General features: G+C 39.9%; 1 long non-coding RNA gene across 1 annotated transcript; it reads right to left on the bottom strand.

Moving 5' to 3' along the window:
- Positions 1-16,708: 16,708 nt before the first annotated feature.
- On the bottom strand, positions 16,709-39,377 carry LOC141278093 (uncharacterized). Its single transcript, XR_012330372.1, has 4 exons — positions 38,702-39,377; positions 34,375-34,471; positions 33,239-33,319; positions 16,709-17,216 (listed from the first exon to the last, which is right to left on the bottom strand). It is a non-coding gene; the product is annotated as an uncharacterized lncRNA (long non-coding RNA).
- Between the last annotated feature and the right edge of the window lie 32,712 nt (positions 39,378-72,089).

Below are 72,089 nucleotides of genomic sequence, written 5' to 3'. Positions count from 1 at the left end.
AGAGAAATAAAAGGTAGGGTGTAAAATAAATCAAGAGTCTCGTGGCTATGTACGTGGTTCAGCATTATTTACTAGAAGATTGAGAAAGTGAATTATCCACATGCTCCTATCTTGCTTTGATTGTTTACATTCACTCATTTAAAGTGAATTCACTCATTAAAGTGAATAAACTTCCTTATAGCCTTTCTTTTTTTTTTTTTTTTTTTCGGTACGCGGGCCTCTCACTGTTGTGGCCTCTCCCGTTGCGGAGCACAGGCTCCGGACGCGCAGGCTCAGCGGCCATGGCTCACGGGCCTAGTTGCTCCGCGGCATGTGGGATCTTCCCGGATCGGGGCACGAACCCGCGACCCCTGCATCGGCAGGTGGACTCTTAATCACTGCGCCACCAGGGAAGCCCTAGCCTTTCTTTTTAGAGGCAATTTTTACAGCCAGCTTTTCTTTTCCTTATAAATGTGGTTTGCCATTAAAACCCTCCATTTGTGAAAAAGAATATATGTATGTATAATTGAATCACTTTGCTGTACACTTGAAACTAATACAACATTGTAAATTAACTATATTTCAATTTTTAAAAATCCTCCATTTGCCTCATTTTCCACTGGAAATGGGCCTATGTGCTGAGTACCCAGCAAAGTACCCTCACAAACTAGTAGCACGTCACAGAGCAGGGACCATGTGGGAAATATTCCACCGCAATCCTAAAGGCAATTAGGTTGATAGAAGAAGTGTTGTCTGATACCTGTGTTCCAAAGGTGGGCGACTGGTAGACATGTTCATTAGCATAATTCCATCCTTTATCTTTCTCTGCTCTCCAAGGAAACCAATGATAGGAATGCTGGGATAGATATTCTATAGAGTAAAGGATTAAAATAAAAGAGGCAATATAATTTGAAAATATATTAATATTATATATAATTAAGATATAATGTAGTCCATTCATTTATGTAATTTCTGAAATGCAAAATGATCTTTCTATTCCACCAAATTTTAAAAATTTTTTCCTTTAGGTCTGCTCTTGGGTCAGAGTAAGAGAAGTTGCCTTCAGAGCAAATTATGGGACTAGGCTCCTTCTATTTGGTCAAGTGTCATCATCTATACTCTTGGGTCCTCACATCAGATATAGGTGGCTTGGAGGAAGTCATGATTCCAACAGGAGCCACACTGAACATAAATGCGACACGTCTCTACTCTTCACAAGGCTATTAAAAGGTTTAAGGGAAGGACTGGGAGTGTATAATTTATTATTAGTGTTATTGTCATTTTGACCTTTTAATCCAGAAGGAAAGAACTCAAGGAAAGTGTTCCCTGGAAGGCTGTATGTATTAAAAAAAATCTCTTCCGGACTTCCCTAGTGGCGCAGTGGTTAAGAACCGCCTGCCACATGCCGCGGAGCAACTAAGCCCGTGCACCACAACTACTGAAGTCCACGCACATACAGCCCATGCTCCACAACAAGAGAAACCACCACAATGAGAAGCCCGCGCACCGCAACGAAGAGTAGCCCCCACTTGTCGCAACTAGAGAAAGCCTGTGCACAGCAATGAAGACCCAACACAGCCACAAATAAATAAATCAATAAATTTGTAAAAAAAAAAAAAAAACCTCTTCCATCTCTAACTTCTTGGAGTCACTTTCTCAGTTAACCCCAAAGAGAATTTTTAAACTACTATTTATTTACTCAGTAAACTTAAATTGTTTTTATGGATCTTTGCCAAAACTCCTAATTGTTGTTTCCTTTGTTTTGTTTTTAATAGGACCCAGAACCTACATGGAGATTTACATAATAAAACCTCATTTCATCTTCGAAATCTTTTGAGATGATTTTAAGCTCTGGTAGAGCCCGTATTTCAGAAATACAACTTCTGCTTAGTGTTTTCCATTTTCCAAGTAATCAGAAGATAGAAACTGGTGCTGGGATTCAACTGACACATGGTTCAACTGCACCTGGACAGCACAGTCCTATCCAGAATCTGAGCCTTGGTCTCACTCTACCAAAAGCCCAGTCCTTAGGCTTCTGCTAATTGTCTAGCTTTTGCAGGCTAAAGAGATCTTCACAGGACTAACTGGTGCTAGGACAGAAGTCAGGGAGCCTGCTTTGTTAAAAATATATTTAGCATGGGACAGAATCCAATTTCTTACAGCATGTAAATTGTCTGCATTGAGGTGCCTACAGATATAAACATATACGGGCTTCCTTCACCTTTTGGTTAATTCAGAACTTAGTGAGGGTTAAGAGCTTAAATATTATTTAGTTTAATGCCTTAATTTTACAGATTAAAAAGAAAGAGAGGCCAAAAGAAATAAGTAGTCTATGGTAGAGACACTTGGGCACTGCCTTCATAATTCCTTATATGATTATGTCCAGAGAGCCCAGAAATTATAGGGAAGCCATATACATGTTTTACTTCAACAAGGCGGCTTAGCCCCCGTGGTAACAGGCGAATGGGGATGGCATAATAAAAACTGACATCGAGTTTTGGGGGAAGTTTGTTTCATTAAAATGGATTTTTCCCAATTAGCCTTCCATTTCTAGATTTCTGGGATGTCAAGTGATAATCTAAACTGTACTGAAAAGCACTAGCTGTCTGGTGGGAGCAAGATGGGAAGCAATTTGGGCAAAATTACCAGCCAAAGGTCAGATCAGTTCCAGCGACAAGTCTCACAGCTGAGTTTAAACTCCAGCACCGACGGCCACAAGCCTCCAGATGCCGTGAGAGGCTACTCTCTCCCAGACTATGCGGAAGTGTCCCACTGGGCCACCACGTCTAACTTGATTTCAGAGAAAATAATGAGAAGCTTTAGAAAGCCCCCAATTGTTTTTCCTCTTTCTTACCTTCTTTCTGAACAAGGAAATCATTGCTTTGGAAAGCCAAATTTGGTTTGGTTTGTGGGTTCCCCCCGCAACCCAAGGACTGTTGGAAATCACATTTTTCACCCAAGACTCAGTTTTGTAGCTTGTAGATTTCGTAGCTTATTCAAATGAGGTGCATGTGCAAGAGAGGAAAACATGTGAGGATAGAGTTATCTCATTCTGTAATAATGAGAGGGAGGCAGTGGCGAAGGGTAAGTGGAATTGGAGGTATTTCTCAGCTGATGAAAAAGAGCTTCTGACAACGATCTGTCTTGCAGGGGCAACTGCGGACTCCCAGAGCTGGCTGCCACACAGCTGAGCTTCTGTCCCCCAAGGAATACACAATCAGGCTGGGCAGGCTATAGACTGGTGTAAAGCCACTGAAAATGATATAACCAACGTTCAACTCCACGAGGGCAGGGAATGGTGTTTGTCTGTTAATCACTGTGTCCCCAGAGCCTAGAACAGGGCCCGGGCCAGAGTTGGTGTTTACTATATATTTGTAGACAGAAGGGTTACCATATTTGGGAGAAGCCCCAAGCTAAGGATTAATTCAAGAAACATTCTCTGAGTGTCTGGTTATTAGCAATGTCCTAAAAATTGCAAAAAACACAAAGACAAAAAAATTTTTAAAGAAAATATTGCAAGTGGCACATCATGGTGAAAAGACCACAGCTTTGAAGATCACTTTCTCAGCCTGGACCTTTGCAGGCTCTGTAACCAGGGCAAGTCACTTCCTCTCATGTAGCCTCATTTTTTTTAATCTGTAATATGTGGATAAACCATAATTCATAAAGATACATGCACTCAGTGTTCACTGCAGCACTGTTTACAGTAGCCAAGACATGGAAGCAACCTAATTCATCGACAGGTGAGTGGACAAAGAAGATGTGGTATATATGTATTAGATATATTGTATATATACATAGTGGTGTGTGTGTATACACACACACACACACACACACAATGGAATATTACTCAGCCATAAAACAGAATGAAATAATGCCATTTGCAGCAACATGGATGGACCTAGAGATTATCATACTAAATAAAGTAAGTCAGCAGGGAAAGACAAACATCATATGATATATCTTATATGTGGAATCTAAAAAAATGATACAAATGAACTTATTTACAAAACAGAAATAGACCCACAGACATAGAAAAAACACTTCTGGTTACCAAAGGGGAAAAACTGGGGGTAGGGATAAATTAGGAGTCTGGGATTAACATATACACACTACTATATATAAAATAGGTAACCGACAAGGACCTACTGTGATATTGAAGTGAGGCTGCCACAAGCCAAGGAACACTGGGCCCACCAGGAGCTGGAAGAGGCCAGGATGGATCCTCCCCTAGAAGCTTCAACAGGAACCAACCCTGCCAACACCTTGATTTTGGACTTTTAGGCTTCACAACTGTGAGACAACAAATTTTGGTTGTTTCAAGCCACTCATTTTGTGAGTATTTGTTATGGCAGCCCTAGCAAACGAATACACCCTCATTGTGGAAGTCAAAATCACATATGGAAAGAAACAAAGAAAGAGAGAAAGAAAGAAAGGAGGGAGGGAGGGAGGGAGGGAAGAAAGGAAGGAAGGAAGGAAGGAAGGAAGGAAGGAAGGAAAGAAAGAAGAAGGAAGGAAGGAAGGGGGGAAGGGAGGGAAAGAAAGACAAGTCTATTTATCCAAACTTTATTTCTCACTATTTCCATGCTCACTCCAGTCCCATAAAAACATCAAAATTCCATACATATGCCAATCTTCATTTGCTCTTTCATTTTTACACGTTTTTAGTTAGATCAGTCAAGACCCAGGTCGAATCCGCCTCCAATAATGCCCTTATTAATGTGTTCAGTATTTACAGAATGTAAATACCGCTAGACATCCAGTTTCTCTCCCTGAAGCCAGGACTCCAGTTCCATGGAGCTCTGACTTCTCTCTGTGTCCACCTCCTTAGGACTCCAGTCTCCTTAAAGGCAGAATAACACCAACTCATACTTCCTTTGGCATCTTCCGTGGTGCCATTAGGCATTTAGTCAGCAAGGGTTAAGGAGTTTGGGGATTAGAGATCTGGAAGTAGCAGCGGCTGGGTCTGCCTTCCCCCTCAGAGTCACCATTTATTGAGCATTTACTGTGTACCAGACATGCTAAATGTATCATCTCAGTTAATCCTCACAACCTTCTTAAGAGGTGGGTCAACAATTTTTATCCCTGTTTTACAGATGAGGAAACAACGGCTTTGGAGAGACTCATCGCTAGTCCGCGGAAGTAGCGGAGAGGAGAATTCAAACCTTCGACTGGCTCCAAACTTTGTGCTGTGACTATTCGCTGCTTTCCTTGGTGGTTCCCGATCCATTAGAGGCAAGAAGCAGATAAATGTTTTCCTCTGCGCCTTCCCTCACCCCCTTTATAGGCTATAAGTTGATAGTTGTTAAGGAAGGGAGATCACTACTAACATGATTTTTGGCTCACGCCAAAAGTTAGCCTTTTCAACTATTGTTCAAAAGTGTTCTCCAGAGAACGGACTTGGTTTAGTAATCAAGCAGAAGCTTCTGTGACTGTGAAAGGCTCCTGGGAACACAAGGGAAGTAACCAGCTGCCAGGGTCACCTCACTGAACACCCCGCCCCATGTAGACCATGCTCACCCAGATACTACGTATCCTCCAAAGATCACCAAGCATAAGACCCCACAGCCTGCTACCAACCCCAGTGCTGCCTTTCATCCACCATGAGGACCTTGTTTTTAATATGCTCATAATGATTTATACGCAGTATGTTGCCTCTGGTCACAGTGGTTTATGTTGAGGCTAGAAGATCAATTATAAAGGGCAATATGGAAATTATCCTAGGATCCTCAATATCAGAAATTCTGTCATTGCAATAAAGAATGCATAAGTAGGGCTTCCCTGGTGGCGCAGTGGTTGAGAGTCCGCCTGCCGATGCAGGGGACATGGGTTCGTGCCCCGGCCTGGGAAGATCCCACATGCCGCGGAGCAGCTGGGCCCGTGAGCCATGGCCGCTGAGCCTGCGCGTCCGGAGCCTGTGCTCCGCAACGGGAGAGGCCACAACAGTGAGAGGCCCGCGTACCAGAAAAAAAAAAAAAAGGAATGCATAAGTAATGGGAAAAAAAGTACTGAATGCCCACTTGGAATTGCTGTTTTAATTTTCTAGGACTTGCCTTATGATAGATCTTGGGTTACAGGCTGTAGCCACTTTGTGTTTTTGTCAGGGTCTGGAACAATGTTATGCTCATCGATTTAAACACACTTGTTAGTAGAAAGATGGTTACCAGGAGTGGGGAGGAATGGAAATGGGGAGATGTTGGTCAAAGGTAGTAAGTTATAGTTATGTTGGATGAAGAAGTCTAGAGATCTAGGGTACAGCACGGCGACTAGACTTAATAGCATTGTATTGAATTCCGGAAGTTTGCTGAGACAGTAGATTTCAGGTGCTCTATGCAAAAAAAAAATTAAAACTACGTGAGGAGGTGACATGTTAATTAACTTGACTGTAGTCATCATTTCACTACGTAAGTGTATGTCAAATCATCATGTTTCCAACTTAAATATAGACAATCTTTCTTTAAAAATAAAATAATAAAAACAAGCACACATGTTAATTAGCAATTTCTATGCTCTATGTTCTATAACTTCCTCTGTTAAGTGGATAATCATATTAGGTAGCTTTCAGATAACAAAAAGTTTATTATGTGGTCAGAGGTGGTTGGTTATTTTCCATCCCTATTGAAAATTAAATGAGAAGAGATTGAAAAATCAGGTTTTAGACATAAAGAATTTTCTCCAATGGTGTTCATTAACATGCCAGGATGGTGTTTGCTGGTAGAAACTGAGTGTCTCATTCCAGACGTCCTCTGCTTATCAAAAGGATCCTTAAGACGCTGACTCCATCAGATTCCCCTGGCCTCCTCCCCACCGCACAGCCTATGCTTCAGCCACACTTTCTGTGTTTTCTGAGAACCTGGAAAGCAGGACCTCTGATCCTCTGGTAGGACAGCTCTCTGCATCCCTCACGGACCAATCTCAAATGTCACCTTCTCCAAGAAGTCTTCTCTCATTCCCCACCCTTAGCCCCCTAACAAGCACACACCTCCCTCTCACACCAATAGCACCTTGCTTATATCACTATGTCGACATAAAATTATTGGCCTTTGATTAATGGTGGTAAACGGCTTGTTTGCTATGCTCAACTATGAACCGTTTGTGTGCACTGCACACTGTACCTTAGCAGCAGAAACCACATCCCTGACCCATAACAGATACTCAGGATTTGCCAAGCGAACAATAAATCCATTCCAGTCTCATTCCCAGCCCTTCACTCTGCTGAGTCGACCTCTCCATGACTGTGACCAGATCGAAAGAAGGTTATTTGTCCAATTAAGAAGAGGTAAGGCTTGATTTTCCCTTCAAGGGTTAAGGGGAAAAGGTTTGACCGGTTTAAACCGGGGAGAACAGTATTCAGGGCTTGAGTAGGAAGACAGGTGAACTCTCCTGGAGGAATCCCACCTTCCACTCTTTCCAAACCACACCAGAACAGGTTCCCGGACCCCCTGGCGAAATGGCTGGGCCGGGTGGAGTCTGGCTCCAGGAGCTGAGTGCAGGGTGCATGGACCGCCCCGGCCCTCAGCCTGTGGAAAGTACCAGATCCGGGCATGAATCATGCCTTCTCTGCCACTGGAAGGGGCTGCATCCTCTCACCCAGTTTTTTAAAGACTTCTCATGAAACCCTTGTCTCTGATAAAGTGCAAAAATGCTAGTGCAGTTTTGTGGCCACAAACAAGAAACGGTAAGGAAAAAAAAAAATGAAAAATGGAACAGAGCTGGGAAATTGGGTCTTGTAAGAGTTGTGGCCAGAACTTAACCACATGTTAATCTGTTTCTAGGGCAATAGAGACTGGATTTTATAAAACTATAGACAGCTGTCACTATAAGTCATGCTGACAACCAGAATAACATTTTTAAAACTTGGCTCTAAATCCATCCTAGGTGATATGCCATTTTAACATGAAAAACTGATCTCTTTTCAGATTGAAATGGATCAACTCATAATTTCTGCTTCTAAAGTGGTGTTCAATTAGATGAGCCTGGACAGTGAATGAATATTGAAAGCAAAGTTTAAAATAACTTTTCAAGCTTTGCTTTACAGAGATATCATGAATTATCCACTATTAAAATTACAGTGGTAAAGGGTGTCTAATATAAAATCAAATAAACCAATGTTTTTAAAATTTTAATAGTTAATTAAGTGAATGTCTATGGTTGACAGATTAGCTGTCTCCACTACACTTTTAAAAATTTAAGTACTGAAATCAAAACTTCCTGGGCCTAAATTTATTTCTTTTTCTCCTCAAATGAAAAAAAGCTGAGGGCAGGAGGGAAAGAAATATTGTTTTCTCTTACTTTTGAGGCTAATTTTGATTCTGTCTTAAGTAGTTTATTTAAATAAATTTGTTCCAATAAGCACAATTTAATGATGATTTTTCTCCTGCGCTCCTAACAGACAAGACCTGTTTGGGGACTCAATTTTATGTTCCCTAAAAATGTTCCCACTTCACAAGTTTATCACCAACTTGCTGGAGATTATGAGAGAATATTTTTGGTTGACGGCATCTATCAAAGTAGTTCCCATAGTTTCAAGAAGAAAGGCAGAGAACATGGGATAAAATTATCATGCATCTCCTGAAACAAATTTTTGTCTTTCTTTCTTTCTTTTCTTTTTTTTTTTTTTAACTCATGGCTTATTAAAACTGAACAGTTAAAACTAACATGGCTTGTGGCCCCAGAAGGCAGAAGTAGAAACAACAGATGGAGACAAATTTGGGGTTTCCATCACTAGAGACTTTGTAAACCCTGATACCCTAAGGGATGGGGAGTGACCAGCTTCTGCTTGGGCTTGGGCTGCTGAAGACAGAGTTCTCAGACTGGCTAAGGAGGGAGGGTGGGAGCCAGGTGACCTCTACAGTATCTCTTCCCAACGCTAATGTCCCTTGTAATTTCAGGGACATTAACCATTTGCTTGCCCTGAATATCTCTTCTTTCCCCACAACCAGCATTTTTGCATCGGCCCCTCATTCCTCACCCCACAACAGCCTGGCTTCCATCCCCGACTGCTGCACCGGAACTGCTATCCCTAAGGTCACAAATGACCTACTAATTGGCAGGGCTAATGGACACTTTTCAGTCCTTACCTCACTTACCCTTTTGGTGGCATGTGACCGCACCCTCCTCCCTGAAACTCTTCCTCCTGTTGGCTTCTCCCTCCGGCCACTGTTTCCCCCAAGGTCCCTCTCATTTATTTGGAAAGCACGTTACTAGGCATCTACCATGTGCAGGAAACGGTGCCAGATGTTGAGATACAAAGACAAATAAGACATGATGCTCCATCCCAAAGGGAACTATAGAGTTGGTGACTAATATTGATTGAGAACTCACTCAATTTCAGGCACAGTTCTGGGAATTCTGACTCCAGAGTCTGTGTACGCTTTCCTGTGTTGTATCTCTTCTAGGGATTTTCCTTCATATCACTTTTCTTCTCTCTTTACTCTTCTTTGACTAGTTCATTAACACCCGGGACTTACACCTGAGTTAAGGTCAATAGAATTAAAGATAGGACTTAAATCTACAGAACTATCTGGCACTTATTTTACGTACCTTTTAAACACGTGTGTGTGTGTATACACTTAAAAAGGAACAAAATCCCAGCAGTTAAGCCAGTGTTTTAAGCCCAATACCTATTCTCTTTTTCTGTCCAAGGATAACCGGAAAAATGCTGTATAGTCTCTGTCTATGTTCTGAGAATAGTATTTCGTATAACTGAACATCAAGGTTGAAAGCAAAAGAATATGAATGAGGCGGTACCTATCATCACTATTTTCATCAACTTTTGAGTGAGACCAATGAGCAGCTAAACCAGGGGAACAATTAAACGACCCTCCTCAGCACAAAGAACAAGATACACATCTGCTTGGCAGGCTCAGAAAATGCCAAGGGACCAAGAATTCTCCAGGTAGAACCAGACTGTCCCCAGCAGGACTTCCTGCCTCAACCAAGGTCTCGGAGCTCCTCCCGACTCCTTCCTGAACTCAGCTCCTTGCACAATACTGCTCTTCTGGGAGGGAGAAATTCCTTTCTGACTCCCACGCAAGTGATCCACTGAAGCCCCAAAGCCTAAGATTACACGTAATTATCCCTCATCTCTATCTCAGTTTACCCAGACAGACTTGTTATCGGTGACAAGTCAGCAATTTTTTCTGCCCTCGAAATATTACGTGCCCTGGTTTACCACGTAGCAGAAGCCTATGCCAATAAAGAGGCTTAATTTGGTTAGAGAATATTTTTCCTGAGAACTTGTTTCTAGTAAGATACTCTGTACTCTGTGGCGAGGCGAGCTCACGGATTGTCTTGGGAGAAACACATTTGCCTGCTGTAAGAGAATGGTTGAAAAAAGAAAATTTCAATAAACAAATATCATAAATATCATAAAACAAACTTATGGTTACCAAATTGGAAGCGGGGGGAGGGAGGGAGAAATTAGGAGTTGGGGATTAACAGATACACACGATTGTATATAAAATAAACAACAAAGACCTACTGTATAGCACAGGGAACTATATCCAATATCTTGTAACAACCTATAATGGAAAAGAATCTGAAAAAGAATATGTAGGTACATATATATATATATGTATAACCGAATCACTTTGCTGTATACCCGAAACTAACACAGCGATGTAAACCAATACTTCAATACAATGTAAAACGATACTTCAATTTAAAAAAAAAAAGAAAATATCAATAATTAAAGATACACAAAAAATTGTATCCTGAGCTTTGCAGGTGGCTTCTTGATGACAAAAATTCCAACCAGACTAAAGTACAAAGTTGGTCTGTCCCTGAAAGCTCACATGCCAGTGCATGGGGTCTTGTGATGCATATATGGTTGTGTGTATACATGTGTGTATGTGTTTGTGTGCTGTGGGAGGAACGCCGGAAGAGGGAATTCAATATGCAAATTAGCACTTGTCAACAACTAAAAAAGAGGTCTAGGTTAACCACAAAGCAGGCCTGCTAGTAATGGCCTAAATTAAACAAATTCAACTTGTTTTTTTCAACACTACTTCAGGTCTTTAAAGAAATCACAGAAAGGTATGGTGCCCATAAATATGTACTATATTAGTCTCCTTCCCCTAGTTCTTGGGGAGATGAGGTAGTCTACACAAGAAATGTGTCTAAATCATTTAACCCGTTCAGGGAAGTCATTTAAAATTGATTTAGGATAGAAATCTTTCCACAATGCCTCTTAAAGTACACTCCAGAGTGCCAGAAAATATTACCAGAATATCACAAGAAAACATACTCTGTGTGGTGGCTTTCCTATCTTTCCTCACTTCTGCCCAGATGATAGGTTCTAAAGGACCTCACTTTAGATTGGAGGTTGGCAATGACTCTTGGGCCACATCTGTCCAGCTGCCCAACTTTGCAAATGAAGTTTTCTTAGAACACAGCCGCACCAATTCATACACGGACATATTGTCGGCGCTGCTTTCGTGCTACGATGGCAGACAGGAGTATCTGCAAGGACCCCTATGGACCACACAGCTGAAAATATTTACTGTTTGACCCTTTACAGAGAAAGTTTGCAGAGCCTGTTTGGTTGTTACTTCCTGTTGTGAGAGCCTCTTCAAGAGCTCTCTCCCCATTGAAAACCAAGAACCACACTTTTTAAGCTTAATAAGAGTAGATGTGGAGTAAGAACTACAGTGATTTTAGTTAAAGTGGTCTGTGATGATTCCTGCAGTCTCCCAGGTACCTGGGCAAGGCTTTCTTTCAGTAGCTTGAGAAGAATAAAGATGAGATCTTGGATATGAGAGGCATTGCTGTATCTATGAAAAAGTGGTCCGAGGCCTGGCTGGTCTAGAATGACAGAGGTTAGTGAAGATTCAAGTGTAAGAGGAGGAGGGGTCCATCTAGTGAAAAACTGAGTAGGGGCAGGGGAGGCACAGATGATAGGCTTAAATCGCTCTGCAAGACTGGTTTTGCGCCAGAAAAGTAATTACCAGCAAAAAGAAAACTACCCCCGTCTAGACTACCTGGCAGGAATTCGAGTGAATTTATTTGTGGAGAATTTGGCCAATACATTCACACACACACCATCCTACATGCGCAAGGAGCCCTCATCCCCTAACGTACAAAGCAAGAATAACGCCTCTCTGTTCTCCTAAAAGTTCTTGTACAAACACAAGCTCATTTGTGGTTCACTGAGTGTGAAACAATTACTCCCACAAACAAAGCAACAGAAAGCAAAAATAGCCTCGTGTGTATTTTTCAGTTTGTGGTCTCCTCTGTGTTTAATACAAAGAGAGATTTAACAAAATGAATGACTACATTACACCTGAAGAAGATGGGGAAGCAGATAACTTTCTTAAGTGTTTCTCTTTGACAGCTCTTACGACACATGTACCTCGAAATATAATTCGGTCTATTTTCAGGACACTTGTGTTGTGTTGTCGTTTGAATGAGAACCATTAGCTTCAGGGCCCCGGAGGAAGCCAAGTTCTGCCCTAGGGGAATGGGATGGTCACCGTGTGTACGGTGTTTCATCTCTGAGGCTCACCAGTGGGTAAATCATGAGAATAACTTGACTTTGAACATTCTCACCAAAGAGCTGCTATCACAACACTCGGAGCAGATTGCTGTTATGTTTATTGCTACTGAAAACTTCGTGGTTTAAGATGCCAAAGAGGAAGAAAGAAGCTTATCTATTCGGCTATTCTGGATTCTAGAGTAATTTGCCATTCTTATTGCTGTGTATCAAGAAAGTGGCAAATTCAAAGGCTGTCATTTATTTCACTAATGGAATTAAAAATGAACGTGGTCCAGAGCGATAATCAATGCCTAGCTCGTTCTGATGGATTATGGTTCAGCTAAATAGTATGACCTTTAATTACCTGAAAAAATGCAATTTTCCAATGTCTTTCTTGCTTACGCTGTGATTTCCCACACAAATACCACCTGTCATGTGCTATGTTTATTTAGCTTAAATAAATTTAGTGCTTATAAAAGTGCTGGATTAACAGCCCTGAAGTGAAATTCTTTATCCCTTTAGTCCTTTATTATTAAACACTTTTAGAGCACTTTGTTCTTTTTTTTAAGCTCCACTCAGTCAATTCATTTGGTTGTTTTTAAGAATATCCTTTTATAGTGGGTAAGATCATTATTCTTATTTTTTTTTTAATAAGAATCCTAAAACATCAAAGGTAAGGGATGGGACCTGGGTCACAAAAAGAACGAATGATTAGTTCATTTTAGCTCCTAAACTGGCATGTAGGGCAGCTGATGAGCGCTGTACAGAACTTAAGTAGTACTATTCAATTACAGCTTCCCAAATACAATCAATCAGCTTATATCCAATAAAAAGGAAGAGAAGCTAATGTTCAGCAGTTGATGAAAACCAGAAGTACTAATGTGAATTACCCAAAAATGTGTACTGGAGACTGATAATGGAAAGAAAGAAGCCAATAATGATTTCAAACAAACAAACAAACAAAAAGCTTGGGGTTTGACTGCTTTTCAGAAAAAAAAAAAAAAAAAAACTGTTGATTTTAAAATACATACATATAAAGGGGAAAAAAGTTAGACTCCTGCATCCAAGTATACTTATTCTGCAACAAAGGAGAAACAAATATTTTCCTCCGGAGCTATCTCTGACCCCAGATATCTCTAGCTCAACAATATCCCCTATCACAAAACTGGGGTTTCTTTTTATCTAGATAATTTGCTGATTCAGCTTCACTAAGGGTGCTGTTGACTTTTCAACACAAGGTAAAGTTTTCAAGATTCCATCTACAAAAAGTCCACCAGTCAGTAGAACTGGGCATGTTTTCTTAGTCACTGACAGATGAAAAAGAAAGTGTGGGTGGGGTAGAAAAAGTATTTCATTCTTATTTTAATTTACATTTTTTATTAAGGTCTTCATACTTGTTAACTATTTTTGTAATTTTAAAATGTATATCATCTACACACTTATCTAGTAAGATCTTACTGTTCTCCAAATCAATTTGTCCATGGAATATTATACATTAGGGCCACCCATATTTTACTATGGTATTGGTTGTAAATATCTTTACAGCTTGTTCTTTATCCTCTAATTTTGTTTATCTAGAGAGACTGTGATCATTAGAAGCTTATTTATTTCAATGTTATGTAGTCTAAACTATCTTTTCCAAAGTAAATGTCTCCATAACATTTAAGTGTGGAAAGCTCTCTCCCATTTCAGAGTTGCATGATTGGTCACATGCATCTTCTTGGACTTTCGAGAAAGTACTCATGGAAAGCTCCGTAAATAAAGCCTAGATCAGTCATTGGACCTAACACAGACTACACGCTTTCAGTCTGTAGGTGAAACACAGAAAATGACACTTTCATTTATCTTTTTTTTTTAACATCATTATTGCAGTATAATCGCTTTACAATGTTGTGTTAGTTTCTGCTCTATAAGAAAGTGATGGGGTCATGCGCCTGCCTGAAGGTCAAAGGTGAGTCTGTGGCAGAATTTGGATGAAAGAGTTTATCCAGAGCTCTGGACTCACAGCACTGTTCCTATTGAGGCTTCATGTCTCACAAACTTTAAAAAGATTCTTTTCTTATATAATAACAGTCATCCTGAAGTGCAAAGATGGAATTAGAAATCCTACCTCATATTATTACTATGAACTAATTAAGTTGTTCATCGGGCTAAGTGATATTTTGGGGAATAGTGTAATTTTCTTAAATTCAACATAGCGAATTATACATGGATGGTTCCAGAACACCTTAAGTACCTTCTCACTCACACAAACTCATTATCATGAAAATGGTGTTGATGATCCAAAACAGCTGGCCTGGCTCCCCACCCTGCCCACCAGCTTCTCAGATTAGTCAACACGTTCTCAAGTGAAGAAGATTCCAGCTACTGCTCCCATTGGAAGGGCAGAGACCACAGCCAACCGCACGGGGGGGCCCTCCTTGGATGGTCTGCCTTGCACGTCGTTAAGCAAATTCTCAGCTACATTTTAATTCCAGCACTTTTATGAGCGCCGGTGATGTAAGAGGCACAGTGGCACACCTTGTTGTGTTTCCAAGCTCGGCCGTGTTTGTAGTACTGGCAGTTAGGGCCAAAGCATTTTTCATCTTGCACAAACAGAGCTAATTTATGTGGGAACCCAGACCCTCTCAATGTTGTCTGTACCGCATTAATTTGCAGTGGCTAATGAGCCCTTTTTAAATGTTGGAAAAACCCTCCTTGGCTGCATGACTGAATACGCTTTTAAAGCCTGCCACAGAAAACAAAGATGCACAACCAGGGAAGGGACGAGGCTCATCTTCCCCTCCTTTACTACCTAACCCAAGAGAACGTGGCTCAAGCGCCACCATAGTGCGAACGAGCCCCAGATGGCCAATGGCTTCTGGTTTGTCCCATCTTTGGTGGAAAGAATCTGGTTGAGAGTGCAAAGGTCTAAAGGAGTCTGTTGTTTATCTTCTGGTTGATAAACATGTCATGCACCCAGTGGATTATGCAAGCCAAAATTCTGGAACTGTTGTGAGTGGCGCTTGTTGAAATGCATAACCAATTAAGATATCCTCAATGACTTGATGAACTTTGGGTGCGAGAGGCAACTAGCAAACCCCCTAGTCAATGTCGCCCTAATGACTTGCAAGGCAGGAATCAGCCATCTCTAAGGACAGAGGGATGTGCATCCCAGCCCAATTAAAAAAATGGGATTCAAGCTACTAGAAATCAAGCAATAGTATGGTGGGAATAAGAGATAAAGCTTTAACGATAATAATTTCATGTGCTAGACACTATGTTAGGGGATTAAAACCTGTGTTTAAGAATTTCCTCCAAACTTTTATTTTATTTACTGTGTATTTATTTTATAATTTTTATTTTATACTGGAGTATAGTTGATTAAAATGTGTTAGCTTCAGGTGTACAGCAAAGTGATTCAGTTATACACATCCATATATCTATTCTTTTCTTCTGAGGTCAAAATTATACATGGGTTCTAAGTTCACGCCAATATTTGTATTTCAATGGCCATCTATTACTTTTTAAAGTTATGTTGTTATCAACATGCTTCTCAAAAAAACTTTTAAAATGTGGCTCGAAATAAAAGCAGTGTGAACTTTCCCAGAGCAAAAACTTGGTAAAGGAATACAATAAGCTGGCTTATGGGATGGGCTCTTGTAATAATAATGTTACTCCAGAAAATGTGGAGTTATTTGATTCATCGCATTAATGGGTCGATGACTGGAAATGTCTTTCTGTTCCTCTCCTTCTCCCCCCCCCCACTAGTTACTCATACAATATGAGCACATGGAAGCTATTCAAAGTATACTTGTGAAGTTGAATCAAACGTATCCAGCTTCATCCTTTTACATGAGAAGAGAAATTAACACCCTTGGATGCTCAAATACTTGCCCCACAAGTTGTTGAACCAAGACAGACTTCTCCGACTCACCAAGGCTGGAATTCAATAGAGGCTAGAACTTCCCAGACATGATGGCAACATTCCTAAGTTAATTTTAAAACATATCGCAAGTTCCCTTATACTAGGATCTCAAAATGCCATACTTTTAGTACAAGACCATGATTGGCATGCAGAGGATCGAGTGATGCATGAATGGTTTAATGCCACATACGAACCCCAAAGTCTTGGCTTCATACAGGAAGTAAAAAGCACCAAACTGTGAGAGCTGACAAAGGACGTTTTTCTAAGTCAATGCTCCAGGCACCTGAGAAACTAAAGTTCTTCTTCATCTCAAAACCTTCTTATGACACAAAAGACAAGAAAAGGACAAAAAGGTCATTTAGAGGAACGTAGAACTCGAAAAAACCACCACCGATGCAATGTGCTTCCTAAACTAGACACAAAACACACGGTGTTGAAAGTATTTTAATGATTTTTTTTTAAGTACACAACCTGCTGGCTTGCCCCACCATACTGAAAGAGGTTTACACACTAATGCTTTTTCTATGAAAAAAAATAAAATAAAAGACTTGTTTTCAAATAGGATTCATCTGAGTTATCTTCGGCAATTCCCCCCACCCCCAATCGGATGTCAGGTAAAACTACTAGAAAATTCTGTAGCAATAAACCTTTTAAACAAGAGTAAGGGAAAAGGAGATAGGCAAAGTATTTCCTAACACTCCAAGAAGGTAGCATTTCTCATTTGACTTAAAATGTTTATCGAACTCTTCTCAGCATCTTGTGAAAACTATTCGGCTCGATTTCACGGAGATGACTTTTATCTTTTTTATGTCGTATTTTACATCGTCAATAGGCCAAAGCTGAATCGTAGAAAGGCTGATAGGGAGACACAGAAAAAGAGAATTACTAACGCAAGTGTAAGATAGGTCTTGAGCGTGTTCCAGCCTGGACCTGCTCAACTCAAGGGGTAAACTTCAGATAAGCATCTCGGGTCTCGGGTGTTTAACTGAACCCAACCTTCCAAACTTTTCGAGGTTTGCCGATAACTAGTAATTATATTGTCATTTAACAAAAGGACCTGCATTAAACCAGAGATGTTACATTAATGGTTAAGTTCACATCCATTAAAAACATGCATCTACCGCTTGCATTGGGGTCTCCGTGATGGGTGAATGGAGAGGGAAACTATTGTGGGTTTGAGGCCATAAATCAATGTCTAAATACTACTTGTCAGGTATTGAAGTTACGCTAATGCAAGAAGTTTTACTTCTTTCCAGTGTATAGAGGTCAGAGTAGGAGGGACAGATACGTAACTTAAATGGAAACATTGAGGAAAATCCCCATAGAATAAGATATCAACATACGAATCTTGAAGAAAGTGATTATATCTAAGTTGGGATTTTAATCATCCATCTCTAAGGTAAATGCCAAATTCTTGGGTTTCCAGAGGAGGCAACAGAAGGGCTGAGGATTCATCCATAGAATCTAGAACACTTTCTTCGAAGTGCTTTTCATTCTGACTAAAGTATACATAGGGGTAGAAAGTAATTTGTCAATTTTCTCACTCACAAACTTAAGAAGTGAATAGATAGCCCTTAACTGCTTCCTAGGCAATCATGATAATAAGCAACTTTAATACACAAGGTCTTTTTACATTTCTTATAGGCATACAATTATTCTTCCCTATACAACGGCATACAGCGGCAATTGGCTATATGCTGAAGTCAAAGTCAGCGTTTTTAATGCATGTAGAATAAACGTAAAGTTAACATGAATAAGGTATCAGTGAAAAAGTCACATGAGAAAACTTGCAATTCTTCTTTAAAAGGGATAGACACTGTTTGTAACTAGTTCTTTTTCCCTAGTCAGAGACCAGAGCTCTGCGCCAAAGAGGGGGAAAGAACGCATAAAATGGAGCCTGTGATAAAGGCCCTGCGATCCAAAAGTGAGCAAAGGCTTTTAGGATCCAAGAAAGCAGAGTATGAGCCAGAAGAGGGACTCTGGGGCTTCAGGAAGGACACACGCAGTCAAACTAGGATCAGAATTCAAACCAAAGTAAAAACTAGTCAAACAGCCGTACTAAGAAAGGTCATAGAGAAACAGGGACAACAGGGAGGTCAAGTTCTCTTATCCTTTATTTATTTTATTTATTTTATTTTTTTAATATTTTCTTGGCTATGCCATGTGGCAGGTGGGATTTTAGTTCCCCGACCAGGGATGGAACCTGCGCCCCTTGCACTGGAAGCACGGAGTCTTAACCACTGGCCCGCCAGGGACATCCCTCAAGTTTAGCCCACCCTGACCTTGTCTCTACAATCCAAGGCTAAAAAGAGGAATACCAAGTGTCTAATGGTCTTTGAAAGTTTGGGGTTTGTCTTTATAAAAGTTAGCAAGTCTGTGTACCAAAACCTCTACGATCCTGGTCATCCTGAAGCCAGGTTCCGGCCTTATCATTGGCTCTTCAAAGCTTTTCAGTGTCTCCCTCCTGCCTATCAATCCAAGTCCAGGTCATCTGTGAACTAACCACGGCCTCCGACCTCTGCCAGACACAGATTCTACTTTCTAGCCAAACCCAAATGCTTGCTCTACTCACCTTGCATCAGCTCCGTGGTGTCTGAGTCTTGTGCCATTGCCTCTACCTGGAATGTCTTTGCCACCTCCCCTCACAGCCCTGCACCCTCGTCTTCCAAATCCTACCTGTGCCCCCAAGGCTTGTTCAGATAGCACATCTCAGATAAAGCCTTCCCAGATTCTGTATCTCCATCTAAACCCCATCCCACAGGCCATGTTTTTTACGAACACCATCTGCTGATTTGCCCCAGCCTACTGAAGGGAGTTTGAACATCGATATTGCATCTAGGAAAACTCTTATCTCCAAATAAGATTAATCTGAGTCATCTTCCTTGTTTCACCAGACAGTCTTCTCTGATAGAATCAATTCTTCTTGTACCTGTCCCTTTCCATTTCATCTTTGTAACCCTCCTCGTGTCATTTGCAGCTAAATGTTCACCACCCCACTTTCAAACAGTGGCTGACCTTGGTGCTATTTTATTTTTTATTTGGGGGGTGCCAAAACCATGACAAGGAGGTGCTCCACATTCCTAAATGCAGTGACCTTCAAAAAGTCCCGTCAAGAGCGACGTTTAACAAATGACCTGCTTGATTAGATTTGCATGCGGTGCTTACCTCACAGATATCTACAAGTCTGGGGCAGGCAGTGTGGGAGACAGGGCAGATTCTAGAACACCCATGTCTTCATCAACAGGTCCCCAAGAGCTCCATTTCTGACGTGAGTAGCCTGACACCCCAGCACACTGGACAATAAAACCTATTGTGATGCCCGTCAGCAGTGGGTGGAGGAAATTTGAAAATCTGTCTAGAAATTCAGGAAGCAATGAAAGTGATGTAACCAAAGCTCAAAATGGTCCAGTGTTTTTTGGGGTTTTTTTTTTTTAAACAGGAAAAATTGGGTTGATTCCAATAATACTACATACAACTTATATTTAGAGCAGAAAACGAGATCTGATTCAGCTCGGCAGATCTTCTCGTGTACCTAACTAGAAAATAAAACAATGCAGAGTTGAATTTAACAAGAACATCAAAAAAAAAAAATTGTGAGGAGCACAAGAGGTCAAATGTTAGGTTGCAGAATTGCCTCAGATGATTTTATCTTCCTGAATCTAAGCATATTTGTTTGACAAGTTAGTCCTGGTGGTTGATTTAAGTGGGATTTTGTTGTTGTTGCTGCTTTTATTGTTGCTGCTGTAGCTTTCTAATCCAAGGATCATATTTACAAAGGAAAATATTAACACATAAGCTAGAATTTGCTAGAACGTCTTTATCCTGTTTCTTTAAAGAGATACATATTTATAGATATTGAAATCACTGACTTTATTTTGACTGGATTTATCAGCCTAAATTAAAAATGTCTATTCCATTAGGGAAAAAAATACAGAGGAGAAAGTTGTTCAAGAGTACACTCAAAAGAGGAAAACTAGAAAGGATCCATTAACCACTGGCCTAATCAATTAGACACTTAGTAAAGAGAAGGATGGCCAGGGGCTTCCTTGGCGGTCCAGTGGTTAAGATCCCGTACTTCCACTGCAGGGGACATGGGTTCGACCCCTGGTCGGGGAACTAAGATCCCAGGTGGCAAGGCCAAAAAAAATTTTTTTTAAATCTGTAAAACAATTTTAAATTAAATTTAAAAAAAAAAAAGAAGAAAGAAAGAAAGGGTGGCTAGCTCAGGAATGGGGTAATCTCCAGGTCCTTTCCAGGTGTGGAATAAGAAAGGCTATGGCCAAGAATAACTTGGCCTTCAGCAACCTAAAAGATTTTCTTAACTTATAAGAAATGTAGAAATACTAGAGAATATACAGAAAAGGATGACAAAAATAGCTCATGTGTTGGCAAACAATATCTTTAATGACAGGTAAACAGAGAATATCTTTGGTCCAAAGAAAAGACAATTAAGGCATATATTAGGACCACAATATTTTTTTCACGGAATCAATGTATACAAAGTGACATTGAACAAGCTCAGAGGTGATTATCATGAAAAAAGGAAATGTAACATAGAGAGCGATGAAGGAAAGAAGAGGAAATGAACATATATTTCAACAGGAAGAAACCAAGTGAAGTAAAGGAAGTCATTACAGAAGAATTATTAGGTCCTAAAATAGCTTACTGGAGGAACTTGTGAAACATTCTTTTCCGGGAGTCTTCTGAAACAATATTTTCTAGTCTTGTGGTATCCAGAGACTAGAGGAACTCTTGTTCTTCAGCCCCCAAAATCATGGTTTAGTTTATGGAAAGACTGATGTGAAAAAGACTGGAAACATCCGCACATGTTATTTATTTTTTTAATCAACAAAGTAGAAGTCAGAAGTCTAGGCTTTTATCCTAACCATTTATGTGATTTAGGAAGACACTTAATATCTTGGATGGTAACATCTATATCTATAAAATGTCTGCCTGTATCAGAGATGTTGTGAAACTAGCTGATGCCATACCAATAGTATAAGATTTTGCTATTGCTCTTTCTAGCAGAACAATTATTATCGACATCATCAAAACGTAGCTGTCCAACTTCTGCTTCTAACAGTATGGGAGACCACATTTTCTAAAAGTTCCTCCTAATACATTACAGCTAAACCCCAGATAAATTATAAGAAACATCCCTTGTAGTATATTGCTGGGCTTAAATAAAGACAAGAGGACTCTCCACACAAACAAATAAACAAAATAATAATAATGAGCTGAAATCAAAAGTAGAAATAGAAACTAGGTTGCCCTGGAAACAAATGCTCATGCCAGTTCTAGGAACTGGATAATAGATATGGCCCTTTGCACAGTGGGAGAGCTTGAGCTGAGATTCCATGTTTGTATGAGGATGCAAATAAAACAAAAATAGTCCAATTTGCCCCTGGCTCCTGACAAAAGTAAATATAAATTCTCCATGAAGGAAAGCATCCCTAATTTATGCTGCTGGGATTTCCATTGGTTAAGAGCAGGAAAATATGAACTGAAAATCAATAACTGTCAAAAACACATTAAAAAAAGCCACGATAAGTGATAATTGACAGAAACAATAAAATCAGATTTAGATTTAGATTTAGAATCAGATGTTAAGTCTTCAGATATTGGAACTATGAGACAGAATGTGGAATAATTATGTATGAAATGTTTAAAAAACTGAAAGATTTTAAAAATTGGCAAGAGTAAATAAACCTAAGAGATTGTTAAAACAAAATGACCAGACAAATTTTCAAATGAATCAAATAGAATTTTATAAATGAAAAATGTAGTGGTTTTAAATTATAATATTGATGGTTGAGTTAAACAGTGTATTAGACACAATTAAAGAGTGAATTAGTAAATGGGGTGATATATTGAAGAAATTATCTAAAATGCAGAAATCTTAAAACAGAAGTTAAGGAATATAGAGGAAAGACTGAAAGGTCTAATATAAATCTAAATAGAGTAGCAGAAGGAAAGGCAAAATGGAGGAGAGGAAATATTGAAAGGAAGAATGTTTGAGAATATTTCAGATGATGAAAGACATGAATCCCAAAATTCAACGTAAAACAGCAAAATAAATTAAAAAGAAATATACACTTCATAGTGAAACTGCAAAACAGCAAAGATAATGAAAAGATCTTAAAAATAGTGACAGCAGACATCACAACAACAGAGAAAGCCAGAACACAACACAATAAGAACTTCAAATTGCTAAGAGAAACTGACTAACCACCTGGAATTTGGCATGCAGCAAACTATCAAAGACAAAAGCAAAATAAATGTACTTTTAAATCAACAAAAACTGAAATGGTTCACCCCCCAAAACTTTCACTAAAGCAGCATCTTTCAAACATCTTAGACTGCAAAACAAAAATACCCACTTGCTAACAACTGAAAAAAAATCCTCAAAATAATACTTAATCTTCTTATGTAACTATTGTGCATTCTGATTTTTATATTCTATTTTATTTTCATTTTTTAAAAAATGAATAAGGAAAACAAATAATTCAAATAATAAGAAGAAGAACAGAAAAGAGAGACAAGTAGAAGACATAAAGTAAGATGGCAGGACTATAATTTTCCAAAAGTGACTCCAGAAATAAGAAGGCAGAATTGTCAGTTGAAGAAGCTGATTCAGCCATTTGAAAGAGTCCCATAAAACAAAACAAAGCAAAGTAAAACCCACCAGGTCAGACAGATGATAGGTGAGTTCTAACAACTTTTCAAGGAGGAGATCGTTGGACACTTATTCAAACTCTTCAGAGAACAGAAAATGAGTGAGCAGCCACCTCTGCCAACTCGACAAGGCTAGTACATCTTTGAAAAATAAAAGCAAGATGAGAAGAGTGTTACAAAGGAAATTACAGAGTAATCAATACTGAAAATCCATACTGGCACATCATGCCAAGAAAAAGAACTGAAAGGCAAGAATTGTACAGCATAAAGCAAAATTGTCTTTATTTGATCATGATTACACTGTCTATATGAAAACAAAACAAAAATATCTACAGATTAAGATTAGAATTACTAAAAGAATTTAACAAAGTGGCTGAAGGTAAGATCAATATATAGAATAATTTGTATTTCTACCCAAAGGTAAATACAAAACCTCACACTGAGGAATAAATCTAACAAAACAAAACCTTTACAGAGAAAAAAAAGTTAAAATTTCTTGAAATACACATTATAGAAGGCCTAAAGAACATATAGGTCCATGGATAGGAATATCAACAAGATATTAATTTTTCCTAAATTGATCATTAGATTCAATATAATTTTCAACAAAATTCAAACGAAAATTTTCAAGGAATTTGACAAGTTGTTTCTAAAATGTATAAGAAAATAGAACTACCATGTGACCCAGCAATCTCACTACTGGGCATATACCCAGAGAAAACCATAATTCAAAAAACACATGTGCCCCAATGCTCATTGCAGCAATATTTACAGTAGCCAGGACATGGAAACAACCCAAATGTCCATCAACAGAGGAATAGATAAAGAAAATGTGGTACATGTATACAATGGAATGTTACTCAGCCATATAAAGTAACGAAATTGGGTCATTTGTGGAGACATGGATGGACCTAGAAACTGTCATACAGAGTGAAGTAAGTGAGAAAGAGAAAAACAAATATCGTATATTAATGCATATATGTGGAATCTGAAAAAATTGGTATAGACAATCTTATTTACAAAGCAGAAATAGAGACACAGGCATAGAGAACAAAGGTATGGGTACCAAGGGGGAAGGTGGGTGGGTTCAGTTGGGAGATTAGGATTGACATATATATACTACTGATACTATGTATAAAATACATAACTAATGAGAGCCTACTGTATAGCACAGGGAACACTACTCTGTGGTGACATAAATGGGAAGGAAATCCAAAAAAGAGGGGATATATATATATATAGATAGATAGATAGATAGATAGACGTATAGCTGATTCATTTTGCTGTGCAGTAGAAACTAACACAACATTGTAAAGCAACTATACTTCAATAAAATTTTTTTAAAAAAAGCAAAGAATTGAGAATACCCAAAACATTATTAAAGAATAAAAAAGGGGGGAGTTCTTTTTATAACAGATACCAAAATGTATTATAAAATAATAGTAACTAAGACAATGATATTGATGTAGGGATAGACAAGCTGATCAATGAAACAGAATAGAGAACTCAGAAGCAGGTCAGTGCACATATAAAAACTTGTTAAATGGACCACGTGTGCCTGTTGTTCACTAGAGAAAAGGTTATAAATAAAAGGATAATTCAATAAATGATGCTGAGATGATTATGTATGCATATATAAAGTGTGAAACATATTCCCTGTCTTATAAAGTGTGAAACATATTCCCTATCTCCCATTAACCATTAAGACAAATTCCTGTTAGATTACAAACTTAAATAAGAAAGGCAAAATTTTAATCATATTAGAAGAATAGATAGAAAAAATATCCTTATGATTCTGAATTGGGAACATTTCTTAAACACGATACCCAAATTAAAAAAAAAATCAGTAACCACAAAAACAAATAAATACTCCATTTCAAAAGTTGTAAAGATAAGCTACAAACTTGAAAAAGTATTTTGCAAAAAAATAGAATCAACAAGTTTTTTTTTAATTCAGAATGTATAAAGGACCCCAAACAACAGAAGAAAAAGATGAACAACCCAGTAATGAAATGACCAAAAGATATAAATAGCCATAATAGAAGAAAGGTCAGTAAACAACCTCATTAGTAGTCAGGGCAATACAAAATTAGACCACAATGAGATGTTATTTTACATCTGTCAGACTGGTAAAAGCTAAGAAAATAAAAGCTATTACTTACACAGTATTGCTATATACCCAGATACTGTTCTAAGTGCTATACATATATTCACTCACTTAATTCTCACAGAACCCTTAGATCATCATCCCCATTTGGCAGAGAAAGCAGTGGAGGTAAAAAGAAGTGAAAGACTTTGTGCAAAGTCAAATGGCTAGTAAATGACAGAGCAGAAATGTTAATCTGGACCTTGGGTTCCAGAATCCAAGTCTGGGGAGCAATAGGAACTCTCCTATCTTGCTAATGGAAATTAAAGTGGTGTCACTATTTTGGAAAACAATTTCCGTTATCTTATAAAGTTAAACATCTGCATACCCTTCAACTCAGCAGTTCTACTCCTAGATAGGTAATCAAAAGAAACTTTCACCCATATGCTTCCAGAGACATATAAAAGCTATTCAGAACACCACCATTTGTTATTGAAACAACTAAAAGTGGAAAATATGTCAACCAACAAGAAAAGGAGATATTACTCAACCATAAAAAAGAATGAAATAATGCCATTTGCAGCAACATGGATGGACCTAGAGATATCATACTAAGTGAAGTAAATCAGACAAAGACAAATATCATATGAGATCACTTATATGTGGAATCTAAAAACAAACAAGATACAAATGAACTTAATTCCAAAACAGAGAGACTCACAGAATAGAAAACAAATTTGTGGTTACCAAAGGGAAAAATGGCGTGGGGGGTAGGGATAAATTAGGAGGTGGGGATTAACAGATACACACTACTATATATAAAATAGATAACCAACAAGGACCTACTATATAGCACAGGGAACTCTACTCAATATCTTGTAATAACCTATAAGGGAAAAAAAACTGAAAAAGAATATATATCCTTGTATGTATAACTGAATAGTTATGCTGTACACCTGAAACTAACATTGTAAATCAACTATGTAAATCAACTAACATTGTAAATCAAACTAACATTGTAAATCAACTATTGTAAATCAACTATACTTCAATAAAAAATTTATTTTAAAGAAACATAAAATAAAAAAAAAAGAAAATGGGTAAATTCTGCTATACTCATACACAATACTATACAGGGGTGAGAATGAATTATAGCTATATGCAAAAGCACTGATGAATCTTAGGTATATAAAGCTGAATTTTTTTAATTGTGTAGAAGACTAAATTTAGTACAATATTTTTCTTATACTCAAAACCAGCAAAATTATTATTTAGGGCAAATATATGTGTAGTTTGTTTTTAACTACTTACAAAGAAATGATAAATGTTGAGTCATAGCTGCTTTGGAGAGAAGGGAGAGAGATCAGGATGGAATCTGGAAGAAGCCTAAATTTCTAATATTTTTGTCCTAAGGTGAGTGAATGGTTAGAGGACATTTGTTTTCATTTTTGTGTTTTATACTTACATTTAGGTTACTATACATACAAATAACACACAATCAACATGTTTAAATGCACATATGTTTATTACATGGTATTATTCTGTTCAGAAAAAACACTAACGTATACATAATTTCAAGATTTCAATCTCTATTTAATTTGAGTATCATGAACTAGTAATACAATAATGAAACAGAAAGATAGAAAATGATGGCCAGAAGTTTACAAACAGATTCACTATTTTTCAACTCCAAAAATTTGGTAAGCGATATACTTAGGTATATACAGCACTTTAAATGTGGGATTTCAAATATAAAGATCCTCTCTGGGCATTTACAACCACACATTTTTGAGAAGCGTGTCTGCTCCAGTGGTTAGTCACTATTTGTTCTAAGTTACCAAACAACAGTTAGTAGTTTTGAACTGCAAGCCCAATCACTTTACAATTCACCCTGCCTAATTGTTCAAATTTGCCCTATGTTTATGCTTATAAATCTGTTTTCCATTGGGATGGAGGATTTAACTATTCCACTCACATCTGCACTAGTCAATCAGGGTCGCTTGGTAAGTGGCAGATAGGTTTCTGAGCAGAATGGAGAATTTCAGGAGATAGAGAAATCATGATTTGGATGAGAAACCACTGACTCAAGATAATTAACTCAAACTATATGAGAATAAAGATATCACATTCCTAATACAGATCTCGTAAAGCTGCTCCCAGGCTGCAGGCTTAGTTAAATTGTCCTTGTATACAAGATACTTAGTTTAAAACACATAAGATAAATTTAATTATGACCTGGAGCTTCTTGGAATGTAGGTACAGTCAGCCCTCCATATCTGTGGGCTTCGCATCTGTGAATTGGACCAACTGTGGAGCAAAAATATTCCCCCCCACAAAAAATCCAGGAAATTCCAAAACACAAAACTTGAATTTGTCACTAGCAGCTATTTACATGGTATTTACTTTGCATGTACTAGCATTTACATTGTATTAGGTATTAGAAGTGATCTAGAGGTGATTTAAAATCTATGGGAGGATGTGTGTAGGTTATATGCAAATACTATACCATTTTACATATGGGATTTGGGCATCCATGGATTTTGGTATCCTGGAGATTCCTGGAATCAAATCTCTGCAGATATGGAGGGACAACCATATCTTGCAATTGCAAATCAATTACAGTGATCCCTTGACAGCTTCCCTGTCTCTCCGTCAGACAGAGGCAGAAAGTCTACTCATGGAAACCTGCTGGTTGGTCAGTCTAATCTTCCCATGTTCTCTCTCATTTTTAGTGATTTGAACATGTTATTCCCTCTGCCTAGAGTGCTCTCCTCTAGGCATTCCTTGTCCCTCCTTTTTCAAGGTGAAAATCCCTGCTCAACGTTGAGGTGTAAGCTTAGACCTAACTGCCTCCCAAGGATTGTCACAGAACCATCTCATGCTGGTCTCTGTGTGCACCATCGGATGGCCCCTCGGGACTGTAGAACGATTCCCCCAGCTGCTGGGAGGACTGTCGTCAACCTTCTCTTCAGGAATAGTGCTCAGCCGAAGAGAACCTCCTTGCAAGAGATCACATCCCTTGTCTCAGCTCCAAAGGGCCCCTAAGGTTCAGAGCTCTCTGTGCGTTTGGCTGAGGTCATTGTTGTGAAAACGCCCTACTCCCCCCTCTGCCTATTCCTGCTTCCTTCCCTTACCCACAGATGTTGATCCTGAAAGCACTCCACAATACATTCCCAGCACATCAATATCCATCTCAGAGGACCTGACCTCAGCACATGCCTCTCCCAAGCCTGGGTAAGTACCACCCCTACGTGGAACAGTAGACATCCCTGTATTTTCCACCATTGTGTTCGTGTTTTAATTGCCAATTGATCCCTCTATCTCCCTATCAAAACTATACACTTCTTGAGATCAGGAATCATATCTCATTCACCTTTGTATCCCCAATACCAAGAACACATTAGATGCTCAAGAAATACTAGTTGAAAGAATGTATCAGTGAATGGAAGGGTGCAGAGAGATATAATATTTATGCCTAAAGAGATATACTAGTTAGGGCAATGCTGGTTGCTACAACAATTAAACCCCAAATTACAGTCGCTTAACACAATAGACCAGGTATTGGCGACTTGTTTTGATAAAGGACCAGACTGTAAATGTCTTAGTCATTGAAGGTGATACAGTCTCTATTGCAACCACTCTGCTGATACAGTACAAAACCAGCCACAGACAGTACGTAAACAAGTGGGCATAGCTGTGTGTTCCAACAGAACTTTATTTACAAAAGTAGGTGGAGGGCCAGATTTGCACCACTACAATAGTTGACCAACTCTTGCCCATGTAATGGTGGATGCAGGTGTCACTGGTTACTGGCATCTTTGCTCCTGTGGTAATTTGGAGGTTTATGTTGCTTTTGTTCTGCAGCTCCATCATTCCCTAGGATCTCAGAGTCCTCTTTTTTCATTTGTTGGCGGGGAAAAAAGACACAGCTGTTTCCTAACGTCCTTGATCTGGAAATTAAACTCAAAACTTCCACGCCTATCTCATTGCAAGAACTAATCACACAGCTGCAGCTGAATGCAAAGGCTGAGAAATGCAACATCTGGCAAAGCAACAGGCCCGCTGGGCAATCACTCCATATTACTGAAGGGAAACGTGAGGTTGTGGTGGACAGCTAGCTGTCTCTACTACAGGAGGGGAATTTTTCCATTTTAATAAAACAGTCCTAAGTAGAGGTTTCTATGCTCTTTCTCCTGTCTTTGTCCTTAACATGTGCACAGGTTTCAAGATCTATGTTATTCATACATTTAGGTATTCTTTCACGGGGATTCAGTGATGAACCAAAGATACATAAACCCACACTGCTTCTGGGACATAATGTCTGTCTAAATACATCCAATCATCACCAAAATGTGAAAACACCCCAGTGATAAAGGCAGTGGTAACCAACTTTAGTCTGGGGAGTCCAGAAAGGCTCAGCAAAGTCATATTTGAAGTGAGATCTGAAAAGAATCAATTGGCAGAAGCATGAAGGGAAAAGGGCATCTTAGGCAAAAGCAACAGAATGCTCTTCTATCCTAAGAGCAAGGAAAAGCTATTATGTCTTTTTTATTTTTTTGAGTATAATTGCTTTACAATGTTGTGTTAGTTTCTGCTGTACAGTAAAGTGAATCAGCTATATATATGCATATAACCCCTCCCTCGTGGACCTCCTCCCCCCTTCCTTTTCCACCCATCTAGGTAATCACAAGAGCACCAAGCTGAGCTCCCTGTGCTATACAAAAAAGCTGTTATATCTTAAGCGAGAGGGTATCATGATGAAACACGTATTCCTGAAAAATCACTTTACCTCCATTGCCAAGAATAGCGCGGATACTGCATGGAGACCAGGTTGGGGGATGCTGTAAAAATCTAGGATGGAGATGAAGAGATAATAAGGAGGATGCACGGATGGGGAAAAGTGGATGGACCCAAGGGATATGTGGAAGGTTAAGCAAAGAGGACACAATGATGTATTCTCTACGAGAGAGAGAAGTAAGGGAAACTGGAGCCGTACACTAAGAACATGAAAGTGAGGGAGAGAAGCAGGTTTGGGCAGAAGAGAACCAGGCTTGGGGGAGAAGATCTGGGGCTCTGTTTGGGGCGTGTTGAGTTAGAAGTGCCTTCGAGATATTCAGGTGGAGATGACCGAAATGTCACCACTGGCTTTAGCAACGTGGGGTCACTGGCAACTTTAAGGAATGCTGACTCATTGAAGCAATGACGTTTGTTTGAGGAGTGAGTAGGCGGACATTGAGTATAAAGAATGCCTTAATGAAAAGAGGTGGAAGGACAGACGTGATACAGAGAGATTCAAGGGAAAGATTTTGAACCTTGGGAGAAGGGAGTATAATTCAACACCAACGGAAAGATCCTGTTACAGAGAGAGATGTGAGATATGCAGAAAAAGAAGGGATCACCAATAATGCAAGTTTAGCAAGAAGGTAGAAGGGGATGGGATGCAGAGCAAAGATGGGGAGATTTGTTTGAGCTGGAGGACAAGCTCTTGAACTAGAGTGAAGGAAGAAAGAACAGGTGTAGGCACAAGATGTTTTCACGTTCAGACACCAAGAAGATGGAAAAGTTGCCATGTAATAGTTTCCATTTTGTCTATGATACAGGAGTCAGGGTCATTAGATGAAACAGAAGGAACAGCATGAGAGGGGCAGCTGATGGGAGGAAGGGTGATCAGAGGGTCTGAGACTGAAGAACATTTGAAATAGTATGAAAAGTAGGAGAACGAGGTGAACCAGGGAACACACTGGCGTGGCAGAGCTGTAAACCCACTTGAAGTTCGTGACATTAATTTATAGGAGTATCAATCTGACCCATTTATTTACCTTTCTCCCGCAACCCTGGAGAATAAGGTCTCAAGCAAACTGATTAGCAAAGACAAAATCAGAATCTCTAATTGCTAGATTTCTGGTCCACACACTTTTACCCATGCTCCTTTCCCTATTAAAGGAGAAATAGAGGAGAATAACACACGTCGAGCCATTACAAACATTAACGATTTAATTCTCACAACTACCTTATGCAATAAATATGATATCCATCTTACAAAGAGAAGATGAAGTTTGGTAATTGTTGCTTCAATTCAGAGCCGGAACCCACACTTTTCCCACTATGCCATGCTGCTTCTCCTTTCAAAACAAAGTTAAACTGTGTGTGGATTTAATCACACCTCCAATCCCAAAGAAATGTCAAAGCAGCTGCAACCAGAAGTTATCTAAGCTTCCACCTTAACGGCATGCCAGGAGGCAGGCTCTGCTCAAGACTAAGGAATTAATCAAACTTCATTGTATCCCTTGACACGATCTACTTTTAGACAGACTTAGCTGTGAACTGAATTCTGTCCAGTCATTTCCCAAATACTAACCTGACTCTCCCCAGTATGCAAAACTTTCCATTCACTGTCACAGAGTAATACAGAATTTATTGATATGATAGTTTAATAAGCTAAAACTTAACAAGGACAATGAATTATCATCCTACTACCCCCTCTACCTCCCTCCCTCCTCTCCAAATAAGTGAACTATAGCCCTTCTATGAGGTTTTAAGGAAAACAGAGGAGACTGTTGATGTAGGTCAAAAATCATTAACGATCACTTGAACTCCCATTCTGACCACCCAAGGGTGACAGTGGCCCCTCTAGGGCTCAGAAATGATGGAGAGAGTCTCCGGGCGGATACTGATGAGGTAGCATATTAATGAGCACCTTCTCAATGAAGCAAGCATCTCAAATGCTCGCTAACGCTGCCTGAGAGATTTCCTTGCCAACCGATTTTGATTTAGACAAATCCAGAGTTGACCACGATTGCTACTTTTCTAACATGATGGAAAACATAAGATGGAGGCTGCTTGCTCTAAGTGATGGTGTTAAAAATACCACCTAACACATGAAGAGTTGATTGAATTCTTCTCTCCAGAAATCCGTCCATTGTGCCCTCTTTCTAAGGTTTTCTCTAGAAAATTTACTTGTGAGTTCCAGTTGTTGAAATAAAGATCTTGTGATGCTGCACCCTTACTAGGTACTAGGTTCACATCCCCAAGCAGCTCTAATGAACACCTGGTCCCACAGCATCATAACCATTTTTAGACTTCAAAGGGACTTCGACATCGCCTTTCTAGCCCAACGCCCAGAGTTCAGAGATGAGAAAACAGAGACCCAGGAAGATGGAGTCACTAGTCCAAAGCCACACAGCTAGTGAGCAGCAGAAGTGGAAAAGAACCCAGACCAGAGACAGTTGCGTGCTATGGAGAAGATGTATGTTCTAAACAGAGGGTGGCAGATGAACAGGAAAGCGCCGAAGAGTAATTTATGACTCTGAAAATGACTCTAAGGAAATTAAAGAGAAAACTTACAAATGGAAAGCACAAGTAAAAGTTAAGCCTCTTTTCTTGACACAATACCCATAAGAAGCAGAGATGTGAAAGGGATGAATGTTAAAAAAAAAATGTGATTGTGGCAATACAGGTGTTTAGGTGAAGGGACATATTCCATTTTTATCTGTGGAAAGTGATCCAGGAGGGGAAGACAAAATGCCTTTCTCTTTACTCTCACAGATGCAACTCATACATTTGTCTCTTCAAAGGAAGAGGAGGTAGGGGAGTGTTTTTCTTTTTAAATAAATTTTTCAAGCCAGGACAGGAATACACCACTCATTCCGTGGGGTGATCAAGCTGAGGGCCGTTCACCCCTAAAAACAAACCCATTGTGCATGACTTTTCCCATATATGGATATAAGCTCAGGTGACATCCCTTATAAACCCACAAAAGGCCTATTGAAATCACCATTGAGTGGCACTGAAAACATTATAAAGTCACAAAGTTTGATTTCTAGTTCATTTTTCCTTCATGAGAACCCATGCCACGACCACTGTTTCTTCATTTCCTACTCTCTCATTTGTTGAGTTTTAATGTGTTCATGATGAAACAGTACTTTCCCTTTCCATTAAGAGAAAACCCTCATAAAATGGCTTAAAAGGAGTTTGCCTTCTTATAGTCTGTGCCATGAAACTATTTACCCCCCAGCAAATGGACCCATCAGCTCTGCCCAAAGGTCATTCCAAATCCACGGAATGTGAACACACTTTTTTCAGAGTACTAACAATAAAAATGCTAAATTACTTGTACCCAGAAGTGGGATTGCTGGACCTCATGGTGGTTCCATTTTTCATTTCTTGAGGAATCTCCATACCGTTTTCCACGAGGAATCTAAAGTCAGCAAACCCATCAAAGCAGAACAGAATGGTAGTTGCCGGGGTCCGGAAGGAGGGAAAAATGGGGAGATGTTATTCACTGGGTATAAAGTTTCACTTATGCCAGAGGAAAAAGTTCTAGAGGCCTGCTGCACAATATCGTGCTTATAAAAATAATTCTGTACGCTCAACATTTTATTAAGAGGATAGATCTCATGTTACATGTTTTTTAACCACAAAAACAAGTGAATTGCTTGTACTGGTGGTGAATGTAGTAAACAAAACAATGAAACCTGTTGAAGGGGTTTGTGGGGCGTTCATGTCTTGAGAACTTGGCTCAGGTTAGCTTGAAGAACCCAGAAGGGACTCCGGAGTCACACCCACTCAAGAAGGGGTTTGTTCAGTGCTGTTTATTTAATGTCAAAGGCCAGAGCTCTTGTTGCCCTGAAGTGTTCTAGAGGGTTCTCTAAGAGGTGTGCTTTTCTGCCGTGAGGTCACAGGTGGAACTATTTTTACACGTGTGCTGTCACAAAAAGTCAACATTGAGGGCAAGATCAGAGAAGGCAGACCTAGTCAGTCAGAGACCAGAGTTAGATTCTCCCCACTGTACCCGTCAAGTTCAGTCTGCAGGCTGCATGTTATGTCTGGGGCACTTGTACCCATGATGAATAATCCATGTGCTTCTGCTTCCCTTTCCAGATAAGAGGCAGTGAATTCATTTTGCCATTTTTCATACACACCTAGGTACAAATAGTTCGGTGGCTAAAATAAATGTTCAAATATCTCACTGATGTGTTCTTATTCAATAAAATAGTCATAAGAATACATTTTTCCCTGTGGAACTCAATAAAGCTCCTTTTTATTTGAATGGGGAAAATAGTAAACCACCAAACATTTTTATTTTTTTCTGAAATGATCCTTGGCCGGGAGGTAGGGGTTATTTGAAGGAAGGAGGGGGAAAAAGGAAAGGTTCTTCACAACTCGTCCGTAGAGAAGCTAATAAATAATGTTTCCAGGAAGTTAATGGTTGCCTATACTTCGACAGGAGAACGTTTTAAGAAGGGAACCAACCTCATCATTTTCCTGCCACGTTTTTCCTATAAATTTGTTTAATGCAGGAAAGCACAAGCAAGCTCCCCTTTGCTCTGTTCTCTCAAACTCTCCAGTTCTGTGTAGGAAAGAAGAAAAAAAAAGTAATAGAGTCTGACATTACCTGAGAATGCTTTATTTTGTTCATGTTCCCAGGTTCCTAGTACACAACAAGGAATCTTCCTGCATCTCCAGTGGGGTGCATTCTTTAAAATCACTTGAATGAGAATAAGGAAAAGTCCTGGAAATCATGTTATAAACTGGCATGATTGGGATGACTGGGCAGGCAATGTACTGTCCTTACCAGTTAAATACCTGCCAGTCTCCATCCTGGTTGGGAACACTCTTGCCTTCAACCAGGAAGGGCTGACTTATTTCTCTTTGAATGAACTGACCCTCTGTTGCTACCAGGAAAGGCACTTCCAGCCTTGGAGACAGGAGGCCTGGGCGTGGCTTCTGCTCTGCTGGGTGACAGAGCAGACATAACGCTACCTACTTCAAAGGACAGCGCTGAGGCCCAGGAAAAGTCCACGAATCTGCTTTGCAAAGGCTAACGATGCAACTGGGAGCTGGTTTATCTGTTTAGTGGAAGATGTGGAGTGCAGGGCAGATCCCTACTAAGAAGACAATCTTCCACACCAATTTTCTTTTTTAAGGCGCATGAGGCGTTGTCAAATGACACGAGAGTTTTGGAGGCGGTTGCAAGAGGCCCGTGGGGGACTATGGCTATAAGGACGAATAAATGTACGTCTACACACATGCATGCGCGCACACACACAGGCAATACTGCTTCCCCACTAGGAGCCCGACCGTCAAAATCTGAATCCAGCTTTTGCCACTTCATTTCTGCGCCTCCTGGTTTGTGAAGTGTGGGTAACGCTACCACACACCGTACTGTGTTGTTCACAAGTTAAAAGTGTTCATACGTGTGAAGCACTTAGAACAGCGTCTGGCACATGACAAGCCAGATGAGGCCAGGGATTTATGCCTGTTTTCCCGGTGCTGGGTACACAAGACATAGAACAATGGGCCTGTAGTAAGTGCTCAGTAAACCCTTACTACCTGAATGAATGAATGAATGAAGATTCCCTGCAGCATAAGTGAACTCAGCTCTGTCCTTCTCTGGCTGGTGTGGCCTTTCTGCGTTTTAGGGATTATTTTTCATCCCTTGAAGGAGTTTGGACGAGAGGGTCGCTAAGGCCCTCTCAAGTTTTACAGATCCAAGTCATTTTAACAATCAGAAATATCTATGCAAAAATTCAAATTCTTACACCCTCAAGCTTTGCTGTCTCCCTTTACCAAAAAAAAAAAAAAAAAGCGGGGACGGGGTGGGGAAGGAGGTTAAAATTCCTTACTTTAACCGTCTCCACCCGCACAGTGATAAGGTGGAAATAGACGCTCCATTATGGAAACTGCTGCGGAAGCTTTAGAGCAGGGATGGGGAGGAGAGGCGTCCACATTGCGCGCCTCTCGGAAGGGGCGACGGGCTTCGGGATCAGGCTTGCGCCTCTTCGGCAGCACCTCCCCCCTCCATGAGGCGCCCCCTCTCCTCGGGCCGGGCCGCAGAATCCGAGGTGGGGATGCAGGGATGGAACCGGGACCTCGGGGCCAGGCTGCAGCGGCGCTCAGAGCCTGCGGCTTCCAGCAAAGTCCAAAGGGGCTGCAGCAGGCAGCGGCTCAGGACTGCAGAGCTCAGCGTGTTTCTGCAACTGTTTTGACGATACTTTTGAGTGTTCCCATCACTACCGAGATGCTACCGCTCTCCTCATGACCACAATCTATTAGCTCCAGTAGCTTTTGAGCGGCTGAGCCTCGCCGCAGCTTCCTGCTTACCCTGCGCGCCGCTGGGCCGCTGCCAGCCCCCCGCGGGGACCGTGCTGTCAGGGGGCGATGCCACCCCTCCTCCACCGCCACCGCCACCGCCAAGTGGTCTTCCTCTCTGTCGAGAGGTTTGCCTTTTAATAAAAAGATCCTCGTAAACTCTGGTCAGCAGTTTCTAACAGGGCATCATAAGCCCTCCTTGCAGACCTCCTTAAGAAAAGACAGCTTTTAAACTTTTGCTGCTAATAAGGGCATTAAAATCCAGTTACCTGGATCCAGGGAGGCTAGAAGGCCTAGGAACTGCTGCAATTAGGTCTTGTTTATAAGGCATGATTCTACCCTATTACTGGTTTTGTTTTGTTTGTGGTTCTTTGGGGAAGAATTGCAATTCTGTGTGTGTGTGTGTGCATGCGTGTGTGTGTGTGTGTGTGTGTGTGTGTGTGTGTGTGTCTTGCACACAAGCTGGAGGGGGAAAAATAAGATCTGAAAGGTAAATGTTTTTAGATAGTACTTGGGTATTCACTGGGATGAATTTGAAAGAGAAAGCTCTTGATGTAGGAAGGGAATACAATCAATTTTCTTTATTTCTGCATCTCACATGGCTAGAGATGCCTTTCTGGACCAGGCAGAAGACTGAGCAAGCGGTTCAGGGGCTGCCTGTCTGACTCCCTCACCTGTTCAAGTGGCGGGAGAGGGGGGCGGTGTCGAGAAGTGGGGACAACCCAAGTCATCACTTTTGTGTGTGTCAGTTGAAACTACAAAGGCAACCAAAAGGAGGTCTTATCCGTTTTGTGTTAGTGTCAGTTGGGAACAGCAGGTAGAGGCTGCACTTTGGTTTTACATTTTCACCACCGGGAGCTATAAATAGATGAGCACATGTGGCTTTGTGCTCAGTTACCTGCACTGGCTCGAACCCCGTGATCTAGGCGGCTCTGACTCCCCACATGAGCAGTGGCAGGCCACGGCCCCCGCACATACATTTTCCACAACATCTGAGTAACGAGAAAAGTCGGAGTGTGTGTGTTTTGTTGTTATTTTTGTTTGAACTTTGAGTTCTAAATGTATTCTGCCTACACTGTCAACTCTGGAAGCAGGGCCTCCTCTGAAATGCCTTGAAGAGATGCTCAGAATTTGGTGAAAGAAGGAAGGAAAGAAGAGAACATCACTCTTTGGTGTGTTTACGTGTGTCTAAAACTACACCAACTCTTCTGTGTTGAAACTCTTCATTAATAGTCTACACACTGATTTTATAGAGTGTTGATCTACCAGACTGCATTTTCTACAAACTGCCTTAATTCACCCCATTTGGTAAGGAACATTGTTTTCAGTTTTAGTTGATGATGGTCTGGGTGTCAAGAGTCAGAGAAGTTGGTTTCCATTTCTGGCCAAGTCAAAAAGCAATTGCTGGGCTTCCCCGGTGGCGCAGTGGTTGAGAGTCCGCCTGCCGATGCAGGGGACACGGGTTCGTGCCCCGGTCCGGGAAGATCCCACATGCCGCGGAGCGGCTGGGCCCGTGAGCCATGGCCGCTGCGCCTGCGCGTCCGGAGCCTGTGCTCCGCGGCGGGAGAGGCCGCAGCAGTGGGAGGCCCGCGCGCAGCAAAAAAAAAAAAAAAAGCAATTGCAATTCTCTACTCCCCTCCCTTCCCTGATATGTCTCTAGTTTGGGGAATATTTACATGTGCAAAAGTGAAATATACAGGTCCAACCCATGCTATCTTCTAAGAATGAGATTCTGGAATCATCAGGGCCAGCTGATATTTTGGTCATTTATGTTGAAATGACTACTGCCTTGGAGTCGTAACACTGTTGCCAAGAAAATACATGGAAAGAGCAACCAGAAACCATCATTCCCCCTCACTGGGTTGCTTTCTGGGTACAAAAGACAATGTAAGTGAAGTTCCTGGGGTAAATTAAGTGCTCATGAAGTGGTATCTTTTACTGTTCCAACTTCTTCCATTCTTCCAATTTTCACCAGCCTGGCTGGAGGCAATCAGACTCCCAAAGAAAACGATTTCATCTTTTCCTTTGCATGAATATTGATTGAATATATCCTTAACGCTATGGTCAAATGAAGCTCACATTTATAGGCAAAAGCACTTCCCAAGCTTTTTCTACTTTCCCTAGGTTCTAAGACAGTTATTGAACCCACAGACTCTTACATAAAATCCTATAGAAGGAAATGAAGCTAGAAAGAACTCTTCTGATGTCTCAATGATTTTTAGAGCCATCAAGTTTGGGAACTTTCCCTGACAACTGCCTTAGAAACTTGAAGATGTTGAAAAAATAGCAATTATTCCACAATCACTCCCCTTTTCTCTCTTGCCTGGTGTGACCTATCATTTACATTCCCTTTACACATCCCATACGCTGACGTCTTGACAATTAATTAACTAACCTTCACAAAACGCTTCCAAGGGTGGTGGATGAAAAGCACTGCGGCTTTATCTCCACTTTTCAGGAAATTAAAAACAGAAAGGTTATGACTTACCCAAAAGTCACACAGCAAGCTCTCAGAAGGGCTGGGATTGGTACCAATGAATTCTGTGTCGAGCCAAACCACTGTAACTCTCGTACTAAGAGAATAGTCCTGACTCACCACAAAATTCAGCTCAGTTGCCTAGACCAAGTTCAGTTGTCTGATACTTCCTAGAGTGTGTAGCCTTGAATCGGGTTGGCCAGAAAAAAATAGAACTGAATTCAACTTAATAGGCAAAGAAAAAGGATAAGGAAGATCGTCAGTAAAGACTCGTTCCTGCAGCCAAGCTGTCAAGCTGTCAGCTTAACCTGGCATGGCCGGGACAATGAATACAGAAATATACCCGACTAGGAAAATGTTAGGTTCCCGGTACTGTCAAAGGAAAACAAAGACTTCTATAAACAAAGGCCAGGGTGTCTGGGGACCATTCAAGACAAGTTTACAGTCAGTTTCAAAGTTCCAGCTCTTGCAGTATTTTTGGCTCCAGCCCACAGCCTTGTAGAAGGCCTTGCTAAGGCCACCAAGTCATAACGTTACTTTGTGGGATGATGTATGGCTTCCTTTCCTTTTGTATTTTGAATTCCATTCTCAGTCTCTTTCCATGTTATTCCCAAATTGTGCTAACTCTTGCACTCCCGACGTGAGGCCGCAGTATAGAACTGTTCAAAATGTCTTTCACTACAAGATAGTCACCGTGGGAAGTAATTGCCCTGAGGAAACAATAAAGGAAGAGATTATGGCTGAATACCATCTAGAAACGTACCTGTCCGATAAAAGACGATATTGTTCAATTACGTGTGGTTTGGGACTATGCTTGGCCACAAGAAGGCAAGGTCACTTGTAGACATTAGACTCATTTTCTGACATAAAAATGTCCTCCCAAATGGAGAACCATCACAGCACAAACACAGGCAAAATTGCCCCGGGATGATAGTCATTATTATCCTGCCTGTTATTTGAAACTGTGCTTCAGGTAGTCTTTTAAAATGTGTAGGTGAGTTCTTAATTTTTTCTAACGTCATTTACCACTTGCACGGGTCCCTGAAGTGTGACCCTGCAGTATGCATCACTTCAGTGCCGGAGGATAAGGCATGATTTTTTTTTAAATGTAAGGACTGCTTGGATGTAGCAGCAGTAAACAGAGAAGCCTAATGCACAAATAGGAAGAAAAAGACTTTGGGTCCATCTACACATCGAAAAGCGAACTCATACCAAGTACCATCTGTAGCCACAAATCCCACATGGCTACGTGTAGCTTCATCGAAGTTGGAAGCATCTTAAAATTACAGTCTTAAATGCCAGGAAATGAAGTTATCCCACAAGGTCCAATCAAGAACGAATTTTTAAAAGAATGTATATTTATATATATATATATATATATATAACTGAATCACTTTGCTATACAGCAGTAATTAACACAACCTTGTAAATCAACTATACTTCAATGAAAATAATAAGAATAACAACTTTTTAAGCTCAATTTTTTTCTAAGTTACCATTTATTGTTAAACTTTGGAATTTTCAAAAGCCTTGGGATATCCAAACAGTTGCAATTTCTCAGACTAAACACAACACATTGCATGTTCTTAGTTCCATTTTTTTCAATCCAAGGCCCTCCTGGAAAAATCATGCAGATTTATAATGAGAAAATTAGGCCAGTGTCACCAATAGCCCCCAGATGGTGCCTAACTGGGATTTGAAAACTTAACTCTCTGTTTCATGGGCAACTACCCTCACTACCTTCATGGTCAACTGGAAAGGAGCCAGTAAGAATAATGAGGGCTAGGGAATTCCCTGGAGGTCCAGTGGTTAGGACTCCGTTTTCACTGCCAAGGGCCAGGGAGGGGAACTAAGATAACACAAGCCGCGTGGCATGGCCAAAAAACAACAATGATGACAAAATAATAATAATACTAAAGGGGGCCATAAGAGACAAACCGGGGACTCTTGGCTTATAAACAAGTTTGTGGTGGACAGCATGAGGTATAGATGCGGGCAGATCTACATGCTGCTTTGTAATAAATCATTATAGTCATAAACTTTATAACTTTTATAGGATGACTGTGCTTTTTATATGACACAGCATCCAAGGGACATCCTTTAGTGATATTGCCCTTAATCATTTCCTCTTTAGCTTATTTATTATGTAACCTTCTGGTGAAGTGAGTGATCACATTTCCTATTATTTTTCTGGCCTCCATTATATTTTTATTTAACACTATTACAACCTCTAATTGGAGTTCTGTGCCACTCACTCTAACCGACTGGCCAAATTACATTCCTTGTATCGGTGCAAACAGCTTTAAAGGTGGGAAAATTCCATTGTAAATTCATTTGTTTGATTGCTTTTTAAATTACACCTAAGAACAAAGCTGCTTTCATAGAGGAGGGATTGTCTGTTGTGTGTGTGTGTTTTTTTTCCTTAATCACAATACCACCCCTTTTCAACTCTGCACCACAGCCTCCCTCCTGAATATGGAAAGATGGGGGACATCTGAGCGGTGTCTGTTTCATCTGGCTCCACTCCGCCCCCTCTCCCTCACCTCTCCTCACTAAGGCATTGGGTTCTCATCTAACAGTTTCTGATTCTCGTTTTTCAAGATTGGCACCAATAGAAAAAGAGCTTATGAACTCTAGGCTAGATTCTTATCCTACGTGGGTTTCCTCTAAGGGGGAGTAGGGAGGGCAAAGGGAAACACAAAAGAGACAGGAGGATGCACGCAGGAAGGTACGCACAGGTGAATCCCTTGAGACATTGTTCAACCTAAATGCATAGTTAAGAACGGATAGCAACAGCAATTAAAGCAGACTTATAAGAAAGAAGCCTACGTGCTGTTTGTCGTGCCTGGGAGGGAGCACAGCACACTTGCTCCAGAGGTGGTCCGTGCTTCCCTTTGGCAACGCATCTGATAACTGTCTACATCTGGGAACGATTCAGACATCCCTTGAAGCCACAGTTTTCACAGGACCGTTTCCAGCCACATGCTGTTCTATGTACCTGAAATGACCATGGAAAATTGTCCTTCACACCCTTGACAGCCATGCCCCATCCCTTCCCTGTCTGCCCTTAGGACCCACAGTGCTCTCTGCTCCTTCCCCCACCCACCCAGAACCCCAGGGATTCTTCACCCCCCATAATGCAAATTCAGGTGCGTGAAGCCCGCTTCCTATTCCTAGTCTAGAGCAGTGAGTGTCAGCTGGAAAGTGGATGAAGGCCAAGAAGTGGGTCAGGGAGAGACAATCGGTTGACCGGTAAAACCTAAAAAATTAAAGGATATTTTGCAAGGCATATGGAAACCATACCATTGTAACTTTTGTTTCCAGCTAGAAATAGACCACTATTTTTCTGAGGTTATAAAAAGGTCAGTGTTTTTCTGTAGACACTTCTCTGCTTCCTTTCCTGATTACATCAAAAAGGTGTTATAATTTCGCGGAAGAACTATATCGAGCAATATTGATATGGCCACGTATTTGTTAATATTGATATGGCTACCATTTCTGCGAGACATATGCTATTAGAAAATTTTCCAGTCTAAGTTTGCAAGAGTTTGAAATGTCACCAAGCACATTTCAGGGGTTTTCTCAGAGAGCGTATAAATTTTTTGACCTATTCTATTTCTTTTTAATCAATTGGATCGTTCCTCCAAAAGGCATAAAATATGGTCAAAGCGATGCATCCACCTCAACTATGCAAAAGTTTTAGGGTTGCTTCGGAGAGGAGAACACCAAAGATTTTCAAGGAGGGAGTGAAGTTAATGATTACATTTTAGGATGCCCAACTTCTTAGTTTCTCTCATTCTAGGCCAGCTTACAATTTTTAATCAATGTTCATAAAGAAGAAATCAAATGCAAGCTGGAAACATGTGGTGTGTGTGTGAAAAGTAAGATATTTTTGAGGGCATATATAAAAGAAAGCTAATTTAAATGAGAGATTCGAGAGTCTTACTCATTTTGAAAATAATACGATGTCTTTCCTCAGAAGAGCTCAATTTGACTTTTGTCTAAGAGTAATCGGGGCCCTGACTCACTCATTTTTCCCGTTCAAAGTATCAGCCTCAAAGCAGTGAAAAAAAAAAAGAATTCTTTTATGCGGATGGAAATGATGGTAAAAAGTGAGCAAATCAAATAGGTTACTTTTAGTAGGTGAAATGGTAGAGCCAATTGACTTTTCTGGGGTCCACCAACAAATTAATGTTCATTTAGTGTCCGTAAATCAATATCCTGGGTGTATACACGCACACACATAACACAGGTCCTCACTGCTTATCTGTCATCTGTTATCTTTACATCAGAAATTTATGTACATACATAGTTCAAAACATTGATATAAATTGTCCCCATGGAGCCCTTAAACATTTAAAACATTCAGTTGCTTAAGGTTTAGGTAAGATACAAAGTCTGCAGATCACATCAGTGATTTTTAGAACAACTTATTACAAAATAATATGCAAGGTTTTCTTCTTATTTCTGATTTTGTGATGAGAGAAAGATCTGTTCACCCAATAAAGCCTCTGCGGGTTATAAGAAAAGAATTCATGATTCATTTCCAGAAATGGCTACTTCAGGGTAGATATATAAGGATAATTTCTTGTATTTTCTTCCTACCTCTCAGGAGGTTAACATTTTTCAATTGAGCAAGGACTCAAGGGAAGTTCTGTCCATGTTTTATGTTTGCATATACTGCATATCTTAATGTGTGGATATAATTATCGCCCAGCGCGTTATTCAGCAGATCACTCCAAAACTCTGTGCGTCAATGAACATAAAGGCAATATTAGCATACAATGCCTATGTTCAGATAGTTAATTTCATTACAGGTCAAAGAAATATCAGGCTCTTGTTTACACTTCCCCTATTAGCTTGTCCCAAGTTGAAATACTGAAACCAAATGAGCCCCTCTGTGTGTCATGCAAAACCATTGTGGGGGGAGGAGAGTGAGAAAATTAAAAGTGAAACCTATAAAAATTAAGATTGGTGTTATTCCTTGAACACCATTGACCTTTGCTATGTCGATAAGACTATAACTGGCGATCACAGAACAATGGAAAATAACAAATTTCCAAGGACTACTGAAAGGTCTTCACACATGGTCTTGTTCTGGTCTGTCATCAAGTCCCAGGAGCAGACGCCTTCTAAGGCAGTATTTGACTTGCTTAGGGTCAGTTAGCCTTTATCTTCATGTCTGTGTGCTTTTAAGTTACACGACTTCTACTCTGCTTTATCTTAAAGCTCTGGTTTTCTGGCTCTTATTGACCAAATGCCAAAATGTAAATTTATCCCTATTAGAATTGGTGCCAAGACCCCAAACATAACTTTTACAAGCTCAAAAATATTTTTTTTTCTATTTAACGAATCAAGCAGAGAAACAATAGCTTGTCACCATTCTTCCGCCCTTGGGTCTCTTTCATACGCAGCATTTCAGCAAACTTTCCCATTTAGATGTCTCCCTGGCAGAGATTGTAAATCATACCTTGCATCCCTCCCAGCTAGACAGACTCATTGACTACATGGTTGGTTTATGGCTTTACAATTGGAGCAGGACCTGCAAAATAGCCTTTCACACACTTATCACCAGGAACGGTTGGCCACACGAGCTCATGCACCACCAAAATGGGAATCTGTCTGTTTTTCTTTCTCTGGGGGCATTTCGAGTTATTAGGCAATACAGCCTATTTCCTTCCTTCCACCCAAGAGGTATTGTGAGCAAACAATGAAAATCCAGCTCTCTATTCATATTTGAATTTTGCCATTGTGTGTCCTTCTGTCTATTTGTCTGCCTGGCACCACCAAAGTGCAAGATCTAATGTGTTCCTGGACACAGTTCAGCTCCGGTTACCTGATGACATAAAAACATGGTGGGTAGAGACGGGATGCATCTGTAAGTCTATTGAAGGACATTTTGCTCTGCGTAGTTTAGCAATTCTTCTTTATGTGGCGAAGCTAATCTCTCTCTATTCACATCCTTAATTGTTCATTCAGAAAACATTTTGCCTCTCTCCTTGCACTCAGGTGCCGCTTTCAGCTATGCGCCCTCAACATCCTTCAAGTGCAGTCCGTGCAACTAATGTATGACGCCCTTCACTGCAGAAAGCCCACCAGGGAAAATAAATATATGTATTCATTGTAACTTTTAGACATACAGAGAGGAGTTCAATAAATGGATTTAAGATTTACTTACTCAAAATTTCAGAATCCATTAGGAAGCTCAGTTTTACTATGTCAGTGCGATACATTTCAGACCGTAATCATACCCTTTCCAAATCCCATTTAAAGTAAACCATTTATTTTTTCTACTTTTCCCACAAGTGCCTTAATGTAGAATTTGGATACCTTTCAGAAGAGACCTGTGAGGTAATGCATTTGAGAGACATAACAATATTTATAAAGTTTGGAAAATCTTTTGCTCGAATGAATAGGGGAAATAATCTTCAGCTTTGGCAGAATGGATAATAATATTGATACTGAATTTCGTTGTTTCCTATGACTTTAATAACACGTGGGGAGTGAGTTCTCTTTATTATTATTCTTCAGCGGTTTATAAGGCAAGACTGGAATTTTAAGTGTTCAGGGCGTTTTATTATAGTGCTAAAAAAACTCATACCGTTCTCATTTTTCCCCTTTGCATTTTTCCTTTGGTACTATAGCATCCATTTTAATTAAATAGACAAATGGGAAATGCCTAACGTTTGTCCTTGTTTTACAAATAACTTTTACACCCATCGGAAGAAAGAGAGAGAGAGCTTGATTAGACATTCACAGTCTCATTCTCTGCTTATCTATTGAAAAGTTGAAGTCAGGAGGCAGAAGTTTCCTTGTATCACAAATGGGCATCCAATCTCAAATAAGAGAGAAGGTGGTTTTGGTCTCTCTGACTCATTCGGTCCCAGGACTGCTGTCACTGAAGGTGGAAACTGCAATATGAACACCTGTCCGTGAGGAACTAGACTTGAGATAACCAGCTCGTTTCACACAGACCATTGTCCAGCCGTCAGATGGTAATTACTTCTCATCCCCATCAGCCTCGCCTGGATTCCAGCCAATGGGTTGTGGGTGGAAGGGTCCGTATCACATTTCCATTCATCTGAGCCTTCCAGTCTCTTTCTTGCTTGTTTTCAATTACATTGACATGGTGGCTTTGGCACATAGTAAGTAAATAGCAACGTATTCAAAAAGAAAGGTCTGAAAGCCAATATCTGAAAGATACTCTTGAGGTTTCAATGAGCACAATGAAACTGGCACTGAAATTCTGGCATTCTGACCCAAAGTCATAAAATACAATTAATTAAGTTAATTGTCGTGAATTTGTAGAATATTTCATGAAAGCCAAGTGCAGCAGATGAAAGTCTAGAAAGCAGTGGAAAGGTTACTGGATGTCCTACAAAGTAAATAATTTGTAAATTAACTAAAATATTGATGAGATCAGAAAAAGAGGGGATTGGAAGTATTGTGAGAAGATTTACTTTCGTTCTTACTTTTTTAACACCTACCTGGAAAGAAAAAAAATCCCTGGACCATCTCAATATTCTAAAACCTTCCAGAATCCATTGTAAGATGATTTTGCTTAGCATCCTTCTCTGGCTCTTTCTTTCTTTAACATACACACCCCTTGCCTTCCCTGTCCACGCTCTGACATCTCTCACACCAGAACTAATGCTGACAGCTTTGTATCCTGTTGTTATTCAGTAGAAAAGATCAACATTAAAGTAAAGCAGCTACTTTGCTATGACATGACCCTTGTGTTAAATTCATCATAATTGCCCAACCAGATCATACACTTATTAAGAGCTAATGGGCAGGTACTTTGCTGGGCACCCATGCAAAGGCATTATGACATCGTTTGTGCTTTCGAGGAGCTTAAAGCCCAAGAAACAAAGAGAGACACTAAGGGTAAACAAATAAAGGATCCTTAAATATCATGGGGGCTTTACTGGAATTCGAAACATGTTAAAGTAGACGCATAGAAGAGGGAGCAGTAAATTCTCGTAAGGGTATTAGAAAACTATTTCAAAATGGTGACGCTTGAAACGGATCGTGAGTGTTGAGTAGGGATCACCAAGCAGACTGGAAGAGTAGGTGAAGACGCAGAGATACGAAACTGAATAGCTGGTCTTGGTGGTAGTTTGGTATGAAAGAGGCCATGGCAAACATAAGACTAGACAGATTTGGGAAGGGGCTGCTTGGTGTGCTCTACTCAGAAATCTGGACTTCTTCCAGTAGTCAATGGAGACCCATAAAACGATTTTAGTTGGGACACAAAATCGATCCAATAGTTATTAGTAAATGACCCCTCTTGTGCTGGGTGGAGGGTGTCTTTGAGTGTGATGTTCCAGGTAATAAATGGTGAGCATCTGAAATAAAGCTCTAGCCATGGAGCTGGGAAGGGCTGGACAGGAGAAGCAGTATAGAAATAGAATTTTGGACTAGGTCACTGATTAGATGCTATCAAAAAAATTGTATGTATAAAGATAAATTATGTGAGGTTTTTACTGTTTTATTCATATAAAACTGAGATGGAAATGCCACAGATAGTGACAATCAGTGTTGCCCACTGTGAGGAACGAAGAACCTGGGAGTCCAAGAGCTTAAGCATGAAACCTGGCTTCTCCGTCTTCTAGCTTAGCTACTTTGGATGAACCTCAGAGGCTCTCTGAGACTGTTTTCTTATCTACAGGATGGGCAAGTAATGAAAGCTATTTTACAGAATTACCTGGCACATCATAGGCACTCACTAGATGTTATTCAGAATAAATATATCTCCAAAGAGGGTCCCAAGACACTGCTGCAAACCATGTGGCTGAGCCATAAAATGCTGGGAAATAGTAGAAGCAAGTGGGTGGCCAGGCTCAGAAGCAGCAATTGAAGGTGAAGTGGCTATTTAGAGCTCGTGCATCATGTCGTGCATAAGATAAACACCACAATCTCTCTACACTCTCTGGTCATAACCACAAGCCAAGGGCACATCCTCACATGGGCACAGGGTGAAAACAACAGCAGGGAACTACACGGGCCTTTTCAGTTTCATCTGCACAAAACCCTCACACCCAATGGGAACCTCAAACATGAGCACTATGGTCAGTAAAGACAATTTATATGGATTATTAGAAACTCTAATTTAATCAACTTTAGACTGATTTTAATGACGGAAGACATACAGATGGCCAAGAGGCACATGAAAAGCTGCTCAACATCACTGATCATTAGAGAAATGCAAATCAAAACTACAACGAGGGATCACCTCACATCTCACACACTCAGTCAGAATGGCCATCGTCAAAAAACCTACAAACAATAAATGCTGGAGAGGGTATGGAGAAAAGGGAAGCCTCTTGCACTGTTGGTGGGAATGTAAATTGATACAGCCACTATGGAGAACAGTATGGAGGTTCCTTAAAAAACTAAAAATAGAACTACCATACGACCCAGCAATCCCACTACTGGGCATATACCCTGAAAATACCATAATTCAAAAGGACACATGGATCTCAATGTTCACTGCAGCACTATTTACAATAGCCTGGACATGGAAGCCACCTAAATGTCCATCAACAGATGAATGGATAGAGAAGATGTGGTATATAGAGACAATGGAATATTACTCAGCCATAAAAAGGAACAAAATTGGCTCATTTGTAAAGATGTGGATGGACCTAGAGACTGTCATACGGAGTGAAGCAAGACAGAAAGAGAAAGACAAGTATCGTGTATTAACACATATTTGTGGAATGTAGAAAAATGGTACAGATGAACATATTTGCAGGGCAGGAATAGAGACACAGATGTAGAGAATGGACATGTGGGCAGAGGGGGGAAGGGGAGGGTGGGACGAATTGGGAGATTAGGTTTGCCATAAATACACTACCATACCATGTGTAAAATAAATAGCTAGTGTGAACCTGCTGCATAACACAGGGAGCGTAGCTTGGTGCTCTGTGACGACCTAGATCGGTGGGATGGGGGGATGGGAGGGAGGTCCAAAACGGAAGGGATATAGATATACATATAGTTGATTCACTTCATTGTACAGCAGAAACTAACACAACATTGTAAAGCAATTATACTCCAATTTAAATAAAATAAAATAAAATAAAAAATAATAAAGGCCTTACTTTAATCCAGAATGATCACTGTGCATTCATGGTGTATAAAAACAGAAGAATGATTTAGAGAAGATATTGCTTACAAACTTCTACTTGCGAATTTATACATAAACAGCCTTCATAATATACGCCAACTAAATGAATGTAAATTGAACAGCCCGTTAAGGTGAAAATATGAAAGCCTTAGTACTTATGAATGTACTACTAGGAATCAATTCAATGGTTGATCTTTATAAGACTATAGCCTAGACAATTACTCAATAAATAAATATTTATTGAATTCACGGAAAGCAAAATGCTATGTCATTGAGGATACAATGATGTGCAAGATGTAATTACAGCCCATATGGAGACTTGATCTAAAATTTAAGACAGACACCCAAGAAGCAATGAATTATTATTTGAGCCAAAGGTAGTATATGCCAAGTACTAGCATGTACTAGTATGCTAGTATACTAGTTAGCCAAAATGCTGTAGAAATTCAAAGTATAGGTCTCTCACCTCCTTGGTTAAATTTACTTCTAGGTACTTTATTCTTTGATTGTTTTCTTGCTTTCTTTTTCTGATAGTTTATTATTAGTGTACAGAAAAGCAACAAATTTATGTATATTAATCTTGTATCCTACAACTTTGCTGCATTCATCTGTTAGTTTTAATAGTTTTGGGGAGAAACTTCAGGGTTTTCTTTATATAATACCGTGTCATCTGCAAATAGTGACAGTTTTAATTCTTCGTCTCCAAATTGGATGCCTTTTATTTCTTTTCCTTGTCTGATTGCTGTAGCTAGAACTTCCAATACTATGTTAAATAGAAATGAGAGTGGGCATCCTTGTCTTATTCCTGATCTTAGAGGAAAAGCTTTCAGCTTTTCACCATTGAATACGATGTTGGCTGCGGATTTGCCATAAATGGCCTTTATTATGTTGAGATATGTTCCCTCTATACCAACTTTCTGAGAGTTCTATCATGAACGGATGTTGAATTTTGTCAAATGCTTCTTCTGCATCTATTGAGATGATCATATGATTTTTATCCTTTGTTTTGTTAATGTGGCATATCACATTGACTTATTTGCAGATACTGAACCATTCTTGCATCTCTGGGATAAATTCCATTTGATCATGATGTATGATCCTTTTTATGTACTGCTGAATTTGGTTTGCTAATATTTTGTTGAGGATTTTTAAGAGAGAAAGAGGCAGCTAAGGGTCAAGGTGATCACAAAGCTTTGAAGAGTATTGAACATGGACTTTGAACAAGAATGAACAGCTTTTTTTTTTTTTTTTTTTTTTTTTTTTGCGGAACGCGGACCCCTCACTGTTGTGGCCTCTCCCGTTGCGGAGCACAGGCTCCGGACGCGCAGGCTCAGCGGCCATGGCTCACGGGCCCAGCCGCTCCGCGGCATGTGGGATCTTCCCGGACCAGGGCACGAACCCGTGTCCCCTGCATCGGCAGGTGGACTCTCAACCACTGCGCCACCAGGGAAGCCCTGAAAAGCTTTTATATATTTGAGGAGAAGAAAAGAAAATACTTTTGTGGCATCTACTATCATCCCACTTTGTTCTAAGACAATTATTTATAGAAAAAAGTTTCAGATAAGAAGTAGAAATGTTAAGACAATGCCAGGGAAAGATGGGTTTCTTTCTTCATCAAAAATAATAACTGCTTGAGAAATGGGTCTTCAGCCTTCATATTCCCCAGTACCCAGATGAGTGCTGAGCACATTGTAAATAATCAATACATATTTATCAATTGATTGTTGGTTGGAACTCATATGTATAACATAAGCAGGCTGTCAATTAGACACTAGAGAATGTATTTAACAGTCTTGAGATTATTCTTTCTACACCAATGAAGAACATTTTTGCACCTGTCAAACTGATGTTATGATACAATATGGTATGATGGTTAAAAAAAATACAAATTTTAGTCCAAATAGTTTTTATTTAATTAAAGAAGACTTTATGATGATCAAGAGCACACAGCTTGCTTGAGTCCTGGTATATTGCTGCTGTGGTATTGTTATTGGTCGAGATGGTGGTGGTGGTAGTGTTACTGTACTCAGCAATGAATTTCCAAATATTATTTCAGAACAAAACAAAAACTGACAGAACTGTAATGATAAACAATTCCCAATCATTTTAAGAGATTTGAACAAATCTTTCACAGTAACTGGAAGAATAAGCAGAAAAATAAATCAATAAAAATATAGAAGATTGACTAACATAATTTGCAAACTTGATCCAATGGACCTACAGAAGATACTTCATCTGATAAGCACAAAGTATATCATCTTTTCCAGCACATATAGAACTTTTATGAAAACAGACTGTATGCCAAACTATAAAGCAATCCAGCAAGGATTCGAGAACCTGTGCCATCAGTGTCAGGTGTGAGTGAAATTGCAACTTGCCCTCTGACTCCTACTGCTGACGATCTTTCAGCTCTACCATCTCCCACCTCCTTTCCCTCCTCCAGTCAGTAACTCTTCATGCCTGTTCACTAGATCCCAGCCCCTGTATGCCAGCTGTTGTACTGTACACTATACTTTTCCAGGTACTGTACTATAATATTAAAAATGTTTTCTTTATCTTTTGTGTTTGTTTTTTATGCATTATTTGTGTGAAAAGTATTATTAACCTATTACAGTACAGTACTATATAGCTGATTGTGTAAGTTGGGTACCTAGGCTAACTTTGTTGGACTTACAAACAAATTGGACTTACGAACGTGCTCTCGGAACGGAACTCGTTCGTACGTAGGGGACTTGCTGTAGATTGAAATTATACAGAGTATATTTTCTTACCATAATATAATTAGGCTAGAAATGAAATAACCAGAAAAAATTAAAATCCTTGCACATTAATTGTAAATGTATATTAATTGGAAATTCAGAAATACATTTCTAAATAATTTATAGTTAAAAAAGAAATCACAGTAGAAATTAGAAAATACTATATATCATGATGAAACCAAGGCTTGTGTTTATACAGAAAAATTTATAAATTTAAATAATTATATTAGAAAAGAAAAAAAGGCTAAAAAATCAATGACTAAACACCTATCTCAAGAGGTTAGAAGAAGAAAAGCAAATAAAATTTAAAGAGCATAAAATAAAACTAAATTTAACAGAAGAGAATAACAAAGTGGAAACAAGCATGTGATAGAAAAAATCAGCAAAGCCAAAGCTTAGCTCTTTGAAAAGACTAATAAGTTTGATAAAATCTGGCAAAGTGATCAAGAAAGAAAGAGATGTCTTGAAAATATAGCATGAACTTGAAAGGGGCGGAGGGTGGCAGGGGAAACTACGGATTCTGCAGACATTGAAAGGATAATAAGAAGATACTGTGAAGAATTTTGTTCCAATAAATTTGCAAATCTAGGAAAAATAAATTCCTAGAGAAATACACCTTTCCAAAAGTGACCCCAGAAAATGTGAATGGTCCTATTACAGGAACCGAACCCATAGTTTAAGACACCAGGCCCAGATAGCAACACTTGAAAGGAAGAAATAATGCCAATCTACTTAAACTCTGCAAAAAGTAGAAGAAGGAACATTTCCAGACTCATTCTGTGAGCATATCATAACAGGAATACCAAAGTCCAGCAAAGACATTGCAAGAAGGAAAATTCAAGGCCAATCAACCCATGGTCAAGATATAAAAATCCCAAACAGAATATTAGCAAAGAAATATGGAGCTATTTTGAGAAAATAACACATCACAACAAAGTAGGTTTATTCCAAGAATGCAAAATTGGTTTAACACTCAAAAAAGTCAACCATTGTAACTCTCCATATTTATTTAAAAAGAAAAAAGGAGAAAATGTTTCATAAATGCCAGTATCATAATTAAAAACTCTTAGTAAGATAGGAACACAGGGAAACTTTCTCAATCTGATAAGTCATTTCTACTAAAAGAGAGAGAGAGAAGGGAAAGCTAAAAATTTCCCCTTTGAGACTGCACACAAGATAAAAGTGCCCACTATTACCACTCTTAATACATCATGTACAGGACATTTTAACCAACGCAATATGGCAAGGAAAATAAATAAAGAGATGCTGATTAGAAAGAAAAAATTTAAATTGCCCTTATTTACAGATAAGATCTGTTGTGCCAAAAATTGAAAAGAATCTTCAGGTAAATTATTAGAATTACAAACTTGGCAAAACAGCAAGATACAAGGTCAATACACAAAATCAATTGTGTGTCTTTACACCAAAAATAAACAATTAGGAAATTAACTGCTTAGAGTCACCATTTATAACAGCACAAAAAAATAAAATACCTAGGAATAAATCTAATATATATTATATACCATATATATTATGATATATATGCAAGAGTATCACATATATACACACACATATATGCAAGGTTATCATTGAAAAAAACTTTTACAGGCCTAAATAAATGAATGAATGTAACACATACAAGAATTGGAAGACTCAGTATCGTAACAACTTCATTTCTCCTCAATTTAATGAGTCCATGGATTCTAAATAATAGTAATAAAATACCCCTACAAGATGTTTTGTGACCTTGATGACACGATTTTTAAATTTATATGAAAAGGCTGAAAAGATGAACATGTCCTATCATCCTTCAGTTTTGCATTTCACTTTTTCCATCCCATTCATTGCTTTTCCTTTTCCTTTGAAAACTTTCCTAGATGCCACATAGAGAAAAGAGGCTCTGCTCGACATCCAACTGGTATCCTAAGTTTAAATGTGGGGGACCCAGGAGAAAAATAAAGTCCAAAAAATTGAGCCTCTGACCTATCATTTCCCAATGAGTGGCATTCCAGTGGAAGGCTCCTATACATACTTTCCTTGGCACTTAAGGTGTGATTTAGAGTCTGCAAAGGTCACTGCCCTCCAAAAAGCAGTCTCCACTTATCTACCTGTTCCTGAATCTTCATATTCTGGAGATGTCATGGCAGAGCCAAGCTGATTCAAGTGTTGTAATAGACAGTATGGGGGTGGTCCTCCCACCCTGAAGACAAAAGGATGCAAAAAGGGAAAGTCTATAAGAATGAATGGGACACAAGCCCGCTATAGACCTGAGCCACAGTCTGCTCCTGCCACCCACACCAGAGAGAAAGAACCAGGCTGACTACTTCACACTTTAACAGTCATTTCTGATAACTGTGAGATGAGCTATCTCTGAACAAACCCAAACCTGACAGGAGATGTAACTTTCCCCTTGGCCATTCCTATCACAACCCTTTGTTATGCCTAGACTTGGCACTTCTAATAATTTTGTTCCCGGTTTGTTAATTTGAGGCTTCCGGTCAATTAATAATACTGCCACCCTCACTCCACAGGACAACAGGGTCAAGAGAGTTGACCCCAAATCCTGTCTGTTCTCACCTCTTCCCACATTGGCACTTGCACGTGAACCCAAGTCAGCTAGTGAGAACCTGGGAGAAAACATTCTTCCAAACAAGTATACGTGTGGAGAGGAATTTGGGTGAAGTTTTTCTGGTAATTTGTGGCTGGGTGTGGGGACTCCTTGTTTGCTACCCTCAAATGCCTTTTACCTCTGCTTGTGGGAGGGGCTATGATTTCTGATAAAGGGAAAAGATTGAACTGGCAATTACCGGCAGAGGTGAGAGATATTTTGGGAAATTCTACTTCGGGTCAGTATGATTTTGAATCTGTAAATCTCTCATAGATTGCCACACTGGCCGACGCCTGAACCATCGTAAAAACCAATGCTTTGTTCCAACTATATGAAACCAGCATCTTAAGGGCGTATGACTGAAAGCATGCACTAGTCATATAACTCTTTGAAGAAGTCACATGGCACAATGTGAAAGATTTCCTAACAGTCACTCAAACATTTCCCTAGAGACGATAAAAGGATTTCAAAGTTAAGTAAACTGCTTACTCCGTAATTATGTCTAGGAAAGAGAACCGTTTTTCCTTCATTTACAGCTATACAGATGAATTCAGTGTTTCTGATTCCTGCTTGTATTCATATTACTAGTTGTTCCAAAAATGAAAACATTTTCCTCAAAAGAATGTTATATGGTCATGCCTATCGTGGGCCCGAATGAAAAATACTTAACAACACTCCCTTTAATTTTATACATACAGACGCCCAAAAGTTTCTCTTTGCATCCTAGTTAATGATTTTGTCAAACTCATTGGTTAACTTATGTGGCTAATTACCAAACTCCAGTTTGGGCAATGTAGATTCATTTTAATCTTAATAAGGGGAGAATGAAGTATATACTACTTGAAACAAAAAAAAAAAGTGTTTGAGGCTTGAGTGGTTAGCAACCACAGGTCACAACTTTTCTTAATCTTCACTGGTTCGCAATTGATATTCTCTGACAAAAGAAGGCAGTCGGGAGAGTTTTTATCAAAAGATATGGTATTTATGAAGCAGGTTTATTGTCAATGTCCTTGAACTAATCACTTCTTTCCCCACCAAAATGCCAGACACCTCTTGGGTAGGTAGTTGGCAAACACATTTTGAAAATGTAAGGAAATTGCCTGCTTTTCTTGTTAAAAGAGTAGGACTAACTTCGCATGCTATGTAACTGGGGAGCTGGGTGGATAAGCACGTAATGCTATGAAATTTCATAATACATTTAAGAAAAAGCCAAGATTGAATCCAGGCCTGGGGAGACCAAAGTAAAGCCCAAAGCAACAATGGCTTGACGTCTAAAGCCAAAGCAGGAAGGCCCTTTAGTTTTAAAGAACTGTTCTGAAAGTGTCCAAAATTGCACGAAACTCCATTTTTTCTGCCTGAGAAGATTAAGTGTTGTGTCCGTTTCTATCAGAAAGGAGAATCTCTGCTTCCAAGAAGTCAGGTTATTTCAAGCCTGCTGCCCTTGCCTTGTCGTTTGTCTAACCCTGAAAGAAAACTTTTCTTCAAGAATTATCTTATAAAGACCCTTGTACTCCTGTTATTCTCTGCAGACTAGTTTTTTGTTTGTTTGTTTTGTTTTTTTGCGGTACGCGAGCCTTTCACTGTTGTGGCCTCTCCCGTTGTGGAACACAGGCTCCGGACGCGCAGGCTCAGCGGCCATGGCTCACGGGCCCAGCCACTCCGCGGTATGTGGGATCTTCCCGGACCGGGGCACGAACTCGTGTTCCCTGCATCGACAGGCGGACGCTCAACCACTGCGCCACCAGGGAAGCCCTCTGCAGACTATTTAAGTCCTTACTCCACTGATGACCCCAGTGCGGCCCCACAGCACCAATGAGGAAACTGCTAAACTTCTATATCCCTCAATGGATATAACTCTACAATTTCTCCTTTAGATTGAGTTATGGCTCAAATAAGAATTCAAATCCCTCTTTCACTCACTTTACCAAAAAAAAAAAAAAAATCCTGTCTTTGTATACAAAATAAAATAAAATTAACAAAATAAAATAAAATTAAGTATAATTATTCAAGGGCTATTTGTCGGTTTCTAGATTAACCCGACCCTTTAGGTTTTTTTGGTTTGGTGCTGTTTACTTTTTTAACAACATCTCTCATTTTGAAGATGTTATGAATCCTTTAGAAATGGACCAAAACTCTAACTTGGAAGTATTTGATTTTCGTCCGGAAGAGGTCATTCAGGGGTCTCCTAAAAAAGCAATGCCTGTAATTCAGGCGTTAATAGGATTACACTAAAATGGCCAAATTCCACTGTGCTTCTCAGAGAAAATATAGCGTATTGACTGGTTGACTTAACTAAACTCCATCCAGAAAAGAACCATGACCATTGCCTCCACTGCTGAGGACTTCACGCCTGACTTTGCTCAACACTTGACACGCAGCAGGGCCTTACATTACCCTAAGGACAAATTTTATGGTTCTAGAGGCTCAGCTAAAAGTGAGTTCCTAATAATAATCAGGGCCGAGGCTGCACAGGCAAATGTGACACCCCAATCAATCCCAACCCAAAGTTCTCCTCTGAAATTCTTTGGTGGCAAGAATAATTCCATCTTGGGAGAAGCCTGTGGCTATGTGAACACATATCCCAAAAGAAGGAATGTGATTGGAATAGGGAACAGGGCATCACCTCACCAAGACCAATAGCATTCTTTCCTTTATTTTGAGAGTGTTTTGGGGGGGGGGGGTGGGGATTGTGCCCTTGTTCCCTGCAAGGGTTGAGAACTCTCTCGTTGCCAACTTACCAGTGGATCAGGCGGTTTCTCAGTGGAGATAATAACAAGTGATGATGTTACACTATTTGATAAACAAACCATAATACAACCACATAAATCCCAAGAACGGGGCCAAGCGTGGTGGTGCTCCTCCGACGCTTAACTGGGATTTGCTCCACGGCTAAATGCTAGGCACCTAAACCAGCTAAGTGGTTTGCCGGGGGCTGCTCTGCCCAGATGACATCACCACTTGGCTTTCCAAATGCAGCTCTTGGCTCTAGCTGTTTTGGCTTCTTTCCATGTAAACACGGCTTGATTAATGCTGCAGAAGGGCTGTGAATCACGTATTCCACTCTCATATGGGAAGTCAGAATGTCAATTTTTCCCTGTTTTGAGCACAGAGCATCGGGATATTGAATGTGGCATCCCTAGCAACCACATAGAAACCGCCTCGGTGCCTAGCTGCCAGCCTCCTGACGCTCTCCATGTAAGAGCAGCTGATGCATCGCCCGCTGCAAAACTCACACCTCCACCCCAGCTGCATTCACGCGTCTGACCATTATGGCCGGATCGTGAGCACATTACAAGGCTGCCCTCTGATGCAGAGACGAGGGGAAAAAAGAAAAGTCCTTGCCACGCTTCCAAGAGAGTCAATGGGATTTCACCAACGCAGATGTTCAGGACTGATGGGTGCCTCCGTGGAGCCTTTGTACTCCCGGGGTACCTCTTACCACCACTGCCTGCAGCCAGCAACCCCACTGAACATAGCTGATTGCAAAATCAAGTAAACCCAGGAATGCTGAAAGCAAAATCTCTTGCAGCAGAAAGAAGAATGCCATCGATGTCCATCTTTATAGCCCTTTAACAAAAATAGTTTGCCGGTTGTAAATAGTCAAGAAATAACTTGGAGGAATGAGGGCTGGGAGTTATCAAGGGCATCCTAGGACCCTGCCGGTCATGATCGCAACAGATGAAATGCTTTACTCCACCAGCCTCAAATGGTTAATTTGAGGGTGTGGTAGGTCAGTTATGCAGGTTGTTGGGTAATGAACACTCCTGATACATGAATTGCTTCTCAGGGATGACTAACAGCGCAGCCTCTGAAAGTAGAACATGACAAGCGCTAAAATAATATACTGCAGCCGACAGATGTGTGTTCACCAGAGTTTCCTCCCTGCTTCGAAACGTTAGGAAACTACAAAGCATGCAGAGCCTTATTTTCTTCACTCTTCCTGCCTTCCGTCCAAAAAAATATTTGAACATTGCAGGTATCTGTCAAGTTTCATGAAATTTTTCCGGAATACCATATTGTTTTCCATTTTGGTAAGCCAGGAGAGGAAGTGTGGTTTTTACCTAGACTCTTAAGGTCAATTAAACGAGACCCACTCAAATCAGTCCAAGAAAGGAAGTGAATTTCGATGTCAGTACCAGGGTTAATGTCTTTCTAATGAGATCTACAAAAAGCCCAAGCTCATATACGCAATAGTAAAAGGTAACAAGCAAATGCCAGAAATCATTTCCATTCTTTTAAAGATCCTCAAGGTTTTAGAGTTCTCATCCACGCACTCTCCACAAAAAGTCTAGAAATAGGTCCTTCAGAGGAAGGGTTTAATTGATGGTCAGCCATCAACTCAGAGTTCACAGGCTTCTAAATAATTCATAAAACAGACTTGGAAGACTAACTCACCAATCTAGCGAGATATAATTTGCTTCGAAGTTCATGTATAAAACAAGCAGAGATGGCTGTGATCGCCACTGTAGCCACTTGAGAAGTGAAGTGGCAGCACAGGGTCCATGGTGCTTTCAGGAATCCACAGTTACACCCTTAGGATTATTTGTGCTCCTTTGATTTTTGCAGGAACGCGTACTGCCCCAGGCTCTGCCTTATAGATAAAGAGGCTGTAAGAGGCCCTCATCTTGCACAAGATCACAGAAATACTGATACCCCAGTGCACAACATCCACTTTCATTGCCTCAGTGCAACACAATTAAGGTGATTTCATGGCTGCAACCAAAATACTTTCCCTGCACCAAATTCCAAAGTTAGAGTAAAAATGTAACATCATTTTTTTTAAGATTTCTTAAATTAATTTTTATTGAAGTATAGCTGCTTTACAACGTTGCGTTAGTTTCTACTGTACAGCAAAGCGGATCAGCTATACGTATACATATATCCACTCTCTTTTGGATTTCCTTCCCTTTGAGGTCACCACAGAGCATTGAGTACAGTTCCCTGAGCTATACAGTAGGTTCTCATTAGTTCTGTATTTTATACATGGTATCAATAGTGTATATATGTCAATCCCCATCTCCTAATTCATCCCACCCCGCCATAATATCATTTTTAAGATTTGATGTCAGTAAGAAGAATTTCTAAGGCTTAGAAACGAAGTATCCTTGAGCATCTCTTGGCTTTCATCTCCTCCAGCAATTTTTAAGAGACTGCTAATGTCAGGAAACAAAAGGTGAAGCTGGAAATAATTGAGATGTGGATTTGGTTAGAACATAAACATTTTAATGTCACTCTAACCAGTTGTCATTTAGACCCAGATATCAGCTGTGTGTTATTAAGTTCCTATAACAATATTATTTATCAACTACAAGAGAATGAAGATACCCTCATTCACTCTCAATATTTAGAGTCTCAGATTGACTTGAAAGTCCCAAAAAGGACCCAAGGATAAGAACATAATTTTTGTTTCCGCTCAAAGATCCTTTCTTTGGGAAACAAAATTAAAGAAAATTAGAATACTTTCCACATTTTATTTGAAGCATTTTTGTCTTCTGCTTATTCACTAAAGCCATTACATAATTTGGTTGGAATTTTCAGGAGTTCAGAAAGTCTAGGTACTCACCTACTTTGGTGAGTTCAGGTTCTTACTTTCCCCATATGTAGAAAGGTTTATTTATGAACTCCAATACCTTCTAAGCCAATGATACTAAAGTCATTTAGCCTACCATATCACTTAGATTTGGTAAAGCTGCACATAATAAATTCATAAATAGTAGTGGTTTTAACAAGAAACAAATTTATTTTCCCCTCACCTAAAAATAAGCCTGGAAGTAGGCAGACCAAGACTGGTACAGTGATTCCACAATCAACAGTGTCCCAAACTCCTTCTTATCTTGCTCCTCTACCCATCTTTAGCATGTTGCCAAATTGTCCAAAAAGGCTGCCAAGCACCAGCCTTTACATCTGCATTCAACAACAAAAAAAAATGAGGAAGGAGAAGCAGGGTCACTGGCACTTCCTTTCAGGGCTCATTAGCTAGAACTCAGACATACAGCCACACCAATGTGCAAAGAAAGCTGGGTAACGTAGTCTTTACAGTGGGTGGCCATACACACAGCTAAAACCGGGCATTCTGACTTGGGGAATTAAAGAAAAACTATTTTGAAAAAGACAACAGCAGTCTGCCACAAATATCAAATACATGAAGAGTTAATATCTGATTTTTATTGCTTAAAATATTAAAGTGTATTTATTTCAAAGATAATATCAGGGAAAATAAGTGTATAAATAATTAAATGATTAATAATGTATACATATATAAATAATAAATAGTCATATATAAATAAATTAGTGTATACTATGGTATCACTGTGCCATAGTCTTACTTATCCAGTTATTCCAGCTAAAAACTTTAATTCAAATAAAATTCTTCCTTCTATATTGTTTCATATTAAGAGTTTAGACTAATCAGAAGAGAAAACAAGTGTAAAATAAAATGAAAGAGAGGCAGACTTAGTAATTAAGGAAGTAGATTATAGACTTGAGTCCAATCTGAGTCTGGCGTTGGCCTGGCTCTGTGACTTTGGGCAAGTCACTCAACCTCTCTGATCTGATTTCATTGTCTATGAAATGGAAATATGTGCTGGATCTGGGGGCTGCCTCTGTCTGTGATTAGAAGGCTGGATAAAGCCCAAGAGAGGAGTGAACCCAGGCTACAGGATTTTTGTGGGGGGGGGGGGGTGGCGGGGAGAAGAAAGACAGAAGGACAGCCATGACAAAGTGAGAGGCAGCCAAAGAAGGCAGAACAGAAAATGTAAATGAAGGTGAGGAGAGAAGTTTGTCAAATTGCCTAAGAAGCTCCAGCACGTGTTAAAGTTTCTCTTAAAACGGGAAAAGTTCAAACCAATCCCTTCTTTTTTATATCGAAGGTCATGAATTTTAATACGTGTGCTCCAAGTAAAGTAACTTCCCATGTAGCCTAGAGAATTCCCGTGACTGACCTCACCATAATTTTAACTCAAACTGAAAATAATCACATGATCAGAGATTCCTCTATTTCCTGGATTAGAGGTAAACACATGGTTTTGTTGTTCTTTCTAAATGTTAATGGCTCTTTTAAGTCCCTAAATCAAGGCTTTGAGGGCAGATAAATATTCAAGAATTGGGGAATGAGTTACAGCAGAATCTGATTATCAAATGCAAGTGAATTTGGAGCCCCAATCACCCCAACTACGCTCATGGAATGTCCATACAGACAAGTGAGAGCTAGTCCACAAAGCAGCAAAGAGGAAACAGGATTTGTTTGTTTGTTAGCTTTTAATATTTTCAAGATTTTCTCTGCTACCACTGTTCCTTGAGTCACAGCAGAGTCACTACAATTTAATCATGATCTTGTCACTTTCCATACCTATATGACAAACAAGGAGAGCAGAATATAAGCATCCCTTCAAAGACAGAAGAAAGCAGAGTCCATTTTAAAAGGAATCAGTGAATAATTGACCTCATCTTTTTCTTTCTAGGACTTTTGTTTATTCATTCATCAAACATTTATTAGGCACCTGTTCTGTCCTGGACGCTAAGCTAAGATCAGAGATAGGAAGGTGAATTAGACACACTTCCTGCCCTTAAGGGCCTTATCCTTGGACTAGGAGAGGATACATTTGGGCCAACAGTGAGACAAACATGGAATTTATCCTAATAGTCCAGAGTAGAATGACTGGAAAGGTCAAGGGCAGTATTGTGATGGTTAGGAGATCTCTGAATGGTATCCTCAAGTTTGAGATATTTGAGTCCCGCTTTCTCCACTTAGTTCCAAGTTGCATAACCTAGCTAAGCCTCATTTCCCTCATCTGTAAAAAGGGATAATAAGAACATCTACTGTATAGGTTTCCTTCACTGTCTGAAGTAGGACAAGAGCTCAGTATTCACTGGCCCTGTTTGTTATTGTCTTTGATGATACTATTAATGTTATTAAACAAGAACGAGCCAGAAGGAAAGACTTGAAATTACAGGGTATCCAAAGGAAAGGCATGCTATTGAAAAAGGGAGGAGCATCTCTTTAACTGTGACTATTTGATGATGGAGGACTGACCCCAGAAAAGCTTGAAGGTCCTGGGGCTGCCCAGGTGGAGAACTCCTGTATCAGCACATGTGTGGCATTAAGGGAAGCAAAAAATAAATACTTTCAAAATCCTTCTTAAACAAAGGTCTCACAATTTGTTTTGTACTGGGGGAAAGAGGAGGTGGAGGTTGCTATGACATGCTCTTGTTCTACATCCAAACCTCTAAACCACTTGAATCTCTGGATTTCTAAATATAACTTTGAGAAAACTAATCACACATTTTCGACACGGATGAATTACTTAGTTTCCGGATTAATCACATTGAACTAGTTAACACTGAATCCTACGTCTTGACCACAAACAGTACTAAAAGCAATGCCATAGAAAACAGCTTTACTCTGAAAATTGTCGGGGAGAATTCCTGCCCAATAGCAAGGAATAGGAAACCTCTATATTTATAGATGAGCCCGTTCAATAATTTGATTTTTCATAGACTGGTGTTCCTTCTTATAAGGAAGTCCGAGGCTGCTCTCACAGCTGCTCAGATGGAATGGCTTTTTGTAATGTTAAAAGTATGAGTCAGTCAGTACTTTACCCACAAGAGCCACATTTCAAAACTAGCACGCAGCTTTTAAGGAGCAGCTAGAGATTCAACAGTCCAGCACCCAAACTTTCAAGACAGAACGCCTTTGTAAATTGAAGGCTAATTATCTCAAGAACTCAAAATATGCATTTAAATATTCCCAAGTCCACCCTATTTCCCCTCCCTTGTCCTTCCAAGGAAGTCACATGATAATTTTGGTTAAATCAGAATTTAGTGTTCACCTTATTCTTCTGCAAAATTTTTCAAAGCTGAGCCATAGGAGGCATTCCATTTGCACTTGCTTTCTTATCTGAGCTTTCCTTTTTTCCTAGAGTTAACGACTGTATTGTTTTTCAGTCACTTAGTTTGCTATGAACTTATGGCTACCTTAAACCTGAATTGTCCCAGAGAATCCTAGAATTTCTCTCAAGTCCTTAAATACAAATTTCAAATATGAATTTCATTTTTTGGAGACATTCCTCCTGGGGCCCTCAGTCTTCCTGATCCAATCTGGTGGCTGTTCTCCCAGCTGCTCCCCCACTGACATTCTGGCATGTTCCATCACCATCATCCTGGGGCATTCCTTCACCTCTCTCTGGGGTCCCTCTTCCCTGCTTCCCAGGTCGTCCTCTCTCTAGGGTCCTCACTTTGGCTGGAGAGCACGTCTTCCAGTAGCTCCATGGGAAGTAAGAGTTCTGAGAACTGGTCTGTCTGAAAAATGTGTCTATCACCGTTTTACATTACAATTTATGATTTAGGCAGTCGCCTTCCATTCATCACCTTCTTTCACCCTCACCGTAGCTTCATAAAATCCCACCACCCCATCTTGCCTACTGAGAGAGATGAGGTTCCTACCCCAAGGTCCCTGGCTCCTCCCAGGACGTATGGGAAAGTTGTGTCTGCTGCCACCTCTGTGAACTACACAGGTCAACTCAAATAGTAGGAGCTCAACACACACGTGCTAATGGCAAGGGCGAATTTAACAAATCAATTAAGCAGGGACCTGATAACAAGTACATTATAGGTATTTTTTATAGGACTGTCAGCAACGTGAGGGTGTGTGATTAAAGACTGGCTCTCCTAAGCTTAAAAATGTACACTATCCAACAGTATGGAGGCAAAATTATTTCAGGAAAGGCAGTTTTGTGAGCAAATTATGAAATTATCAGTGATGTGGAGCCAGCCTTTGCCAGCCTTCTTTCCCACTGCCCCCTACCCCATCAGACGCCCCCTCAGCTGTCCCACTCTCATGGTCTCTCACCTCTCCATCAATGTTCTGGTTTAGAATGTCTTGGAAGCAGACGTCCTCAGCATAGGTACCAAGGGGAAGCAATGTCACAGAGCAGCCTCACAAAAGCATGCCTCTGAAAGGACGAACAGATGACACCAAAGGTCCCTTAACTCCTTGGTGAGGACGCTTGGCAACAAGAAGGACGCTGACAAAATTGGACTCGGTTTCCTTGCTCCCTCCTTTGGCACCGACCGTAAAACCCAGATGGCCATTGTGTATCTGTTTGTGCCCCGGTTACAGGACTTTCAACAACTGCTTCCTTTGGCAAGTGGAGCTTTCTTTCCTAACTTACACCAATTGTGCGTTTAGCTTTCTCGGGAAACACAGAAATGTAAACCCTAGCTGCAGACGTCGGTAGGAGCTCTCTTTCCCCCACTTTAAGGAAGAATAACAGAGTCATAATCTGTCAGAGCGTGAAAGAAATTTTGATCGCCATGTGCATCCCCAACTTTTACACACAAGGGAGGCAGGGACCAGGGGTGCAAGTCTTGCCCAGGACCACACACCTGGAGAGGGGCAGTGTTGCCACCAGAACTTCGCTCAGAGTCTTTAGTTTTTGAATGGCCTTTTCTCTACAAACAATTTTCAAACAGCAATCGAAAAATATTTTGGTGAAAATGAATAAATGTGATTCAAATGTGTCGTCAAAGAATCGAGGCCATCATGAACAATGTGGTGAGCTGCAAGCTCTCGTGATGCAGGCATCACTTTCCCTGCTGATTTCTGCAGTCCTGTTGAGCCCCACATAAGAGCATCAGCTGGAAGAGTGGATTGTGGGATATAAATAGATACTTCACGTGGTCGATCTATACATCAGAGGGGCCAGCCTCTCCTACCGGCTTCTCCCCAGTCCTCCCTCTGCAATACCCCACAGGAAAACAAAATGAACGATTATCTGGGTTTTTTCCCCTCTTTGCAAAGCTCTCTGAATTTCCCAAATCACCCTTCTCTGCTCTTTCTTCCCCCTCACCTATGCTGCTCTGTTTGCTGGTAGACCGCAGTGCTCCCTTCTCTGATACAGCACCAGCACAGCCTTTGCAAAAGCAACGCTGGTTTACGTAGAGGAAGGGCCAGATATTTTGTGGATGGGATGTCAGAAGCACCCTGCAAGCACCTGCTAAAGCAAGCTTCAGAAACAATTTCATTCCAAGTCAAGGAGAGCCTTGCATCAGAGCCAGTCACAGAACAAGAAGAGGCATGTGCAACAGAGCTGTTTCACAATTTCCTCAGGTCTGATACCAAATCACATGGCGTTCTGCTCCTCTAGACACCAGGCCCAAGACCCCTAAAGGGATGTTGCCACAGCTACAATTTTTGCAAATACCAAATACATGATGATTGAAGTCTATGTCAAGCTCTGTCACCAAAGCAAAAGTGTTTGTGTGTGTTTTGCCACGTGCAGCCTTGTTGCTACACTTTTATTTGGTCTATTTAAATGTGGATGGCAATGAGTTTACTTGAATATGATTTATTTAACTTTTGCAGTGAAAAGAAACCATAACTCAAGAGAAGACATAATGATGCCAGCCAGGATTACTCTCCTTCAACTGGTTTATTTCTTTTTAAATCACAAAAGCACAAAGAACCCAGAGTCTCTGATAATGAACGTAATATATGATTGTCATAAAAAGTTCACTCTCCCTTCAATTTCAATTTACCCCAGTATAAATCAGCGATCCACTTAATCAAATATTCTTCCTCTTTAATTGTTTTATCTTGCTTTTATGTTAAATCTCACTGAGTTACTGCTGGCACCAGTCTTTACATTATAGAAAAAATGTCAGTGGTTGGCCCATAATTAGTCTAAAACTCAAACATTGGTTCTGAGCATTAACCAGATTGGAGGAAGCCCTCGCGATCTCACTGGACCAGTGAGACAAATCCAAGTCAGAAAGTAAACCAGGAGTAGTCGAGCTAGCCATCCATCTGCTCTCAAAACACGGAGTGTGGGCCCCGGCTTTCAAACTAACTGGGATTTTTTTTCATAAATGTCTTTCATTATTATCTTACAGGGCATTAAAACTCTATTTGGTTGTCTCTTAAATTCTTCAACCTGAAACTGTCCGTTTAAGAATTGCAGATGCTTGTCTGAACTAGCCCAGCAGTTCCCATGAGAAAATAGATCAGCCCAACGTACTGTATAAGGCCACAGCCAAACTTCAGTGTTTGTGATGAAGGGTACTTCCTGGGTATTGTATCAGACAAACACTGTCCCTGGTGGGTAATCCGGTTCTGTAAACAAGAAAGAACAAAAAAAATGAATTCTGTGCTATTGATTGATAAACCCCTTTCTGACAAGGTGTACAAGGACAGTGTGATTAGAAGCACTGTTGAATTCAACCCTGAGAGCAAGGGTCCCCGTCAGATGCTATTTGGACACATGTCATTTGAATGTAAGCTTTGACCTTCAAACAGACACCCAACATAATTTTTTTAAGTTAAAATTCTAAAAATCTTTTAAAATAAACTGAGAATAAGGATCTATCCGAACCAGTCCATCTGCTTTACCCAATAAAATGTAAATATTTCCAAAGCAAAGAAACTTCCTCTGGGCTGGGATGTACTTGCGAATTTCATAGCTGAGCAGTAGAAAGGAGAAGTTATTCGGAGGTGAATGAAGCCACGAGCTATTTACAAAGTTTTCTTGAAAGTATCTATATTTAATATTATTTATTTATGTCTCTTGACTTGTTTTACAAAGGACTTGAGTAAATTTTAATATTTTAACTGTTTTCACTTTAACAATCTAGCTCAAAACCAAAATATTTTTCATCTTAACAAAAAACTAAACAATTTTTCTTAAAATCTGAGAATGAAATAGCTTAAACTACTTAGGAAATGTTTACTTTATTTCAGGCATAGCTACAAGCATTAATTGGTGTCAAAAGGTATTTCTTTTTAAAGGCTTTTTTACAAAGGTTAAAAAAAATCTATTGTTTAAATGATATCAGAGTTCTAAGTTGCCAAAAATGTTTAGAAAGAACTAAAACATCAAGAAAAGCTTATTCACCAATAGACCTCATTTATGCAACTGTTTATAAAGTATTGTGATACGTTAACATGGTAAGTATTTTTTTTTTTTTTAACATGGTAAGTATTTTTATTTTCAAACTTATCACATCAAACAGGTGTAGCCAAATAATATATAATAAAAATATAGGTATAATTATCACAACCGGGTGAATCTAGAAAAAAAAGACATGAGAAACATGGCATTAAAAGAAAAAGCCTTTAGGTGGGACATTATTCACATTTCTGCAAATGGAATTTTCTGATTAACTACCATATATTATTTGAATAACTTTAGGAAAGATTAATCCCCAAGCTCTGTCCTCAGCAATATTTTTTCCCAGCTGAAACTGGGCTTTAAAACAAAACATCCGCAATGCCAGCAGCCCATTCAAGTTACAGGTTCAGAAACTTCGAGGGCAGGCAGTTAAAAGTGATTTGAGAAATGCAAAATCATTCTTTCACAAATATGTATGTTAAACTAGTAAATTGATATATCAAAACCACAACCGGAATATAGCAATGTGTCTCTCTTTGCCCGCTGTGGTGTATTCCACAGCTGCCTACCAGATAATATACTGATTGTAACTCTCCTAATTTACAGAGCCTTTAAATCTAATCTCCTGGGCCAGCCTAAAGGGCTTCTTCATCCATTGAAATGCCAGAATAATTGAAATTGTCTTCGGCAGACAGTCAGGCAATAATGAATATTTTCTCTACTGATTGCATGCCAAGGTTACACATAGTACTGCAAACAGCAGTGATTCCCAAGCCAAGCCTCCCAAGGGAGGGGCAGCCACTAACCTGGGGCGGGAGGCACAATACCTAAGGCTTCCCCTTCCCACCGGCTCCCACGGTCAGCGACGCCCACCACGCTTCCGCACACTGAAGGACAGCACAGTTGCCAAGCAAACAAAGGTCCCATCGGCTTCTCTGAATCTCCAGAGGCAGATGAAAGGCTGGGAAAGGTTGTGGGTATGGATTTTCCAATGGGGACCGCAGGAGGGATGAGCAGAGCGAGCTGCTGTTGGGATTAAGAGGAAATATACAAGTAGTTAATCAAAAGAAACCCAGCATTGATGGTGCCTGAGAAAACGCCGGCTTGTCAGCCCTGAGCAGTCTTTCCCACACCTCTGAATGGTTTTTGTGATTTAGGGTCAGTCCTGCGTCAACGGAGCCTTAACGATGCTCTCACTGAAATTAAAGCATTCAGTAGCCGAACTGAATCACTAATATCTCTGAAAAAATCTAAACGCTAGTTTAACCTTCAGCTATGGAAAGGTTACCATTTTAAATGTCCAGAAGTTCGAAACAGATCTTTAATTTAAGCAACTCATCTTGCATTCTTGGAACTCCCATGAGTTGCTTTATAGGAGGAAATTGGAGGGGGACAAGAAAGGAATTACCCCAAGTCACTGTGAATTTAAACCACACAGCAACAGGGATATATATATAGATAGATAGATAGATATAGATATAGATATAGATATAGATATAGATTTTTTTTTTTTTTTTTTTTTTTGCGGTACGCGGGCCTCTCACTGTTGTGGCCTCTCCCGTTGCGGAGCACAGGCTTCTCCCTGCCTCCCACTTGCCAGTCTCCTGCCACGCCCGCAGTGATGCAATCCTGCTGGAAACTGGCTGATAGGGGAACACGCCGGGGGTCAGCACGCCACGCCACTCAGAGCAGAGCAGGGAAAAGGCCAGAACAAACAGACCAAGGACCAACCCATATGTCCTACTCAAGGCTAAGGCATCGTGCTGAACTGTACTTTTTCACCTAACATTTATATAAACGTTTGCATGTTCTGCATAGTTTCTATAATCGTGATTTGAAATTGCTATGCCTCGTCCTATTATGCATATGAATTCCACTTGACTTAATCATTTCCCAGAGTTATATCTTCAGGTTGCTTCTACTTCTTTATTCTTATTATTTTCAAGTGACAGTTCAATAAATATTTTCATTGTTTAGTTTTTGTTTTTTTTTTTCTTTTCAGATCTGTTCTTTGGGTAAATTCCCAAAAATGATAATTAACAAATTAAAGAATATCAACATATTTATGTCAACTGACACATATGGGGCACCTGCTTTTGACTCTATGGCTTTCTGCACTACTTCCCACTAACAAAACAAAATGAACGCGCATCTGTATTTCTAAAAACAAAGAAGAGAAATTCCAACACTTTAAAAAAATGTATCTTTGATGTTGCAGCCACAGCAATAGGAAAATCTTTCCAGAGAGCTCTGAGATGCTGGAGCAAGGCTGTGATTCACTTTGCCAAGGATGGCTGACTTCTCTTGGGTATGACTAGAATAATATTTAGTCTAGTGTTTTCTTAAAGGAAAATGAAACCTTATCCTCGTTTCTTGGAAACAATTGAGAGCCTGAAGCAAATTCTAGATGAAGAGCATCTTTCAGGAGTGAATGTCCTGTTCTTTACTGTCATGGAACCCAGATGTCTGGGAAAACCCAAATCTGAAAAAAAAAAAAAAAAAAGTGTATAATAACGAGGCCCTTGAACTCTTTTTTTTTTTTTTTTGCGGTACGCGGGCCTCTCACTGCTGTGGCCTCTCCTGTTGCGGAGCACAGGCTCCGGACGCGCAGGCTCAGCAGCCATGGCTCACGGGCCCAGCCGCTCCGCGGCACGTGGGATCCTCCCGGACCGGGGCTCGAGCCCGCGTCCCCTGCATCGGCAGGCGGACTCTCAGCCACTGCGCCACCAGGGAAGCCCCCTTGAACTCTTTTGTAAGACAATTGCAAAACAATAGCCAAGGGCCTGTGTGCGTCACTAGAGAGACTTTGGGGAATCGTTTGGTTAGTTCTCCTCAAAGTATGGCTCATTTGTGAACTGTTTATAACCAGTCAGCAGCAAGGTACAAAACTGAGAGCAAACATTTAGAAACTTTTATAGCAATTTGACATTGCAGCAATTCTTCTATTCTATAAGTGTCCATGTACAATGGATTGAGGGAAAAATCAAATAAGCCCTCACCAGGGATAGTTGACAGGGAGTATTGTTAGTCTATCAAAGTCTGAATTGGATAAGGATCTTGAATTTGCCTATGACATTGACTGGAGTTATTTTACCTATGTCAAGAATTCAGAAAAGTAACAATGAATATTGTACCCTCGAGGAAAAGTTTACAGTAATCGATATTTTACAGACAGTGAAGTCTCTCTTTCTGAGATTATTTTATACTCCAAGACTACCATAAATTTAAATATTAAGTGATTCACCTTAATTCATTAGGAAAAGTTATGCTTGTAGCTGACATATGCAGGGATAGGAATTGCGTGGTAGTGAGAGGGACTAAAATCTCCTTACTTCATCCTATTGGTTTCTCAGTTACCTCAGCTAAGGATTAAGTCTCTTGATTTCGTGATGGGGTACCAGAGCTGGCCAACAGGGAAGATTTACTTGTTAGAAATGAAATACATAAAGTTTAGTGCAAAGTGACCAGTTTTCTATGCAGCCCACGGTCAGAGCTTGGGATTCATAAGGGTTTATTTGGATCAAGATGAGGTTACACAAGTTAATAGCAAACAGCAGATCAGTACAAATCCATCCAAATAGCGCTCTAATCTTTGTGTTAAGTGATTTTTGTTTTGTATCCACACTGCATAGGGAAATGACAAGTCGGGCACAACTGTGGGAGGTGAAGATTGCTTTCAGATCTCAGGTGAAAACCGTGCCCACAAACCCTTCTAAACCCATGTCATTTGCATCTCTGCACATGCAGACATACAGGAAAGCACACCCCGGGTTTTAAGTCCTAGTGACCTGTGTTTAAATTCCAGTTGTACCCTTTACTAGCTGGGTGACCTTGGGAAAACTGCTTAACTTCTCTATGCCCCAGTTTCCTCATCTGTGACATGGGGCTGATAATAATATTTACAGCTGAAGGGGATTGAGAGGTACAAACTTTCCGCTGTAAGATAAATAAGTCACGGGGATGTAACGTACAGCACAGGGAACAAAGTCAATAACACTGTACCAACTCTCCATGGTGACAGATGGTAACTGGTGTTATTGAGGTGATGATGTCATAATGTATAAAAATATCTAGTCACTATGCTGTGTACCTGAAACTAATATCGTATTGTATGTTAATTATAACTCAAAAATAATAATAATGACAATATCTATAACCCTGGTTGCAGGATTGGTAGGAGGATTAAATAAAATAGGGCATTGACCAGTTCACTAAGGTGCAGTTGTTTTAAGGAGCTCCTCTCCTTAGATTCAACCTTGTTACACTTCTCATCAATCCAGGGTTGACTGTTTCCTACCAAGACATTGCCACATTCTCGGAGAATAGCAGTATTGGGGGAATTACTAGGAAATTAGGAGACCTAATTCTTACTTTGGAGGTATTATAATATAATCAGAGAATGAAATAATTATAAATAGTAAATGAAACATATTAGCTTGTAGCAGAGTCGGAACTATTGATAGAGTTAAAAACATGAGAAACATATTTGCAAATATACTCGTGAAGAATTTCAGCCTAATGTAGTGCATATGTAGATGTTGAAGGTAAAAACAGTGAACCCAGACAAGCACACGGAAGAAATCACGGAAAAGTAAAACAGTATGATATGGCAGGGTCTTAGGATGGCGGGGGTTGATTCCTTTCTAAGTTTCCATTAATGTTGCTATAATGTGAAAACTAATTTAGTGCTTTGGAAAGAATGTGGATTCTGAAGCCAGACTGCTTGAGTCTGAATCCCAGCTCCTTCACTCAACAGTCGTATGACCTTGGACGTGCTTCCTAAACTTTCAGAGCCCCAATATCCTTTTCAGTTAAATGAGGATCATAATAATAATATACAATAACCTCACTGGGCAGTTGGGAGGATTAAATGAATTAATACATGTAAAACATTTAAATAGTATTCAGCGAATATTAGCTATTATTATACGTGCATACAATTTTTAAATAATAAAAGGAAAAATGCCAATAAGGAAGGCATTAAAAATCTAATATGTCAATATGTGGGGGAAACGTT

The sequence above is a fragment of the Tursiops truncatus genome, chromosome 2 (assembly GCF_011762595.2).
Source record: "Tursiops truncatus isolate mTurTru1 chromosome 2, mTurTru1.mat.Y, whole genome shotgun sequence".
In the NCBI taxonomy this organism is placed as follows: domain Eukaryota; kingdom Metazoa; phylum Chordata; class Mammalia; order Artiodactyla; family Delphinidae; genus Tursiops; species Tursiops truncatus.
This window is presented reverse-complemented; position numbering and strand designations above follow the sequence as displayed.